We start from the raw sequence: 72,089 nt of genomic DNA, 5'->3' as shown, positions 1-72,089 counted from the left end.
GTCGTAGCGCCGTTCTTCGCGGCGATTATTATTGCGACTCGTGGTCAGAGCAAGTAGGCCAAACAACTTGGTTGATAGGCTGAGCAGGTCGGTGTCGTCGATCTGCCTCCCTTTGTAGCAGAGAAGCGGCGACGCGTTGTCGGCGTGGTCGGAGACGTTGCTGGAGTAGTCGGAGTCGTAGCCAGCGTGGTTGAAGCCGCCGCCGACGTCGATGAAGAAGTGGTTGGCGCAGATCGGATCTACACCTCCTCCGTGGTCATGGCGGTGAAGTTGTTGAAGCTGACGGTGAACGTGAAGTCGCCCGCCATGGCCGCGAAGTCGGGGATGATGGCCATCTTGTTCGTCGGGAGAGCTGTACGCACACCCCCTACCTGTTTCTCGTAGTAGGATTGGATCGATAGTAGGGGTGTGAATGAAATCTTTATTCTTCAATTGCTGATATACTTCCTTTTCTCTTCGGGTCTTCAGTCCTAGGTCTCCTATCTTGAGAAGGACCTTAACTTGCTGACCTGATGAAGATGACGGAGCTTGTCTAGGTGTCGGGTCGACGCTCATCTCTGATGGTTGTGAGGAGTGTCGGGATGAACTCCTTGTACCAATGTTCTTGATAGCCTTCCCTACATTCTTTACCTTCTTAAACATCCTGCAAACAAAAGTTGGCAAAAACACAACTGGTGGAAAATGTGAGATAAAATGTTAGTGGTCAGCTGTCCGGAGTGTTAGTAGTCCAGGGGTTAATCGTTCAAGACAAGTTTCTATTTTGGTAGAGCCTCCCTCTAAACAACTTTTACTTCCGCTTGGACAGAGGGATCACTATTTGCTAGGTGACAATCACTTTCTCAAAAGAACTCCAACCTTCCCTTCCACTCTCCTCTTTCTCTCTACTCTCTTCTCTTCACTACAAAAGCTCCTTCTCGGGAAACTGAGATTTGTGTGGTTTTTTGAAGTGTTTGTGTGAAGAGAAGGGGAGCTGGAGGTGGCCTTTTATAGGCTGAGCAGGGGACAGGGCGGGCGCCCAAGGTAGGTGGGCGGGCGCCCACCCCTGGTGTCCATCCTGGGTGTGCTTCCTCCACTTGCTTCCTTGCTTTGATCTCACGCAGAATAATATTGTGTTGGTAGTGGTTGGACGGTGGAAAGATGTCAGGTGAGTGGAAATATATTGGTGGATGAAATTATGTGATGGGATGTATGTGAGGTGAAGTGTATGATATGTGGGACCCAAAGAGTGTGGGTCATGCTTCTAGAAGATTAATATGATTAAATATAATGCAGGAAAAATCTATGAAAATTTTAATTAAAAATGATAATGGGAAATATTTTTGTGCCTCCACAATAATTAATAAATATGGGTTGTTACACACCACGAATATTATTTATATGGGGCTTTTTGATTATTATAATCATGCTATGAATGTATATGACTAATGCAAGAATTAATTATGCAAGAATTTAAATATGAGAAAATTAATAATGCGGGTAAATACCGATTTACCTCCCGGTGAGGGTTTGGGATTTTTAGGTCCCCCAAGCTGGACCTCCAAATCTTTTAATCTTCTGAGTTACCTTCCTCCGGAGATGGTGTCTCCAGTGGTTCTTCATGAACTTCCTTCATTGTAGAGTCTCTCTCTGGTCTGGGTTTGAATGTGAAGTGTTCTTCTTGACCGTTTATGTTGAACTTGATTTCTCCCTTCCTGACATCAATGTGGGCATTGGCAGTGCTCAGAAATGGTCTTCCAAGGATGATGGACACTTTTGAGTCAGGACTCATGTCCAGTACTACGAAGTCTACTGGTACCAGGAAATCTCTGATCTTGACTGGAATGTTCTCGGCGATGCCCAACGGGTGTCGAACCGATTGATCCGCTAGTTGTAGGCACATTGATGTTGGTTCTAAAGTTGCATGCTCAAGCTTTTTGTAGACTGATGCTGGCATCACACTGACACTTGCTCCGAGATCACAAAGTGCATTATTGAAGTGTTGGTTTCCGATCGAGCAATCAATAGTGGGGCATCCTGGATCTTCCTTCTTCTTTGGTGGTTTGTTGAGGATGGCCGCACTACATTCTTCTGTCAGCTTGATAACCTCAGTGGTGGGCAGTGGTCTCTTCTTGTTAAGAATATCTCTGATGTACTTTGCGTATGTAGGTACCAAACTGCTCATCCGACTGCAGTCCTCTGTTTCTTCTGGGAAATGGCAAATAGTTGGTGTCGTAAAAATCTTTCCTCATTTCTCTAGTTCTTGATGGTTGTAGCAGATCTTCTGCTTCAACTGGGCTTTCTTCTTCTATCACTGCTGGTTGCACTGGTGCTGATGATCTTTGTTTCTCTTTTGGGTATGGTGGATCTCTGGTAGCTTTACCTCCTCTAGTAGTTATATTCTTTACCTGCTCAAGGTTAGTAGCAACAGGCAGTGCAGCAGCTATCTTTATTAATTTAAGCTCTACCCTTTTATTAAGAGTGTTTTGCTCATCAAAGGCAGTTAGTAGAAAATCCATTTTATTGTGTATATCTTTTAGAGATGATTCATTTGTATCTAGCCTTTGTTTAACTTCATCATTAATTTTGGTTTGTTGAGCAATTATCTCTTTTAATGAAAGTTGCTTGATAGTATTACCTGAATTCATACCTTTGCTATTGGGTTGACTCGAAGTTGGTTGATATTTGTATGCTGTCTCAATGGCCCTTTGATCTTCTTTGAACTTGGCCCTCTGGTCAATCCAATGGAGCAAATTTTCCATCTTAGTTGATAATGCTTTTACTTCTTCTGGTATTTCTTCAGTTTGATGACAATGTTGAGCTTTATCTTGGAACCAGCTTTGGTTTTCTGCTATCTTATCCAAAAGTATCTCTGCTTTTCCAGTTGTAAGCTCCAAGAATGATCCTTTAGCAGATGCATCTATGCACTCACGAGCCTTCTGGGTTAATCCATGGTAGAAGGTCTGCATAAGTAACCATGTGGCCATTCCATGGTGAGGACAATCTGATATGTATCCTTGAAAATGCTCCCATGCTTCTGAAATGGCTTCTGTCTTCTGCTGTTGGAAACTGACAATATTTCCTCTTAAGGTAGTTGTTTTGCCTATAGGGAAAAACTTTGATAGAAAGGCATCTGACAAGTTCGTCCAGTTGTTGATGTTATCTTGATGAGTGTAGAACCACTTCCTCGCTTTTCCTTCTAGTGAGAATGGAAAAAGGCGAAGCAGTATGACGTCTTTGTCAACTCCGTTGATGTGGATTGTGCTTCCAATCTCTAGGAAATTCTGCAAGTGTGCACTGGCATCTTCATGTGCCTTTCCACTGAATTGTGTAGCTTGCACCAAATTAATGAGGCTTGACTTGAGCTCAAACTCGGGTATTCCTTCTTCTACTACAAATCTTGGACCGGTTGGAATGTTGTCAAGACTTGGAGCAGAGAATTCTTGCAAGGTCTTGTGTGCCATAGCTTCAGCAATTGGTAGCTAGCTTCTTCTTCTCTTGATTGCTTTGGTTCTGATGATGTATAGTTGAATGTACCCAAAGTCAATCCTGTTATACCCTGTATAAAAATATAAACATAGAAAAACAATAGGGTGAACCTGCCAAAGCAGCGGTGCCTTGTTATGATTTCTCACTTAGTAGCTGTTTTATGCAATTATTTCTCTATAGTCTAGTCTAATATTTTATATGAATAATCCTTGATTGATTTTCTGGCTTTCCTTACCGTTCCTAAATATAACTCCTTTGTTCCCTTTTATGACTTATTCCTGAGACTCATATAATTATCCTATAATTCCTAACATGTCCTATAGATCCTATAAGTCCCCGGCAACGGCGCCAGAAATGCTTGTTGACACTAGCTAACACCACTTAGATACTAGGTTGTCATCCCTAGCATGGCGCCAGAGTGTACAAAGGTATTTATAAATGTAAAGGCTCTCTAGAAAATAATCTATTCTATCCGCAAGCGCACAGATAAAACACCTCATTGTAGCATTTCACCAGGATAAGTATTCCAAGTATCGTTATTTATAATTTTGCTTAGGGGATCTTAAGAAGATGGAATTAAATCAAAGGGGCAAAATCTATCAAGGCATAGACTAAAGATAAACTTGCAAGAACATGATTACTAATGAGAAACTCGTCACACAGTCACTTACTCTAGCAGGGGGTAAACCATAAAGATAATTGATAATAAAGTATAAGTTCATGGGATAAAGAGCACAGCGATTAGAAAATAGACTACTCCTCATATATGTAGGTGATGTCGGATTAGCTAGAGAATGGATTCTAAGTCATCTACTAACTACTAAGTCATAATCTACTCTAGTTATCTACAAGATCATATATAGCATAAAAGACTCTTCATTCATGTATAAGGAACATTGATAAAGTAAATCAGAACATCGCAAGACTTACTCCACAATACCGGTTCTGCCTGTCCTATCAATGGAGGGTGGACTATATAAGAATCAACGAAGCTGTCACTATCGCGAACTACCACACGACTCGGCCAATAGGATACATTTGCAGATAAATAACATCTAAGCACCACGCTCACATGTGATCTATCACCTAACTCCCTCGCGACAAGAGCTAAGCGCTTTGCAAACTTATACATAAACTCATTATCAATTAGAACTATATCAAATATAGAACTAGAGCAAACTAAGAACATAATAATTAGAGACATAATGCAATTAGAACAAAGAATTAGAGAAAGATATGAATAATACCAATCTTTATTACCGAAGATCCGAATCCAGAGCGTAGTGCTCTACTTCTCTAATTGCTATCTAATCAAACCTCTAAACTTGAAGGATTAGGGAGTAGCTAATTCTAATTCTCTGTGGGAGAGAAGCTCTAAACCCTAACTTTGATGGCTACCTCTGAATAATGATTTCTCCTCCCTCCTCCAGGGGCCAGGGGGTCTGGTTTTATAGTCCCCTCAAGTGAACGTGAGCCATTGGATCAAACCGACATAGATTGTATGGTTTAGATTGATCCTTTAGGTCGGTGGAGCGTAGTCCCGAAGCAGAGTCCTGATTGGCTTCCTGGCCAGGGCGGGCGCCCAAGGGGGGTGGGCGGGCGCCCAGCCCCCGAGCCCGAATTGCTTCCCATTCGTTCCCGTGGCTTCTGGACCCTTCTAGATCAAGGAAAATTGCGCGGCACGTAATTATCTCGTTGTAAACATGACATGTGGGCCTTCTCTCCATATTTTCTGATAAACCCCTGTAGAAATAGATAAACACCAAAACTCATGGAATTCTGTCAGATAAAACCCTAATTCTAGATGTTTGTTTCATATTGATCCTTTTTCATGTTTATTTGATTATTAATTTTAGTACTTAAGGACCGTCAACAGTTGGTTCTCCCGTTTCCCTGTGGATACGATAAAACCTTTAACCGGGTAAAAGCTTCAACGGTATCCGTGCGCTTGCGGATTATCTGTGTGCGTATAAATACCATAGTACACTCTAGTGCCATGCTGGGGATGACAACCTAGTATTCAAGTGGGGTTAGCAAGTGTCAACAAGAGGATACATACCTTTCTTGCACTTTGAAGCTTTTTGAGGAGAATGAGATGCTCTATATTTTCTTTTTCTTTTCTCACAGGTGGGTATCTTGTACCCCTAATTCTACTGACGAACACTTGTCCATTTTTACCTCTTGTCTCAATTTTTCTTTTCTTCGAGGTTCTGGGCACTTGCCCCTTTCTATTTCCTCGTATTTTTCCTTTTTCTTCCCTTCTTTTTTTAGAGCACTCACCCTCCTCGAATAATGTAGCAAGTGGTAGTAACTCGAGCATTTATTTCATGGGGAATAATAGGGATAGAATAATGTTTTTGGCTATTCTCTCTTGGATAGGAGTAGAATAATTTTGGGTGAATCTGGAGATAGAAATGAGTGGATGTATGTGGATGCGTACTTCTGAAGTAGAAGCAGCATGTATGAGTGAACGTGCAAGTGAATCTTGATTTTAACCGCATGACAAGCTCCTAAGGGTCTACACAGCTTGACCACACTCAATGCTCATAAGTAGTAAAAAAAGTAAATGTATAGTTCATAGGCTAGCAAGCATGTATGTATGGCCATGGTAGAAATTTAAACTCTCATCATACAGAAACTCATCATGCAATATTTTAAAGATTTTCAAAGATAAAATTCTCCAGAATTCTAGCATCTCTAGGAACAGATAAACAGCAGCTCAACCTTCCCATATCATATTCGTTAACAACTTAGACTTTAGATCAAGTTCTCTTCCCACAAGTTCAGGTTTAGAGCAAACTTTAAATTATAACAGTTATGTCTAAACTTGAGAGAGAGAGCTTCAAATTGGAAAATTAGGTAGAGCAACTATTCATCATATCCATGCTAGAGTTTATTATTAAGATTCAGTTTAGTATAGCCACTTTATTTATTTAGCAAACTAAGCAAAAGTATATATATATAAGCACAAAATCTTTATTTGGGTTTTTATGATTATGTATCTTTTTATTATTTTAACAAAGTATAAGTATAAACGTAGATGGAAACACTTAGCTGGATAAATGGGGGTGCTCTCCCCCAAGCTGGATTTTGACGAATTTCTTTTGATGCAGCTAGCAGGTGGCACGGGTGTATTTGAATGTCGGCAGCATCCTGACAGCGATTAGGATGTCCTCCGTCTGCTAGTTTTCTTGATCCTTGAATTCTATGGAGCTCAAATAGACAGCAAAGCTTTGTGGAACTGGTTAAGTGTTAGCATAAATATCTAGCCTTTATCATGTTGAGCTTCCTCAATAGATGTTACTCTCTTTGGTAGCATTATAAACTTATTTTTTATATTTCCATTTTTATGGAACAGAAAAATATTTTTATTTTTATGCCACCATAGTGAATGTACTTATGGGTTTTATGCCATGAGCATACTCACATAGGGCTTACTTATTTTTAACATTTTTATTTTCTTTTCAAGATAGTGTGAACCTGATTAACTAAACAAGCTATTTAAGGAAAATAAATAATTGAAGGGAAAAAAGGGATAACTACCAAGTTAACCTCTTAGCACGGTGTTTGGTGTTTTTAAGTCCTCCAAATGGGACACCTTGTGTTCTCAGTCGTCCTAGAATTCGCTGGATGGCGTAGACGGTGGTTCCGGCGGTGCCTCCTCTTCTAGTACAACTCTCTTCTCTATCCACACCTCATTTGGTGCTACGGTCTCCTCAGGACAATCCTGTTCAAGATGTATATCTTCAGACCTTATTACCTCTCCTTCGTAGTCTGCCCATCCGTCCTTGATGATTTGTCTCCTCTGGTTGTGGTTGCGTCGCCTTCTTCTCATCCTGATCTGCTTAGAATCTTCAATTATATAATTAGAGTCATTAAAGTAGTGGCGTACCTTCTCAGAGGGGAAGTGCTTGTAGACTTACTCCGGTTCCAATGTAAACGATAGCTTTGATAGTGCTGAGGAACGGTCTTCCAAGGATGATGGGTGGATCGTACTCGTCTTCTCCCATGTCAATGACCTGAAAATCTGTATGGACAAAATGGTTGTCTATTTTGACAGGGACATCAGTTACTATACCTTTGACCTTTCGGAATGTCTGGTCTACCATCTAGAGCTGAATGTATGTTGGTTGTAGAGGCATGGTTCCATACAGGAACTGATAAGTGACTGCGGCCATTATGTTGATGCCAGATCCGGTGTCGCAGAGTGTCTTCTGAAATGAGTATCCATTGATTGTGCACTCGATGCTTGGAACACCAGGGTCGTCCTTCTTGATCAGGAAAGGCGACTTGAGTCGACGATTTTGACCTCTGTGAATTGCAGTGACCATCTTAGCTGATTCGATCCATACTTCCTTCTTGTTCTTGTTCCTCCTGTTGGTTCTCTTTCTTAGTTCATATTGGGGTTGCTCTGGGATTTGTGCAGTCTTGTTCTTGACAGAAAACGTCTCCTTCTTCCCCTTGATGTCGAAGTTGATATTCACAGCACTGGCGTAGATGACAGCTCCTGAGGTGTTCAAGAATGGCCTCTCCAAGATGATGGGTGACCTCTCATCGGCACCGGTCTCTATCACTATGAAGTCTGCTGGGACGTACGAGGTACCAACTCGAACATAGATATTCTTCAGTATTCCTTTTGGGAAGCTTAGTGTCTGATCTGCAAGCTGCAAACACATGGTTGTCTCCAATAAAGGATGTGTAAAGAATTTTTCATAGAGTACCTTGGGTATAATATTGACACTGGAGCCAAAGTCGCAGAGTGCTTCTAGGAAGTCCACCATGCCGATGGAGATCGGGATGACGGGGCATCCTAGATCGCCTCTCTTGACTGGCAGAAGGTCATTATGTACTTCTCCAACGGGGTTACTCCAGTAGTTACCTACATCAAACATGTCTACAAGATTTCAAGATTCTAATCCTTCCGGTTGTGATGGTATACTGGGGTTAGTAGCAGGAACAGCAGCAGCTATTTGATTCAACTGAGATTCAATCATTTTGTTGAAGCTAATCTAGTTCTTGATGGCAGTAGAAAAATTATCCATTATATTATTTATATTTTCTAGCATTTTATCATTAGATGCCAATTTCTGAGACAGGTTATCCATTAGCTTTCCTTGATTAGACACTAACTCTCTCAGGGGTGGAAAATTATTATTATTGTTGTAAGAATTGTTACCTTGATAATTACCTGAGTAGTTACCTGAGTAGTTAGGCCTCTGTTGATTCCAACCTTGATTTTGTTGAGGACGGTTGTAGTAGTAGTAGTTGTTGTTGTTGTTGATGTAGTTCACGTCCTCATGCATCTCAGGGCAGTGATTGCCTTAGTGTCCAGTATCTCCACACTCCTCACAAGTCATGTGAGAGTCTTAGATGTGCATGACTTCTCTTTTGTCTTCAGCTTTGTCATCGAGCTTCTTTATCAGTAGGTCTAGCTTTGCAGACAGCATGTCTACCTCCTTGAGCTGGTGCATACCTCCACTTTTCTTACGTGTCTAGGTCCTCTCTTCATTCCAACCTTGGTTGAATGCCATCTTCTCCACAAGGGTTGTGGCTTGTGGTATAGTGAGTGACAGGAATGCTCCTTCGGCTGCAGCATCCATGGTTTCATGAGTGCTGTTGCCGAGCCCATGATAAAATGTCTGCATTAGTAACCAGCTCTCCATTCCATGATGGGGACATTCTAGGATGTAGTCTTGGAAGCGCTCCCATGCCTCTGGAACGGATTCATCATGTTGTTGCTGAAAACTTATAATCTTCCCACGGAGAGCATTGGTCTTGCCCATGGGAAAGAACTTGGCCACAAAGTTCGTGGAGCAGAGTGCCCACGTAGTATTCTTCTCCTTTGTTGCGTAGAACCACTGCTTCGCTCTCCCCAACAGTGAGAATGGGAAGAGGCGAAGTAGTTTGGCGTCTCTAGGAACTTCTGAAATAGTAAATGTGCTGCAAATCTCCAGGAAGTGTTGGAGATGAGCACTAGCATCTTCGTGTGCCTTTCCACAGAACTGATTTGCTTGCACCATGTTGATGAGCCCAGGCTTGAGCTCAAAGGTCCGGTCAATGTCCACAGCAGGTCTAGTGCGGATGTTGTCCGTGGTGGGAGCTGAGAACTCGCGGATCTACTTGTTCGCCATGGCTTCAAACTCCGATGACAAGTTCCGGATGAAACTTCGGCGATCTTCTTGATTTGATGAAGCTTTGCGCTGAAGTGTTGATGATGAAACCTTCTTGAGCTTGGCTCTTGTTTTTCTGATTATTGCTTCGGGGTCATCAACAAAATTTTCTGAAAGATGACTTCTATTCATACATCACCCTACATAAAATAATAAAAAACAGCAAAATATAGGGGTAAAGCTGTATGAGAGGATTGATGATCTCAATCATATAAGTGATGCGACTGATGACTCATTATTCCGTATTCATTCCTTATTAGTAAATCAACCTTCCCCGACAACGGCGCCAAAAATGCTTGTTGGGCATTCTTAACGTCATCACCAAAAGTAGACTTAGTTTTCTATTTCTGATAATGGCGCCAAAAATGCCGAACCTATCCCTCATGCCACTTAAGCCAAGTTGTCATTCCCAGCATGACATGACAGACGCGGTATTGAAATATGCAATTGCTCTTCTGAATAAATAATGAATGGGATCTGCAAGCGCACAGATTAATACCGATGTAGCATTTTAACCGGGAAGTATTCCAGGTATTGTTATTTATATTTTTACCACTGGGAAGGGATTACTAACACCAATGTTGATTGTGGAATGAAATATGGAACTGAGTATCATCGCATGTGTAATAGAGAGCATTCATCTATCTCATCAATACAGGGATAAATGTCACATAAAATATAGATAAAGTATGAATGGTGACAAAGATAACTAATCTGATCAGCATAACTAGCCACATATGATAATGATAAGCACCTCAACAGATATTCTAGCAAGTCATTAGCATGGAACTAGGATGAACTACAAGAATATTTCCTAAGTTATTCTTAACTATAAAGTCTAGCTTATCATAATTAGTGCAATTATACTTGGCAATCATTGCGAGACACGATTACGCCCATGCATAGTGATATTATCAAGGAAGATGAGAAACATAGCATTCACTCCCCTGTAATAATGTTGCTCTGCCTGCCCTATACACGGGAGGGGTACTATATAAGAATCAATGGAGCTGTCACCACCGCGAACTACCCCATGATCCGGCATATTGGGAACAATTGTAGATAAATACAGTATAGACACCTACACAATACTTATCATTGACCCATGGACCCGATGGATAAACGCTATACGATCCTAAACATGTACATAATTCCAATCTAACTAAGCTAAGTATATAACCATGTCAAACTAAGAATGATATAATTGCAAATATAAATAAGTAGAGCAAAGTCATAATCAATATATTGAAATAGAACAAATTCATATTCATAATATTGAAGAACAATGATGAACAAATGAAGAACAGTAGAGGAATTGCCAAGAATCCTCTTGACAGATCCGGAAAACAATCGAAGATTGACTCCTTCTAGTTCTAATCCTATGTAGCTATCCTAAACTAGAGATTTAGTTGATGTGGTGGCTCTACGGCTTGATCAAAGACTCTCCTCCTTGGATAAATGAATTAATTAGGGTTTGAGAATCAGAATGCCTCGTCCAGGGGCCAGGGGGGCTGCTTATATAGCCCATCCAAATGAACGTGGGCCGTCGGATCAAACCGACCTTAATCGCACAGTTTTTCTTAATCCTTTAGGTCGGTGGAGCATAATCCGCGAGGCGGGTGCTGATTCGCTGCCAGGGCCGGGCGGGCACCCTAGAGGGGAGGGCGGCGCCCTGCCCCTAGGCCCGCTCGGCCTCCCGTTCGTTCCCATGGCTTCTAGAGTCTTCTAGATGATAGAAAATTGCCGCACACGTTAATATCTCTATGTAAACCCGACGTGTGGGCCTTTCCTCCATATTTCGTGATAACCCCCTACAGAAATAGACAAACACCAAAACTCGTGGAATTCTGTCAGATAAAACCCTAAGTCTGGGTGTTGCTTGCATTTGGATCCTTTTCATTATTTATTTGATGATTAAATTTGGTACTTAAGGACCATCAACATCCACCTCTTTGAAGATCGGCCAAGTTCCTCATGCCAACATGAGCTAGACGGCAATGCCATAACCAACCCATGCTAGATTTTGCCACTAAACAAGTCTCGGACCCCAATCTACTAGATGAGAAATCAACTAAATAGAGCCTGCCCTTTAGTTGGCCTATAAAAGCAATAGAGACATCCGATCTTCTAGAGACTTCTACACCCTTATCCGTAAAGAAACAATTATAACCATTCTCACAAAGTTGTGAGATGGACAAAAAATTATATCCCAAAGAATCCACAAGCAATACATTAGGAATAGAATTATCATTTAATATAGCAATTTGACCGAAACCAAGAATATCTCCTTTACTATTGTCTCCAAAGACAATTATTTCACTTGTGATTTGATTTGGTGGAAAGGAGGTGAACATATTCTTCCCTCCGGTCATTATTGGTGCATCCACTATCGAGCACCCAACTTGGACCACCGGAGGAATAGTCCTACAAAACAAGATTAAGCTTTTGTTTTAGGTCCTGAGTTGGAACCTGGGGGGTTAGACACGTAAGATTTGGGCACCCAAACACTCCTCAAGATTTTTCTCTTCTTGAGGGCACCGACATACTTCACAACAATCTTGCCATCCTTGTCCCATCAACACATGTAATCACAAATGTGACTATGTGAAATAGGCACTTGTTGCTTGGGCACCTCCACTTGCTTCTTCTTGATGTTCTTATTGTTTGCAAGTGGACTTGTAGGAGTAGCAACATTGTTCACCATGTCAATAAGGTCAACAAGAGGCACACTCTTGTTGAACTTCACACAAGCCACCCCATTTATCATGTTTCCTCCAATGGCCTTACCATTGTACCTATTGTAACCAAGGCCATCCTTGATCATGGGGTGCCTTGATGCCTTGAACACATTTGATGGTTGCTTATCCTTGCACTTGCAACCAATCTTGACAATTGTGTTCAATATATTTGAATCTCCTTGTCCTTCTTGGATATCTCATCAAGGTTAGTGACATAAGCATTTATATCAACATTTAAACATCTTTCACAACTTTTGCTTGTCGAGGCTTTAGGATCCTTGGAAATGATGGAGGTGCTAGTCCAAAGTTTCTCATAGTTTAGTTCAAGCTCATGATATTTTGTTGTCAAGCCTGTGAGGCTTTCTTGAGCCAAACTATGATTATTCTTTAGACTAGCCAAAGAGTAATTGAGTGAATAATGTTCCTTAGCTAATCACTCATTAGAGTCTTTGACTAAAGACAATTCGACACTCAACTTCTCAACCCTCTCCTTTTCCTTGGTGAGGCATGCTTCAAGTCCTTGGTTCTTCTCCCTTGCCTCTAGGAGCAATTCCCCTTGTGACTCAATGCACTACTCAAGCTTATCTTTAGCATATATTGGCTTTAGGATTTTAGTTGCAGCATCTTTGTCATATTTCTTGATGAGGTTTTATGCATAGTTTTCATCATTTTCATCATCACTATCACATTCACTAGCGGTGTGAGTGGAAGGATCACTTTGTACCTTATCTTCTCTTGCCATAAGGCATGTAGGGGAGTCATGATCGTCGTCGAAGAGGTTGGCAAAGAGTCTAGGTGATGAAGAGGTATTGGAGAAGAGTGAGGTAGATGAAGCACTGTTGGTGAAGATCATTGTTGAAGAAGATCTCTCTTGTATGGCAATAGCAGCCATACTCTTCTTCTCATTATCATCATCATCGCTATCACTATCCGAGTGCCACTCTTGCCCTAGATGTGATTCTCCTCTCTTCTTGTCCTTGCACTTCTTGTCACCTTGTTTGTTGTACCTTGACTTATTTCCTTTGTTGGGACAATCAGCCACAAGATGGCCGATGTCACCACACTCATAGCAAAACCTCTTCCTATACGGCTTGTTTTCTCCCTATCTCCTCATCTTGTCCTTCTTCATTCTCAAATAGTTCTTGTAGTTTCCTACTAGCATAGCTTGTTCTTCATCAAGATCATCATCATCTTTGTGCTTATGCTCACAACACTACCCTTGATTGCAATGACTTGACTCACTTCCATGTGATGTCGTGAGTACAATGCTCTTTCTTTGGTTGAGAGCTTTCTTGGCTTCATCATCCAAGACTTCATGATGCATCAAGTTTACAAGCATTTTTTGAGGGTCATGGTGTGATAGTTGTCTTTCTCCATGATAATCGAAGCAAGCATATTGTTCCTTTGTCTATACACTCTACAAATCTTTCTTGCTATAGAGTTGTCATCTCATGCTTTTGCTCCGAGTGCTCTAATTTGGTTGATCAAGGACATGAATCTATCAAATATGGCTTTTGTTGTTTCTCCCTCGAATATGCAAAAGTTTTCAATCTTGCTATGTAAGAGCTCAATGTTTCCAACTCTTACACTCTTGTCTCCTTCGAATGACACCTTCAAAGTGTCCTAGATTTGCTTTGCATTCAACATACCATTCACCTTGTTGTTGTCCTCCAGAGTGAGATTGCAAGATCAATGTCACTGTCATTGCATTTAGGTGAAAAACTCTCTCATATTTAGGTGTCCACTCATTTGGATCTTGCGGTGGATTTAGTCCAATATCCACCACTTCCTAGCATTTTACGGCTATGAAATGTAACTTCATCCTATGAGCCCAATCGGTGTACCTTACACCATCAAATGGAGGTGGTTTCTAGGATTGACCAATGGCAAGGTTGGATTCTTGCTTGAACCACCATAGTCAAAATTGGCTTTGTTGTAGTTCTTTGATGTTTTGCTAGCATCTTCATTTCCACCTTCGCTATCCGATTCATGATTCTTTTTTCCTAGAAGCTCTCTCATCTTGTCAAGCTCTGCTTGCATCTTCTGCATTTGCTCTTGTTGCTGCAGCTACAAGGATGCAGTGATCTGTGCTATGATTTGGTCAATAATTTGCTTTTGTGTCGTTGGATCCATCTTGGCCAATGTTGCTCCTCATGCGGTGAAGCGTTTGTACGAGGAACCTTGTTCTGATAGCAAATGAAAGGATCTAATTGGCCCAGAGGGGGTGAATAGGCATATCTTAAAAACCTGAAACTCAAAAACTCAAGTTGCGGAAGTTAAATGTCTATTGGTACCACTGACAGTTGGGGCCGATAATACTTGTGTAAGACAGCCAGTACTACCGAAGCAAACTGCTGGTACTACCGACGCCCTAAAAAGGCTATGAAATCAGAGTATATTGAGTTTTGATTTTAGATCTGAGTTACCCCACTCTCCTAGATGTAAGAGAGGATGATGTTGAAGTTCCCTTGGCTTGGTTCTTCTCCACAACATAGATCGACCCTTGTTTACCTATGAAATGGTGTAGAGAGGAAGAACCCGAAGAACACAAGAACAAGGGTAGTCGAAGTTACCTCCATAGCAAGACAAGATATTTTTCCTAACGTTCAGTAATACCCACTAAGGAGTTCATATGTCCCTGTTGTTGAGGTGACCATGAAGGTCCGACCACTTAGGTCTTGTTCCCAAGAAACCACAAAGGTTACCTCGAGATTTCCACTAAGAATCTGTAACACCCTAAATTTTGCTCCTTTCGAAATAGAGTTAAAATAATTTAATTATGTATTTTTGTTACCATGAAAATATAGGGAAAATAATATTTTTCATTAAATTAAAATTTATCATAAGACTTAGCAATATTGTTGTGCATACATGCTGGTGCATAAGATTTAATGTAATGTTTGCTTGATGCTCCTTTATGTGTTGTGAGTGAGCAAAGTTTTCAAAATGCGTTTAGTAGAACGATCTTCCTTGACTGGTACGTCTTTATCTTTATCTACAATTAAATTTCTTGTTTCTCAGCTCACGTTTTTATTAGGAGCTTCCTAAAATTATTCCTTTGTAACCAAATCACTTAGTTCCTCGTTCATCAAACACTATGTGCAATCTTCTTGGAAATTTTCCAGCTTTTTCTGGAACTTGTTCTCACCTCTGTGAGCATAATCTAATTTTTAGATGCTCCTATTATCTCATCATGAGCTTCAAATACTTTATTTGGGTTTCTCATATTCCATAATGTCTCTGAGAATTTTTCTCAAATTTTTAGAGCTTTCGGAGTATTTTTTGTGGCTTAAATAATAATTCTGGATTTTTCTAGAATTATTTTATCCATAAAATTAATTAATTCCAAAAATAATAAATCTCTCCTTTTTCTCCGACGCTCAAGACCTATGTCTTTATTTACTAATGGGCTTTAATAATTAATTAGGCCTATTGGTAAAGATGAAAGTTGCAAATCAATTAGTACCATATTGTTAGTTGATGTAGATGTGGGAGTTTTTCTCCCTATATATATGTACCAACTCCTTGGTTAAGCACATCAAAACTACCATATGGGAAGCTTCATGTAGTAAATTATATTTTTCTCCTTCTCTTCGCATCAGACCGCCGCCGTCCCTGCCTATTCTCCTTCCGCCGAAAAAGAAGACCGCCGGTTGAAATCTCGTCGATGTCTCAGGTAGCCACGTGAAGCATTTACTACTAACTTTGTTCTACTCGTTTGGTCAAGCGACCAAGCCAAGCGCTGACTGCACGTAGGAACAAATCCTCCAACGTGAACGTGAGCCCCAGTCACTCTAGTTTTGAGTTTATCTTTTCTTTTCTAATCAATACTTTATTCCTTGTTTTGTTTTAGAATGTCGCTAGTAGCTTTGATTACATCTACCACCGTGATGCAAGCGTCCCTAGCTGCTTGTGATTCTTGAGGCTAAGCAAGCTCGCTCCTATGTCTATCATCTGCTTGTCGCCATGACCAGAGCATGCTACGGATGACATACATGCATGGTAATAGTCTTGTAAAGTTCCTCCACCGTTCATTTATTTCGTAAGCTATATATCCTTTTGACTTGTGAAACTTCCGTTCAAATACATATACCTTGTCCTGCTGATTATGTTCCAAAGTTAATATATTCACGCCTTTTAAACCCGTAGCTTAAATTTCGCTTGATCTTGTTGTGTTAGTTTTGTAGCAACTTAATCCCTATGTACGAACGATAATCCTATCACATGGTTATGAATTTTATAATTTAAATATTAACTTGATTAACTTGCATGTAACTAGTTTTCTAATTAAAAAAACAATATAGGTGTCACACTTCGTCATTTTATATGAAAATATTTATATAGTTTAATTAAATGCTATCACTAATCTGTTTTTATATTATTATAATTTGTTTAGTTTGAATCCACGCCACATACAGTTCGAGTAGGTGCTCTCACATGTCCTTTTATTTTTGCAAAATAATGTTTAACTTACTTAATAACTAAAAGCCATATATATATATATATACCTCTATAATTTATAAATAAAATATTAATATGATTGGTTGCTTTCACATACGCTTTTTCTTTTGCAAAGATAAAATTTAACTTTATTAAATTATATAACATTATGATAAAATTTACTTTAGTTTTCTAATTTCAAATATAATTCGACTTAATTCTATTTGGACATATCCCTTGAAATATCTTATACATGCTATTGTTAAAATAAATGAAGCTTAAAGTTTCTCTCTCTCTCTCTCTTAGAGACAATCTTTGGGTCGTCGTTTCTATTTCATTAGCATGTTTTTTTTACGTATGTGTGCTCCTAACGATGCGTGATTAGTTTTCAAATCTTTCTATTGATTGGTGTACTGTTTTAATTTATTTTTATTGTTTGCTTTGTGTATGAATGCGTAGATGCTTGTGTGGTGCTTTATGATTATGTTCAGTCGGTGAGCTATACGTGGTGATCAAGAAGCAGTTCGTTGAAGGTTTGGAACTTAAAGAAGGATCTATGTTTAAGGCAAGTATAGCATGGGATCATCCTTGTTTTCCTAATAACTATAATCACACATAATTCATATTGCATGTGTCTCCTTGTTAAGGAATTCCTAGTATTGGTCTCAAACCTTGTCACCCATGGTTTTGCATTGGGTAGCCTATGCTAGTGCTCCACTAAAACCATGATCTTGTAATTTGATTAATGGAATATGCAATAAACATTAAAAGATGAAATTTTAGCAACTTTGGAAAAGAGGGCTGGAGCATTGGGCTATCTTATGGTGCTCTAGTTTCTCTCCATAAGAACTTATCTGTATCTGACTATCCGGGACATACAGTACAACTGTGAGGGCTACATGGCTCTGGCTTTAGCTCAGTATGAGGACCTTTTCTAGCTTGTTAGAGGTTACCCGTGTGGCGGAAATGGGGAATAGCAGACCGTGGATTCCTGCGGGTGAATCACATGGACTGACTAACGAAACCAAGCGGCCCTAACTTGTTAGACGAACCTTTGAAAGGCTTCATAGTGAACCCTGTCGGCCTTCCTTGGTAGTGGGCTAAGAGGTCGACGGGCCTCGGGCGAAAGGGTAAATCATGACTCACAGTGAAAGTGTACAACCTCTGCAGAGTGTAAAACTGATATATCAGCCGTGCTCACGGTCACGAGCGGCCTTGGACCAATACAAAATAAATACTCACTAATGGCAAATTATTAAAGTTATTATTGCTAATATGTTGTTTATGCTATTCTTTATTCACTTTACTTGATCATGAGTTTACTACGGGACTTGATAACTTGATGCTACTCATATGCTAAAATTGTGACAACTAAAAGCTACATGCAGTTCAACCAGTCTCTAGCCTTTGAGCCTCATGAACTCTATGTTATTCTTGTTGAGTACGAGATGTACTTACGCTTGCCTTTACATTTTATTTGGATAAAAATCCCGGATAGGTACCAGATTGCTGGTTTGGAGAAGAGTATAGGCTTGTGCTCAACCAGTCAGTCGTCCCTGTGGATTTAGAGCTTTCGCCTGAAGAACGGAGTGTCTTTCCGCTGTTTGCTATCTAAGGTTATATCTTTTATACTAAGTTCGTTATATATAAGCATTGTCTATTGATATTACCCCTATTTGTGGCTATATGTGAGATTTGACTTCCTGGGCTCACATATGGTGTGTATCTGGTTTTGTTCTTAAAACCGGGTGCTACAGACTCAAAGGGTGATACAAACACTACGGGGTGCCCTCACAAATGAATCAACACGGGCAACCACGAAGAACGCCTAGCCGGCTAGGGTTCTAAGAACCCAAGAGTAACAAATACAAACCAACCAGCAAGACGAAGAAACCAAGTGCTCAAGTCGAGGATCAAAGCTCCCAACTCTCTAATCTCACTTCTTTAGCTTGAATCTTATAAGACTTGAACCCTAGGAGCAAAGAGGGAGAGAGGTGGGTGAGTCAAAGCTTGGGGGCTATTCTCTCAGATGTGGAGTCGAAGGATTGAGAGAGTTAACGGTTAGAAATGAGGGAAGAACTATTTATACATATGTTCAGAACAATTGTCAGTACTACCAGTGGAAACCACCGGTACCACCGGCTACCTCATAACAGACCGTTAGAAGGTTCTACGATGCGTGAGAAATAACCCTACCGGTACCACCGGGCTTCTGTCGGTACTACCGACCATCGCCGGTACCACCAGCAGTTCAAATCTGCGCAATCAGAGTTGGCACAAATTTGACTTGCCGGTACTACCGGCATTTCACTGATACTACCGGTGCTGGCCGGTACCGCCGGCAGTTCAAATTCTCGCGGATCCTAGAGAGGCCACTGAGCATGGCTTTGACTTGCCGGTACCACTAATCTAGAGCATCAGTGCTACCGGCGCACCCTGGTAGAAAAGAACTCTTCTAAGTGCCCGTGAGTGTGAGTGTCTCTCTCAAGCGCATTGTATATATCTAGACTTGAGCACCCTTATCCTCATCTTACCAACTTAATCTGCATCCCTCTTGATAGTGTGGCATTTCCTATAATTCAACAAAGGATAAAAACTTTATAGCCACTTGAGTCAAAATGTCGTTCATTCATTGAAAATTTGAGGCTGTTGTGATTCACCAAATGTTTTCGTTTGATTTCATCAATAGACTAACACCCGTAGATTATTCTCGATAAACATGTTAGTCCCTAATTTGATTGTCATTAATTATTAAAACCCACATCGGGGGCGAATGCATTTAGAAACTCTCCATTTTTGGTAATTGATGACAATCAACTTAGGCTTATAAAAGATTGGAAGAATTGAAGCTTTTGAATTCCAAAATTCAAGAAAGGTGGGGCTAGGGCATCAGTGAGGGAAGGAGAAGGAAGCAGGAGCGATGGCACTAGGCTGAGTGGCTAGGCCAGCCCATGCAAGAGAGAGAGGGGAGAAGTGAGCACATGCATGCTAGGCCAGGGACAGCCCAAGCAGGCTGCAGCACGGGCCAGAAGAAGGAAAGGGGAGAGATTGAGCCTGTGTCTCTTTTTCTATTTAGGATTTGCTTTTTCTATTTCCTAGAAATAAACTATGGTTTATTTGAATTGATTTGGATTTGGATTTGGATTTGAAGGGATTTTACTAGATGGATGGTTTGGGAAGTTAGGGATTGTCAAGGGTTGCTTTTAAGGTAATTGATCAAGGAGTTTTGGAGAGATAAATCAAGGAGGGATATTTGATGCCAATAAATTCTAGGGCAAACAATTCATACAAATATTCAAACTAGCTATCCAAACGTTCCAAACATTTCAAACATAAGTGCATATGATGAGTTTTGATGCAAGTCTTTTGGATTTTTCAAAAGGGTTTTGTACAAACTGAACCAGTCAAGTTTTGATTTATTGTAAAGTTTTGAAAAAATAAATTGTTAGTGGTTTTTATTATGATGCAAATAAAACATAGTGTTACGGAGTCACGGTGGAGTCGTTTTTCGGTTTTAGATAGGAGGTGGGGAGCTATTTTTGAAGTCTACGTGGGAAGTCACGGGCACGTCCAAGTGTTGTTGACGAATGACGATTTCAATTTAAACGTTTTAAGTAGTAGACATATAGATATGGGAAAGGATGTCGTCATCTGGACATCAAATACCACGAACATGGGAAGCAGAGTAGAGCTTGGCCCGGCTCACGACCGATAGTCCGTTCTGTTCCATATGGCACATCTTCACCTATGCATCTGGGGAAAGACGTGCGGCATCCACGCTCTCTTGGCCATGCTTGGGACCCGAATGTCACCGAAGCGGGCAGCAAGCGGCCTATGGGCAACGATGGATGGTCAGGCTTGGGGAAGGTCCTAATCCAAAGCCTGCAAACTGGATTCGGAGGTTGGAAAGGTCAAAAGGTTTGCGAGGAGGCTTACCATGGGCCGAATAGGGTGGAGAAGTGGTGGTGTTGGTAGCCATTTGTGGTGAACTACGACAGCGGCAATACTGGTGGTGCTAAGGATGAAAACGGTGGAAAAACTTCTAAATTGTTTTCTATTTTTACATTTGAAATACGAAAACGAAAACGAAAACAGTAAAGTCGGACACAAAAACGAACGCAAACTTACGAAATATCAAGAATTTCGAAAACGAACCAATTCGGGCGGATTTATGTTGAACACGGTCGATATACGAAAACTCAATACGAAATACCGATATGTAGTACCAAGTGCATAACTAAGTATATACACGATGAAGTTTAAGTGCATATAATAATTAAAAAGTACATGATCCTTGGTATTAGGTATTTAATACAATAGCCCACACATAAATAAGAACAAACAATTAATACCTAGCAGAAACACAGCTAGCCACGAGTAGAAAGAACACAGATGCATGATGAGTAGTCTGTAATTGGGTTGTGTGACCGTGCAGTTGACTAAATTCGGTTTAAACCAAATTTTGAATTCGAAATATTTCAAATTAAAAGTAGAAAAGTAGAAAACGGTCGAAAAATGGCTAAACCGTTTTCTACTTTTACATTTAAAATACGAAAGATCTAAAATACGAAAGCGAAAACGGTAAAGTTAGACAAGAAAATACGAATTCGATCGGATCTAATATAGAAAACGGTTCGGTTCGGTTCGGGATATTTCCGTTCCGTTTTCATCCTTAGTGCTAAGGCCTGGTTTAGTTTCCAAAATTTTTCAGAATTCCTATTACATGGAATCTTTGGACGCATGCATAAAACATTAAACATAAACCAAAATAAAAACTAATTATACAATTTGTCAATAATTTGTGAGATGAATCTTTTGAACCTAGTTAGTCCATGATTGGATAATAATAACTAAATACAGACGAAAATGCTATTAGCGAAAGTCAAAAAATTTCACGAACTAAACAAGACCTAAGCTCGGCGCTTGCCCTTCTTAAGCATAAGGAGATGGGGAAGGGGTTAAGAAGGCCTGGTGGCTAGGACGAGCATTTGGCGCGACACGTCGGTGCTCGGCGCTGCTCGAAATCAACATTTGGACGCAGCTAGTGGCCAACGTGCGCAGTCAACATGAAAATGAGTCCCAAGACACGAAAAAATGACACGACCGTCTTACGGATATGGCATGACAACGGTGGAACACATGCTATAGGCAGAGAATATTTAGAGCTTATTTGATACAAGGGTTAATTGCTAGCTAGCTAAAAATTAATCTTAAATTAGCTCTAGTATATCAACAAGGGTGCTAACAGGTGAGCTAATTAGACCATCAAAGCTAATTTGGACTAATTTTTAGCCCTAACTAGTAGCTAACCATACGTATGAAATATGCCTTTAAGACTTTTTCCAATGCTATTACTAACTCACCAATATTTCAACATCCACGTAAACATATCAACAAAACTGCCTCAAGAAATTATTCAAATGATTTTCATCACTTTAAAAATAAAATATCTATTTTAGAAGTGAAGGGATATTATGGACAACCAGTTACAAAGGTTTAATAGACTTTTTCCATAAATCATCATTTTTACCAAACAGAGTATCCAATAATAAATCTTGGCAAGGAAACAAATCTCGAGCCAATATATGCCATCATCACAACAAGCCTCATAAAAACCATCATCTGAGTCATATATATGTATTCCATCGTACAATACAACAAACCACATAGGCAGAACATGTTAACGTCAAAGGGAAAACCCTGACAATATTTGTAATTCTTTTCAGATCCAAAGAAGGCACTCCGTATTTTGTACAGACAATTCGACCACGCACTACATTCCACATCCATTCACCAATTTCTGCATATTACAATTAGCTTTACGACACTGCATTGCTGCTACCACAAGCACCGATCTTGTGCCGAAACGGTTCAAAAGTATGTTTTAACATCCTATATTTCTCATCTGGAGGCCATCGACCAGAAATTCAAGATACAGGATGGCGCCAGCGCAAACCAGCTTATGAAAGCCATTGCTGTGGCTGTCTCGAAACTTGCACAGTGATTCTCTGCGCATATGTTGAGATCATTACCAATGAGAACAGTGATTCCTGCCGATGCACATGCTGCACCCAAGGTTAGTGTACCTGTGATCTACGAATAAACATAAAAGGTCATTAAAGGTAGTTCATGAAAGATTGTTCCATTTACAAAGAAACAAATATACAAGACCATAACATAACTTTTGATCTTCTATTGATATGTTTACAACTCTTCAATGTACAGCAATTATAGATGATTATTCCCTCTGTTTTCAAAAATGACATTTTTTTGCGCAAACTTGACCAACAATATTTATTCAATAACTCATTAGTAAAGTGAAAAGAGTACCACTAGATCTGTCATCAAAAGTACTTTGGGTGTGGCTTGTATGTCTGTTATTTGTACAAATATTCATAGAACAGACGAATAGTCAAATGAATGAAAAAAATACAACAGTGTTATATTTTTAGAAAACAGGGGATATTTTACAGAGTATGACCAAATGAAATTACTCACCCCATCTCCGATAGTAAATATACATACAGCTCGGGCATTTCTCAAAGATCGCTTGACAAGAAGTGCATAAATGTCGACAAAGGCTAGCAAAAGGCTCCACAAGCACTGCAAAATGGCTGCTGCGACAAGGTAGCTGGTCAAAAGAAAACCATCAGTCCATTCTGTAGCCAAATAGATAGCCAGATACATTTAAATCATCCATCGAAAAAAAAATCTGCATCACAACTCAACTCCTAAGGATCTGTTTTGACCCCAAACAATGGCATCAGGGGGGCAGAACTAGGTGTGATCACTTGGCATGTGTTTGGTTGAGGGGATGAATAGGGATGGGATGAGTTGATCCCACCTAGAGAGGTGTTTGCTTGTGAGGCAAGCTGGGTTGGGTCTGTCCTCGAGGAGGGAATATTCCCTAGATTTGGGGTCACGCCCATCCATGGTAGAGCAGCGGCACGGCAGCTTTGTGCAGCACAGTGGCGAGCAATGCTACAGCAGGCCAGCCCATGCAAGGGCATGTGATGGCGCAGGTCTGTGTCCAGCGCATCAATCGAGTCCCTAGGCAGCGCGCCACTGGCAGAGGAGGAACAGCGAACGTGTGGGCAAGCTCCCCCTGGGTTCCTCATCCATGAGATCTCAGAGCAAGAAGATAACTCCGAGATAGACATGTGGGCCCTAGATGAGGTGTGGGACCCACTTATTCCTGCTGCTAACCGAGAGAGAAAACGGCGTTCATCCCATATTTCTAAATCCCACAAACCAAACGAAAAACAGGTATCATCCCATCCTCAACCAAACAAATAACAAGGTCCCATCCCACCACGTCCTCAAACCAAACACAGAAATAGTTTTCAACAGTTTTAGTAGTTTTCCAAATGGCAGATTGAATATTTAAGTGATGGAAGATCAACAACTAGAAGCTTAGAAACACAAACATAGGACAGCGAGAGCCAACATGCAGAGTTTCCATTATTCAGCCCTTAAGTATCAAATGATTAGCAAATAAGCCATTAACACCCCTTATAAGTAACTTTGTGGTTGCATGAAGTCAAACATTTCAGTTTGATATTTGAAAACTGATGTGCAGGTTTTTCTTGAGTAATTTCATAAAATCAAAAACCTTTACTTCTGTTATGTTTTCTGTGAACATATTACAACAAATAGTAGTGAAGAAGTTGCATTTTGGACTTTAGAGACCGTCAGTGTCCAAAACATCAATATTTGTGACTGAAGGAAATAATTTCAAGATGCTATTGCCAAGCTATCAGATATCACTCAAATTTTAGATAGTTAGCCACTAACCATTCACAAAATCAAAATCTCTCCAAACCCACAAACTTGAAACGACATAAGCCACTCCAATTCATAAGCTAATCTGCTACCTGGGACAGTGGGATCCCACACCAATCTAAAAATGTTGTCTATGGCACATTAATCTGGATTGGTATCTACTTTATGGTTCTATTTAGATGAGGGTGGAAAATTTACTTTGGCGATTAAAGTCAAAATTGAACGATTCATTAGAAAAAGGCCAGTTTTCTAACAGTAATATTCCCAATTATTATGCTAGTTATGAAAACAAAAGAAATAGTAAAATGAAGTGTCTGATTGCATGTTAAAATGCATATAAGCATATTATAGACCTCAAACATCAAGCATAAATATAATTGCTACTTTACCGTCAGTGTTTGAATTCTGTGATGGTATAACCAAAGGAGTCCATAATATCAAACAATGTCTAACAAGAGCAAAGAAGTTCACCGAACGCCTTGAAACAAATTATCTTCTATTTTCATTTACATGTTAACATCAAACTAGATTAAAGCTATCATGTTACAATCAAAATGCATGTTCCCTTTCAAAATGAAAAACAAATATAACACATGATTACTGTTGAATATAAGTGAATTGCCCACCTCTCCCCATCAGCTTAAGCTTTTGGGTTAAATTGGTCGGTGCATGCAACTCAATATGGTATGAGATCCAGAGGTCTCGAGTTTGAATCCTGGTTAGCGCAATTAAAATAAAATAATTGCTGCTCGCTCCTATTCCACGTTGAGGCCTAAGGGAGCCTCCACGTGACTTAGGGCTTTTGGGTTGAATTAGTCAGTGCATGCAACTCAATAATTACAAGCACGCTACTACTCCTTCCATCTGTGAATACATTAATTCCTAGAGCCCTAAGTCAAATATTTTCAGGTTTGACCAAATTCATAGAAAAATATAATAGTATTTATGACACCAAATGAACAAAATATGAAAATACATTTCATAGTCTATCTAATTATATTAATTTGGTGCCATAAGTCCTGGTACACTTCCCTGTAAATTTGGTCAAGTTTTAAAAAGTTTGACTTACGACAACTCAAGGAATTAATTTATTCAGGGACAGAGGGAGTTATTGAATTGAACCATCGAAAAAAAAAGGCAAACAAACTCGACCTGAAAGGCGTAGGCAGCCCCAGGATATTATGCTTAAGAAGACCTTCTCACCTAGAGGCCCTTTCGCTTGCACTGAACTATCAATTTTTCTCCTCAGATGATTAGGCTGGTGCAATTATCAATGTATTGTAGAAAACATTCCACTACATCTATCATCTACTCCCTCTGTCCCACAAAGAATGCCATTCTCACTTCCTGAGGAGTCAAACATTTTTAACTTTGACCAATTACATAATATTTATAATGCATAATTAGTACCATTAGATGAACCATTGAATATATTTTCATAATAAATTTATTTAGTGATACAAATGTTGCTAATATTTTTTATAAAGCTGGTCAAACTTGAGAAAGTTTGATAAGCATGCATCTCATAACATCATTCGTTTTGGAATGGAGGGACTATGTTCCTATTTTAATAACACTAATCCACTAACAAAGGCATAAAAAAAGGCCTCTTGCTGAGGCTTGAGGCTCTTCACATCTCTGTGACCTGTTTTCATACAGTGAGAATTCCAAGGGATGCCCAAGACAGGAATATGGTCAATAGCAATACCAGAATTTATCTAACACGAGATCTATCAAAATTGAAGCTGTCAAAGCAATAGTCTAACAAGCATGGTTTCGTCCCTGCAACATGACCCTGTCATTGGTTCCAGGGCAAGGTTTTTGTGGGATACAAGAATTCCTCATTGCTCTATTAGTCTTGTGTCATGTGGGGCCGTGCCTACCAGACACGCGCAGGAGCGCTGAAGGCACACCGTAGGCACGGTCACCGCACAGGAAGCATGCGCTGGAAGAAGGCAAGGCCAATCACGGTCTTAGATGTGGCGCTGGAAGAAGGCAAGGCCAATCGAGGCCTTAGATGTAGGAGATTACATCCTGGCAGTTAAGGCTATGAGCCTTTAGTCTTGTATTATGGACAGGGATCGTCAAGCAATAACAATCCTATCTCCTAATTCCCTTCTTCAACAATGGGGCGCCGAAGGGTAAAACCTCGCCCCAACACCACGGATCGAAGCTACAAACTACATAGCCAAGGTCCAGCTACCCTAGACCTCGACGCCCTTGACATCTTGTGTGTAGAAGATGTTGCCCCAAACTCATTCTGTTTTTTGAAGCAAAGAAAGCTATTAGAATGAATGAGCATAAGGAGCAACACATTCATAGAGACACCACAATCTTTACTTCCAGTTATAATCAGAAATAAAAATGTAGTTCACAAAGTTTAAAGTCCAGTTGAAAACTAGCTTACTGACCAAAATTATCATTTTAAAGGTCATAGCATGCAGCTTGTTGGAAGCAATCTAGGCCATGGTACATGATTTGAGAAAGATAATTTCCTTTTCCACGATGAAACAGAAATTGTAAGTGATACCCTAGCTATCACAAGGGTAAGCTCTGGATATCATTAAATAAAAAACAGCATGCCGTCACCCAAACAGTTAGACAAGATAGCATTAATACAATGTAAATAATGAGTAACCTACTCAGAGTTGAAACCAAAGGATTGAGAACTGTTCCAATGGGAAAAAACATGATAGATTTGATGAGGACATCCCTTCCATAGATACAACCCTTCCATTGACTGTTCGCTTGAGCTTATCAGCCGAATCTGTCAGCCATTCATCAGTGTTTTTCTCTCACAACAAATCAGCAAACAGTACTTTCAGCCATTTGACTCGAGTTCAAGCACAACAACTCAATTACCAGGTAAACTCGTTCCTCACTGTCCATAAAATCTCTTCTATGAATGGGGTGCGACTAAATCATTGTGATCATTTCCTTGTTCTTACAATGTTGGTCAAGACCCCATTGGCTTTCAAACCCCATGATGAGGATGGAGCAGCTGAACAAGTGGGAATCATCATTAATGTGGTGCTCAGCTCATCTCGAGACAACAGGAAACACTCCATTAAAAATGCCATAACTCCTGGATGGTCTTAGCTATTCAATCAGGGCCTCTGACTCGGCCAGACCATCCAGAAACCTGATCGTCCAAATAATCATCGTCTAGTCGCGATTAATCGTCCGTCCAGGCTATGTGGTCGTCCAGCCAGAGAGTGGGCTGAGTTGGGCCTAGCTAGCTGTCTTATATTTTGGCCCAAGCCCATTAGAGTCTCCTCTTTCCTACCCCTCACTCTCTCAGCCTCTCACTCACAAGTCAACAGAACAGAACACACACTCTTCTCACCTCTCCCATCCAGCTGCAGCAGCCGCCTCCATTGCTGCAGTTCTGCAGCTCTCTCTCCTCTCCTCCTTTCCAGTTCCCAGCTGCTCCTCCCTCCCTTCCTAACAACTGGGCAGCGGTAGCTATCCACATTCTTGATCTGCGCCATCTGTGGCATCGGACGGTTGTTCCCTTTTAGCTGAATTTGGTAAGCGAAGCATTCTCATCCGAGTTGTTTGTGCTTTTCTGTATCTTGTGGTCCCCTTGGGCTATTTAATTGGTGAAAAATTTTGCAAAGTGCTCCTGTAGCATTTGTTTGTATTTGACAATTATTGTCCAATCACAGACTAACTAGGCTCAAAGGATCCGTCACGTAAATTACAGGCAAACTATGTAATTAGTTATTTTGATCTATATTTAATGCCTCATTCATGTGCCGCAAGATTCGATGTGAATCTTGAAAAATTTTGCAAAATTTTTGTGAACTAAACAGCCCTAACTTAAAACTAAACCGCATGTTGTATGATGAGTTGAAAACAGCTTTTCAGTTTAATTCACTTTACACAACCGGATGAACATGTAGGCCTTGTTTAGTTCGCGAAAATGCTACTCTAGCACTTTCGTTTATATTTGGTAATTATTGTCCAATTATGGATTAATTAGGCTCAAAAGATTTGTCTCGCAAATTATAGGCAAACTGTGCAATTAGTTATTTTTTTATCTATATTTAATACTTCATGCGTGCATCTAAAGATTCGATGTGATGGAGAATCTTGAAAATTTTTGGGAACTAAACAAAGCCGTAACTTTTATATCAATGTCGATGTGTTTTGGTAGCCTGTGGAAAGCAGTTCTAAAGATATGAATCCCATATCATTGTCATGTACTATACCACTTTAGTGATCTGTCTGGCCGACTAGCCAGTATATAAACTGGTATGCCGTGGTCCCTAAAACAGTTCAGAATGGCAGGTTTCATCCGCGAACAATTGCTCTTCCTAGTAACACATATAGTCTCCTTTTGCCTCCATATACGTTTGCCTTATACTAACCACTATGCATGGTACCTACGACAGGGAAGGGATCCAGCAAGTAGCTCACGGTCTATTCGCTCTGGTTGTCGTGCAATGATTAGGTTCAGTATCATCCAGGACTACACCCATGACCATGAAATATTGAACAATACTGAAACGCGTATTCTACACCAAACTGTTATACTGAACAGAATTCAGTATTGTTCAGTACCCGTGTTTCAGTATTGTTCAGTATTTCGTGGTACTGGGTGTACGGCTGGATGATACTGAACGTTGCTCAGTACTGCTCAGTATTTTTTCTACTCAGTTTTGACTTGCGGTGTAGAATAATATTCTACACCTAGGGTGTAGAATAGCATTGTCGTATATATATATATATATATATATATATATATATATATATATATATAATGGTAATGCACTTCTCAGTCTGTTCAAAATGAAGAAAACATGCTGACCAATTTATTGCAATGAGGAACACATTCGTGAACACTCACAGTCCATAGATTTCAGTTGTAAACACAGAAGCAACTAATAACGTCATGTTGATTGGTTTCCAGAATATTCGTACAGTTTGTACTGACCACCATGTTGGTGTATCTTGCCATGGCCATTGATTTTTCTCTATGGGCCATTAAGGTGACTGATAAAATTGGGAATGGTTTCTCGTGGAGAGGTAAGAAGGATGCAAAAGGCAGTCACTATTCCTCTCTAGAGAACTCGGGGTTCATGGGATTTGTAAGCTCCAAACCCTTGGCTGGTCTCTTAAGATGAGATGGTCATGGCTAAAAGAAATTGATCCAAGTCAACATTGGTCTATATTCCCCATACAAGTTCACAAATCTGTCCACACTTCCTTCTCCATGGCAAGTGGGCAATGGTGCTGGAACCTTATTTTGGCTTGATAAGTGGATTCATGGCCAACCGATAGCTGATCTTGCACAAGTTTTTTTGTTTGTAACAAGAGAAGAGCAAACAAGAGGACTGTCTTGATCCCTCACTGATCATGTCTGGGTCTTCAACATCCAAGGTGCTTTGACAGCAGGTAATATCACTGAATAACTTGGCCTCAGGACATTATTTCAGAGGTGATTTTGCAACCGGATGTATTAGACTCCCGTTTTTGGCAGCTTTATAGGGATGGGACTACTCAGCAACATCTGCAGCTGGTTTTTCCAGGGTACTATTTGTTTCAGACCATGGGAGAGGATATGGAAGATTTGAGCACCAGGCAAGTGTAGTTCCTTCATGTGGTTAGTCACTCGAAACAGGTGTTGGATGGCCGATCGACTGGCAAGATGAGGGGTCCCCTGTTCAGAAAGAAATCCTGGCTGTGACCAAGCTTAAGAGAGCATTAATCTGATCACCTTCTGGTTTCTTGTCGTTGCTCACAAATTTTGGTTCAACCTCCTGCATGGAGTAGGTCTGCAGCACCTCAGTCTGCAACCAACGGAGGATTATTTTGATGATTGGTGGGAAGAATCATTGCCGGTTGCAGTGCTCAAGTCAGAACGGACCTCAGTTCTCTGATCATTCTAGGTGGTTGGACCTTGTGGATACATCAGAATAGGTGCTCAAGTCAGGAAGGTTATCAATCAAAGTGTAGCTAGGAGTCTTGTTGCTTGCTTAGAAAGGATTTACATCTGTGGAATCTGGCCAGGGCATGAGGTATTGCTTACCCTCCTTGCCCTTGTGCCAAATGTGAGTTAATTATATGTGATTAAGCTGACAGTTGTAATAGGTGCGAATGTCCACCTGAAGACTTGGATGGTGTCAGTGCGGGTGTAGGTGTGTGCGGCTTTGTATTACCCCCATTTTCTTCTTAATATAATGATACACAGCTCCTCAGGATATTCGGGGGAGTGGGGGGGGGGGGGGAATCACAGAAGCATCTCATCAGTTTCATGAATGATTAAAATGTGAACTTAGTGAGAAAAATCATCATGGTTACATATTTGCATGTAGTTAGGTGGAGGCACTGTTCAAATAAATGGCCTTGTCAATTAGACCCTAAACAGCGAATTAAACATGATAAAATAGTCTAAATAGAATCAGAGTTGAACATGAGAAAATGGCTAAATGGCCATTTAATCCACCATTAGTCAATCGGGGATTACAACTGCCACATTGGCACCCAGGGAATTAATAACATTGTAAGTATATGAGGTGAAGTGAGATTTAGTTATCCTCCAAAAAAAAATTTTGGTAGAATACTTATTTTTGGTACACGTAAATACGTATTCTCCGGTCATCACACACAAGCTCCGCAAACAATTGAGTCAACCACGTCACACCATCGCCTAACCCTTTACACAAATAGATTCATATATACCACAAATACGACTACTATGCTCAAAGTTAAAGCGCAAGACTCAAGAAAGATCGCATGCAGAGAATATTTCCATTTCTAATCCAGGCATACAAAGAAACCAAAGAAGTCGGTTCAGATTTCAAAAAAGAGGGTCCATATGAAAAGGTATTTGCTGGACCTGAAGGCGGAGACGGACGGAAAGTCGTTGGTGGACGCCATGACGGCGAGCGCGGCGGCTGCGAAGAAAGCCTGCGCAAGGCGTAGGCCAAGCCCCGCAGGTGTCCCAGGCGCCCCAGGCGGATCCTTCATCCGCACCCCGCGCGGGTGCGCGGCGCCCTCCCCCTCCCCCAGGGCCTGCGCCGCCGCGGCCGGCGCCGGCGGCGGCGCTTCCACGGGGTGCACCGCCGGCCGGCTAGCCCGCATCGCTCGATCAGCAGCAGCACGCCGGCATCTGATCCCTTCGGAGGATGGTGGGATTGGAAATCGGGGGAGCCGGGTTTTGGGAGGTTCGCTGTGGTATGGGGGAGGCGTTTTTTTTTTGGACAAGTGGATGGGGGATCCGATAATACGACCGAGCAAAGGCGACGAAGAGTATACGACCGCTGTCTCTCTCTCTCTACACTTCGAGTGTTACCGTTACCGCATTCCCTAAATATAGTTTACAGTCTTGTTTAGTTTCAATTTCTTTTTTCAAAATGAACACAACAGTATTTTTATTTGTATTTAATAAATATTGTTTAATCATAGATTAACTAGGTTTGAAAGATTTGTCTCGCAAATTACAGGCAAATCATGCAATTAGTTAGTTTTTTATCTATATTTAATGCTTCATGTATGTGTTGTAAGATTCGATGTGATGGAAAATAAAAATTTTGTAAATTTTTTGGGGAACTAAACAAGGCCTTACCCAAATTGACTATCTAAATACTACCTCCGTCCGTAAATAAATGTATATATATATATATATAGTATATATATACTTTTATATAAAACTAAATCACATTAGATGTTTTTTCTCTTATCTACATCATTCTCTACAAAGTGTTTCACTAACTTATGATCCTCTCATAAAAACTATCCATGTCATCCCTTTATTAATTACATAAAATATCTATATAATTTCTATTATGTGCGGTACTTTTAATCTTTAATCTATTAACATAAAGTCATCTACATATGCTATTTGTCTCGTCACCTACCGAAAGCCCTAGTTTGGTTTTGATAATTGATGAAACTTAGGGACTAACAATTGTGCTAAGTGTGCAATACATTTAATTTTTAATCTATTAACATAAAGTCATCTATATATGCTATTTGTCTCATCACCTATTAAAAGCCCTAGTTTAGTTTTGATAATTGATAAAACCTAGGGACTAATCATTGTGATAAGTGTGTAGATATGAAATGATAAGTCCCATGCCAAGTGGTGGAGCTAGAGGATCATGTTGATGACCACAAGATGATCAAGTGCTTAACTTGGAAAGATGAAAGAGACACTACTACACAAATACTTTATGGTGGCCTTTATTTTTGGCCCTCAGAGTCCTCAGTTAATCCAGGCCGGGCTGTCGGCCCAGCAACCGCCTTAGGCCAGTCTCAATAGGGATGTTATGGGAGTGTCATGCACATTAATTAGGATGACACGTCAGCAAAAAGAGAATCTTTGCATGATTTGAGAAGGAGAGAGAATGCAAACGTTTCATGGCCACGACACGTTTGGGGACCAAAACATCGGTAACAACATGAAACTCGCGTTGAGGTGGGGAGGTTTCATCTCGTCGATCCCGTGCGGGCGAAACTCCGACGCCCGCTCCTCGGCCTTCTTCCCGCCTCCATCGGCCTTCTTCCCGCCTCTTCCCGCGCCACTTCTACCTCTGCCCTTTCCCTTTTGATTCGTGCGTGTAGTCTGAACTAGAGCAGAGCGGATCCAGCGCTGCATCTAGCAGAGTAGCGAAGGGACTCGGGGGCAGTCGGCTAGGAATCAAGAAGGGACCGTCGCATGCGTCATCGCTGCCAGTTCCGCGGCCGGTGATTTCCGCTGCCGGGGCTGACCCAACGGTACCGCGAGGAGGATGGACACCGCAGCAAGCACCAAATTCATGGTAGCACAACTTCGATCTGTGGAAGTTGATGTCTGGTAGTAGTTGATTTTGATGCCTGCAAATCGATTAATGCTTGTGCAGGTAGTTGATTTTGGTGTGTGTTTGCCTGGTTGCCGATCTGAATGCAAGTGCTTGCCTGCAACTAGCTGAGTTTAATTCTGAATGCAAGTGCTTGCCTGCAGCTAATTCTAGTAGGGTTGCGATAGAAGACAAGTCTAAGTCTAGGAGCATGATCTAGTTTCGGTTGCTGCATATTCTGATTTCTGACGATGACATGTCCACTGCATGTTCTTGATGGTTTTCCTCTAATTAGAAGTAGCCATTTTTTTAATGATCTTGGTATCCTAGTTATGCAAAATTGCAGGTTGTGTTGGGTGCGTGTGCACCTGACGCTGACGCCGGATGAGAAATGGCTACAGGATTACATGGGTACATATAATCCCAACAAGTTGTACCATTTAAATACTTTGTTTGTCTTGGAAATGTCAAAGTGAAACTCTTGCATTGTTGGAATTGTTTCATAGATAGTTTCATTTGAGTGTTGATGACATGTTAATTTTGGTAACCGTGTAATGACACTGGCCATTGAGACTGGCCTTAGTTAATAAGTTAATCAAGGTTGTCACTATAACACAACTATCAGATACCGTAAGACGGGATACCCAAATTGAGATGAGAGAAAAGGCCTAAAACATCTTATTGGCACATCCTCAAGGTGGGCTGAGACAACTCTCTTTTCGGCCCAAGGCAATACCAGTAAAACAGAATCTCCCCCTGGCTCGCTCGAGTCTCGGCCATGGGCAAATTCACGATTCGCCCGAGCCTAGGGCTCGGGTAAATTCTCACCTATTCCCCAGCATGCTACACATGACACCCACATCATAGATGGGACGCGAGACATGCCGGCACCCATACCGAAGCAGGGCATGACACGCCACTATGATACCTGCTCTCTCCCCTATTACACCTAACCACTATTACTGTGTGTATGACTGGTCAGGGGGGAGGCGTCATGTCTCAAGTACTGATACTACAATAAAATATTATCATACCCAAGCGCAGCCTAAGGGAAGAGGCCTCGGAGAGGATGGCCACGCCCCTAAACAGGACTCAATAAGGAAAGAATAGGGTTAGGCATCAAATCCACAACGTCAGGGATGGCCCGACGACATCAAAAGTGGATACCACACCGTGATCATAGCTTCGAGCAAGGAACGCCTTGCTGCTACGCATGTAAGCCCTGCCTCCTCTTGAGGCTATAAAAGGGAAGGCAGGACACCGTCTAGAGACATGATCCAATAACCCAACCATCTAAGAACTCCCACAAACACTCATCCACCTCCCAAGCCGAGACCTATGATGTTTTCCCTCTCTCGCACACGCTTGTAACCCCTACTACGAGCACTTCAGGTGCAAGATAATACAAGGCTCAATCCTCACACTAGACGTAGGGCATCATTGGCCCGAACTAGTATAAATCTCTTGTGTCCTTCTTGCATCACCATCTAGTACATGTGCACGTAGAATCACACTAACTCATTAGTGCTTGGGTCACGGGTCCAGACACCGACAGTTAGCACGCCAGATAGGGGCCTTCTGCGTGTGACACCCTTTCCTTCGGGAAAGCCCAGATGGCAGACAGTTTCCACCCACTTTGCCTCAGAACGATCATGTTGGTGTTTTGACCCCAGGGGGCAACACCAACGAGTGAATTTGTGTGCGTGCTCTCCTTTTCGGATGGTGATGCAAGATTGACACAAGTGTTTATCCTGGTTCGGGCAAAGGAAGGCCCTACGTCTAGCGGGGGGAGGGGAGAGTTTGTATTATCTTGCACCTAAGTGCTTGTACAGGGGTGAATACAAATGAACTCTGTTGAGGGTTCTAAGTCCTAGCAGGATGTGGAAGTGTATGAATGGCGTTCTACGTGTGTCGTATATCTTGTTTTTCCCAGCGTCCCCTTTTATAGTCTAAGGGGAGGCCTAGGTTTACAGGGTATAGGCATTAGTATAGGCTCTGATAGGGGTATAGCGATGACCTACTCGAGGCCTCCATACCGGCATGGCCTTGAGTCGTCTTGTTACGGTGTACTTTGGTGATGATGGCGCGTGTGTCTCCTGTGCTTATCCCTTGTACGTCGTCTGGTATTGGCTCATGTATGTGCATGCCTGGACGTCGCGGTTGTCATCATGTCCGGAGTGGTTGGAGCGCTGACTTCCATCGCCCAATCCTTCTCTGGCATGGGGTGTGCATGCTCGAGGGTCCGGGTGCACCGTTGGCCCCTGTATACGGAGCGCTGACCCTGCGGACTCGAGGGGTCTCTTGACTGGATGTTACACATGTCGCGACAGTACCATCGTGTACCTTTCTCTGATTTCAAGGATAAAGCTGGAAAAGAGGGGATTTGACGGGTGCATGATCCCTATAACATTTCCCGTGATTGCTAGGTTAGGTGGGAGCATGTCAGTCGCATTAAATGCCCTGACTCCCGTACTTGCGACAGGCGGCGGGGGAGTGCTTTTGCGCTCAAGGCCGCGCGATTCGCTCGACGCTGGTTTCCGTAATCGACGGTTGTCGGCTATCGAGCCCCTGGCCGTTCGCTCGACCGTGTTTCCATATTTGAGGCCAGGGTTGACAGTCGAATGCACTGTGGGTCGAGCTAGAGCGTTGAGGAACCTATGTTCGCAGTGGATCGTCGAGCCTGACTCTTGGGTTATATTTTGATCTTTTCATCAAGGATGTCCACTGGGGTACCCCCTTTTGACACCCTCGACACTTATCCCCCGAGCCCTTGCTCGAGCACTTGTGGTCGAGTAGAGGTTGTATCGATTGTCGAATATCTGTGGGGGGCGCGCAAGCGACCCCCACAGGGGTAGCCCCCGAGGCCTTGGAGGAGTCATTGGACTTCTTTGAGGGCTGTATTTACCTTGGCCTTGGATGCCTTAGGCCCTCCTTTCGTCGGGGTTTGTCAGTTCTTGGTGAAGCCCCCGAGCCTCGTTCGCCCATGGTTTTTGCGGTCGCCAGCTCGTGCTTGCTAGTTCCTTTTGCGATGCGAGGAGCGTGACATAACCCCAATGAGGCGAGTGCCATCGTCCTTGGTGAGCTATTATCGAGTAGTCAAAGTGAGAACCCATGCCCTATTCGATGGGGGTTGGCTGTAGCTAGAGGCATTCTCATTAAAGCCAGGCTTGCGTGGTCGCGGATACTGGTCTCGTTCGATTGAGTCCTGCGGCTCAACGCCTCCCTTAGAGGGGATTCCTCATGACCTACTTGCCTTGGCCTTGGATACTCCTAGTATGGCCTCGAGGTTCTGCCTTTGAGCTACGCCTCGTTTCGACCCCCCACTGGGTGTCCCTGACTCGAGTAGTCGAGAGCGACCGTCGAACCCTGTCGGTGGGCCAGTCTGCGCTCTCTCGAGTTTTCATCGGCGGTCTGCGCTGAACTTACCTTGTGGTGGAAGGAGACGCCGTGTGGTTTGCCTTCTTGCTTGTTGGGCGCACCTTTTTAGGAGATACCCGTTGTGGCGTTATCCCACTTGGGTGGAATCCGTAATGTCCTGTCGCGGGAAAAATAGGACCGTTAGGTGGCGCATTTATGGAGGGAGTTACCATGATTGTCGGATTCGTCCGTTGTGGCACGCCTATATATATCGAGGTTCCATTTTGCTGTTTCCCCTTCCACATTCCGCCGATGCCTTCATTCCCCCTTTCTCCACACTTTCCTGCACACCGAGACAAACTAAGCTCAGAGAGGAGAGATAGCCAGGGTAGAGTCACCTTCCGCCGCGCCATACGTGCTGGGATCATGCCGGTGAGACTCATCGCCGCCGCCGACTGGCGCCCGTCGATTGCGACGGAGCGCCGGCTGCGGGACCTAGAGAGGGAGGGGCTTCTCTGCCCCCTCACCTCCTTGACGCGGCCGGAGTGGATTGCGCCGCTGGTGGAACACCGGGAACCGAGTCCGCCTGAAGGCTATGTGGTCTCCTTCATCAAGTTCCATCGCCATGGGCTCAGGTCTCCTCTGAGCCGCTTCATGAGGGCCCTCCTCCACCACTACGGAGTCGAGCTCTAGCATTTCTCCCCCAACGCAATCTCCGTCGTGGTGATCTTTGCCGCAGTGTGTGAAGATTACTTGGGAGTGATGCCGCACTGGGAGCTATGGCTCCACCTCTTCCGGGGTGAGCTGTTCCACGCTCCTAGCGAGACCACCAGGGTTAGGAAACTGGTGTGGGCCGGCTGCATCAATCTGGTCTAGAAGATAGGGCACGCAGATGAGCCTCGAGAGTACATTCCTACTAGGCTAACGTCAAATCATGCCTAGTGGGACTCTCAGTGGTTCTACCTTCGCAATGACGACGGCTTCTTCCCCGCCTACACCGGACGGCTAATCAAGGAGCGCCCCGAGGACTGAAAATACGATGTCATCAAGACCCATCAGTCTCGGTTGCGCCCCCTTCTTGACGCCCTAAAGCGTAGGGCTTGACCACGGCTCTTGTCCTCTCAGCGGTCCACCATCGATGGGTGTTTCTGTTGATATCTCGACTGCTGAGGATGGATGAGATGGGCCCTCACGCTCCGTCCTGGGACCTCGAGGCATGTCAGATGTCAAACGAGGCACACCCGGATGAGGAGGTGGCCGCCAGGGTCAGGGCGGCCGTCTTGGGCGACTTCCAGCCCTAGCACGTGAACTCCTTTCCCATGAAGCCCAATGAAGGCTACTTCGACCTGGTGTTGACGGTCCTTAAGTATCAAATATAATCAACAAATAAACAAAGAAAAGGATCCAAATGCAACCAATACCCAGACTTAGGGTTTTATCTGACAGAATTCCACGAGTTTTGGTGTTTGTCTATTTCTGCAGGGGGGTTATCAGGAATTATGGAGGAAAGGCCCACACGTCGGGTTTACATAGAGATATTAACATGCCACGCAATTATCCAACATCTAGAAGAGTCCAGAAGCCACATGAACGAGCGGGAGGCTGAGCGGGCCCGGGGACAGGGCGCCCGCCCTGGCCTGAGAGCCAATCAGGCTCCGCCTCGCGGATCATGCTCCACTGACCTAAGGGATTAAGGAAAACTGTGCGATTAAGGTCGGTTTGACCCAACGGCCCATATTCATTTGGAGGGGCTATATAAGCAGGCCCCCTGGCCCCTGGAGGAGAGGACCTCTGAAACCCTAATTCATTCATTCATCTCGGGAGAAGAAGTCTCTGATCAAGCCCTAGAGCCACCACATCAACTAGATCTCTAGTTTAGCATAGCTACATAGGATTAGAACTAGAAGGAGTCAATCGTCGATTGGTTTCCGGATCTGTCAAGAGGATTCTTGGTAATTCCTCTATTGTTCTTCGTTTGTTCATCATTGTTCTTCAATATTATGAATATGACTTTGTTCTACTTCAATATATTGATTATGACTTTGCTCTACTTGTTTATATTTGCAATTATATCGTTCTTAGTTTATCATAGTTATATGCTTGGCTTAGTTAGATTGAAATTATATACATGTTTAGGATTGTATAGCGTTTATCCATGTGTACAGTGGGTAAATGATAAGTATTGTGTAGGCGTGGTGCCTATACCGTATTTATCTGCGATTGTACCCTATATGTCGAATCGCGGGGTAGTTCGTGGTGGTGACAGCTCCATTGATTCTTATATGGTCCCCCTCCCGTGTATAGGGCAGGTAGAGCAATATTATTACAAGTGAGTGATTGCTATGTTTCTCATCTTGCTTGATAATATCACTATGCATAGGCGTAGTCCTCTCTGGCAATGATTGCCAAGTGTAATTGCACTAACTATGATATGCTAGACTTTATAGTTAAGAATAACTTAGGAAATATTCTTGTAGTTCATCCTAATTCCATGCTAATGACTTGCTAGAATATCTGTTGATGTGCTTATCATTATTATATGTGGCTAGTTATGCTGATCAGATTAATTATCTTTGTCACCATTCATACTTTATCTATATTTTATGTGACATTTATCCCTGTATGATAGAGATAGATAAATGCTCTCTATTACACATGCAATGATAGATACTCAATTCCATATTTCATTCCATAATCAACATTGATGATTAGCAATCCCTTCCCAGTGGTAAAAATCTAAATAACGATACCTGGAATACTTCCCGGTTAAAATGCTACATCAATCTGTGCGCTTGCAGATCTCATTTATTATTCATTCAGAAGAGCAATTGCATATTTCAATACCGCGTCTCTCATGTCATGTTGGGGATGACAACTTGGCTTAAGTGGCATGAGGGATAGGTTCGGCATTTTTGGCGCCGTTATCAGAATTAGAAAACTAAGTCTACTTTTGGTAATGACGTTAAGAATGCCCAACAAGCATTTTTGGCGCCGTTGCCGGGGAAGGTTGATTACTAATAAGGAATGAATACGGAATTTTGAGTCATCATTCGCATCACTAATATGATTGAGATTATCAATTCTCTCATACAGTTTTACCCCTGTATTTTTCTATTTTGATTATTTTATGCAGGGTAATGTATGAATAGAAGACATCTTACAGAAAATTTTGTTGATGATCTCGAAGAATTATTTAGAAAAACAAGAGCCAAGCTCAAGAAGACATCGTCAACACTTCAGCACAAAAGCTTCGTCCAATCCAGAAGATCGCCGAAGTTTCATCCGAAACTTGTCTTCACAGTTCGAAGCCATGGCAAACAAGTCGATCCGCGAGTTCTTAGCTCCCACTACGGACAACATCCGCACTGGACCTGCTGTGGAGATCGACTGCAACTTTGAGCTCAAGCCTAGACTCATCAACATGGTGCAAGCCAACCAGTTCTGTGGAAAGGCGCACGAAGATGCTTGTGCTCATCTCCAACACTTTCTGGAGATTTGCAGCACATTCACCATGTCAGGAGTCTCTAGAGATGCTATACTACTTCGCCTCTTTCCATTCTCACTGTTGGGGAGAGCGAAGCAGTGGTTCTATGCTACAAATGAGAAGAATACTACATGGGCACTCTGCTCCACAAACTTTCTGGCTAAGTTCTTCCCCATGGGCAAGACCAATGCTCTCCGTGGAAAAATTACAAGTTTTCAGCAACAACATGATGAATATGTTCCAGAAGCTTGGGAGCGCTTCCAAGACTACATCCTAGAATGTCCCTATCATGGAATGGAGAGCTGGTGTAACATCCCAAAAATTCACATTTAAAAATCACTCGTATTAAAAATTATTTTCAAAATATATTTCAAAAACTATAAATCATTTGAGCTCTATAGTATCTCCATCCAATTCTTTTCCATCCATCCCAATTATCCATCTTTAAATATAACGTGCACTACATGGCATGAGCATCACATGTCCGTTACTCATCTCTCTCGCTTGCTCGCTTTGCCCGATACCCAGCAACGGCGCGTGCGCCGACCCCACCACCATCAGCGCCGCAGCGCACTCGCGCCCGGCTCCTCGCCGAGCGCAATCGCTCGCACGCGCACCGCGACATGCGGGCCCCACCTCTTGCCTTTTTCCTGCTTCTCTTTTGCTGTACAAAAAGATAGCAAGTCACAACGCACAACTGGGCACCATCCATATGTTTCGCGCACAAATAACAGCGAGTACCAGCAAGCTTACATGCAACAAAACATAGCAGTGCACCTACACGGATATATATCTCATGCATGCATGCAGGACATGCCACCGTCCATTTGCATGCACTTGCATGCAAGGACATTGTGATTAGGCACCGTCCATTTGCATGCACCGTGCATACAAATAGGACATCATCCTTCGCATACAATTAGGCACCGACCACCTGCAGCACCGTCCTATTGTCCTGTGTAACCATGCGCTACAGTAGCATTTTTAATGGCAACGAGCTGAGCACTCTGGCCTATAAAAAGGCACTCTCGGGTGCTCACTCTCACCACCCGGAGAAACACGTTCACTCACTCGCTCTCACTTCGCGTATACCGTATACGGCCATACGCACAAGCCGAGCTCGACTGTCGTCGCAAGACGAGGTGAGCAGGTCATGAGCATCTCCTTGCTCTTCTCTGTCTTTCTCTAGTATTTTTTCGGTATCTCTCCTTGTATTTGTCCGTACCGATTCACTGCCAAGAACTCCACGAACTAAACCATAACATACGGAAGAGCTCTAATGATCCCTGCTAATTTCTCTTTTCCCATGCATGTGTGGGCCATAAGCATTGATTTCACCAAAAAGTACATGCATGCACTACCAGCCAAGCAAATGCCCACGTGAAGCATCCATTCCTTAATCATCGTTAGCCTTTTTCACGTGATTAAATTCTGGCCATCTCACAAATACCACATGCTAACTCTGATTTCAATAATTCTTTTTTTCTAAATTCATCTAAAATCATGATCTACCTCCCATATTAATTTCATGATTTTTTAGAGCTCATTTGAATTTATGTGATTATTTATCTGTGCTTGTTGTCTGTGTCGGTCGTCGCGTATTTTAGCTGACGGAGTGAACAAACCGGAGAACGAGAACGTTGGAGATGAGTACCACGAGTTCGACGTCGAGAACCCGGACTGTCAGCAGGAGTTTGCTAAGGACGCCGACGGAGACAAGTCCAACCGATTCCCTTTGATGCATATTGACCCTATTTTTAAACACAACATGTAGAAGCCGTTTTAAATATTGCATGTACGATATATGTATGAAGTATTTTTGCTGCTTAGTTAAAACATGTTGAATAGCCATCCTTGAATTGATATTACCTGGTAATTGTCTTGTTCGAACCTAGAAACAAATAATATGCTATGACAGAAATATTATTATTTAGTATGCTTACGACTTGTTACTCATCCTAGATACTCATGGCTGTATTTTCTCAAATATAATGATTTTAAAAGTAAAAGGTGTGAGTGGTGAAAATAAATTGTGGGTATTGTGAAAGGGTTAATGAACAAGTTATAGATGTGATTACTATGGAGATGGGGCGGATGGCATCTCTTTGGGGATGCTCTGGTGTTGTGGCTTATACCTTGCGAGGTTAAGCGTGAAGATATCCGCCTTGTCTCGATTAAGAACTGAGTTGATGATTCATCTTGCCTAACTCATTTATCGTACAACCACTCGCCTTGCATGGGAAAGGCTTAGCCTAAATCCCTCTAGTTAGTATGGCAATCACCTGGAGGCAGGTGTGCAACGGGACACTAAGAGATGTATGTGAAATGGTGAAAATATATGAAATATAAAGAGCTCTGTGAATTATTGTGGTATCATGAGATGTGGCCTTAGTGTTTCCGTGGTGAGCGCCATTACTTAGCTATGGAGGGTAATGACTTTGATGGATCTGTGCTTGCACGACGGTGTAAGTTATGGTATCCTACAGTTGGGTATTCTTAACATCATTACCAAAAGTAGACTAAGTTCTCTAATCTAGTAACGGTGCTAAAAATGCCAAACCTATCCCTCACACCACTTAAGCCAAGTTGTCATCCCCAGCATGATATAAGAGACGCGGTATTGAAATATGCAATTGCTCTTCTAAATAAATAATGAATGGGATCTGCAAGCGCACAGATTAATACCGATGCAGCATTTTAACCGGGAAGTATTCCAGGTATCGTTATTTATATTTTTACCACTGGGAAGGGATTAGAAATCATCAATATTGATTACAGAATAGAATATGAGATTGAGCATCTATCATTGCATGTATAATTGAGAACATTATATCTAACTCATCATACAGAGATAAGTGTCACATAAAGGATATATGAAATAATAATAGTGACAAGGATAACTAATCTGATCTAGCCACATAATAAATATGATAAGCACCTCAATTAGATACTCTAGAAAGTCATTAGCATGGTATTAGAACGAACTACAAGAATATTCCCTAAGTTATTCTTAACTATATAGTCTAGCATTATCATAGTTAGTGCAAGCATACTTAGCAATCATCGCGAGACAAGACTACGCCCATGCATAGTGATATTAGCAAGGAATATGAGAAACATAGCAATCACTCCCCTGTAACAATGTTGCTCTGCCAGCCCAATACACGAGAGGGGGACTATATAAGAATCAATGAAGCTGTCACTATCACGAACCACCCCACGATCTGGCATATTGAGTACAATCGCAGATAAATACGGTATAAGCACCACGCCTACACAATATCTATCATTTACCTATGGATCCGATGGATAAACGCTATACGATCCTAAGCATGTATATAGATCGTATCTAACTAAGCCAAGTACATAACTATGATAAACTAAGAACAATATAATCTTGAATATAAGCAAGTAGAGCAAAGTCATAAGCAATATATTGAAGTAGAACAAAGTCATATTCATAATATTGAAGAACAAAGATAATTAGAAAGTAATTAGAAGCACAATTAGAGAATTACCAAGAATCCTCCTGACAGATCCGGAAACCAATCGAAGATTGACTCCTTCTAGTTCTAATCCTATGTAGCTATGCTAATCTAGATATCTAATTGATGTGGTGGCTCTAATCTTGATCAGAGGCTTCTTCTCCCTTGATGGAACAATGAATTAGGGTTGAGAGGCTCTCTCCTCCAGGGGCCAGGGGGTCTGGTTTTATAGTCCCTCCAAGTGAATATGGGCCCTTGGATCAAACCGACATAGATTGTATGGTTTAGATTCATCCTTTAGGTCGGTGGAGATCTCCCGCAAAGCAGAGTCCTGATTGGACTCAGGAGGTGGGCGGGCGCCCTGACCAACTGGGCGGCCGCCCAGGGTCTGGCCCCGTTTCGCCTCCGCTTTGGTCTCGTGGCTTCTGGAGTCTTCTAGATGTAAGATAATTGCGCAGCACGTTAATATCTTTACGTAATCCTGACATGTGGGCCTTTCTTCCATATTTCCTGATAACCCCCTGCAGAAATAGACAAACACCAAAACTCGTGGAATTCTGTCAGATAAAACCCTAAGTCTAGATCTTGATTCCATTTTGTCGGTGTTTTCCCCCGGGGGGGTCACACCAACGAGTAAATTTGTATGCGTGCTCCCTTTCCCGGATGGTGATGCAAGAAGACACAGAGATTTATCCTGGTTCAGGCAAGAGAAGGCCCTACGTCTAGCGGGGGGAGAGAGTTTGTATTATCTTGCACCTAAGTGCTTGTACAGGGGCGAATACAAGCGTGGTATGAAGTGTGGAGCTCTATTACGTATGAGCGTGGTCTTGTGTTGTGATGATCGTTCTATTCCTGAGTCTCTCCTTTTATAGCTCCAAGGAGAGACCCAGGGTACATGCGTAGATGTTAGAGTAGGGGTCGATAGCCGCATGGAGCGCTGACCTACTCGAGGCTTCCGTACGGCATGGCCTCGAGCCGTCCCATCTTGATAGCCCGGTGATGATTACGCGTGCTCCTGCATTCTGCCCTGCCCGCCGTCTCGCGCTGGTTCTGAGGTCGCATGCTTGTACGGTAGGGCGGCGGATCCGGCGGGGTAGTTGTGGTGTTGTCAGTCGACGCCCAACTTGTCCCTAGGAAGGGACCCTGTTCGGTCGAGGGTCGGACGCCGTGTAATATGCTGATATCTAGAGCGCTGACCTTGGGTGTCTCGAGGGGGTCCCGATTAGACGTTCCATCCTTGTTTCCTGCGTCCTGACACGCCCTGGGTCGTTCGGTGGGAAGGCTGCAAAAAGAACGATGGGACAGAAGCCTGTTCCCTATCACGCCTTCCGTGACCCGTGTGTTAGGTGGGGAAGCGTCAGGTGCATTAAATGCCCTGGCTCTCGTGCGCGTGTCAGGCGGCGGACAGTGTCCTTGCGTTCGACGCCTCTCGGTTCGCTCGAGCCCGCTTCCGTATTCGACGGCAGCTGTCGCTCGAGCCCTGATCGATTCGCTCGACGCTACTTCCGTCTTCGAGGCTGCGGCCGTCGATGGCCGCGCGTGTGTACGGATGATCTCGTTATACGCATTGGTGAGGGTACCCCTTGTTGATACCCTCGACAGTAGCCCCCGAGTCTTCATTCGAGCGCTGGCGCTCGAGTGGAGGCTTTCGTTTTTACGGTCGAGCTTCCACGGGGGCGCGCGAGCGACCCCGCGGGGGTAGCCCCCGAGACCTCGAGGGAGTATTTAACTCCTTCGAGGGTTATTTTGCCAAATTTGCAGAAACGCTGTCAACACTCGTGGTGGAAGGTTCTGTTCGGCTTTGCCTTGCGTGGAGGTTTCGACGTACTCTCGATAGAGCGAGCGTCTTCCACCCCAGATTGAGTTCCTAGCGGGTTGTCCAAGTGAGAACCTGTGCCCCTTTCGAGGGGGTCAGCTGTAGCCCGGAGGCGTCCTCATAAAGCAGGGTCGACGTGGTCGGGGATACCGGTCTCATTCGATAGAGTCCAGCGGCTCGATGCCTCCCTTCGGGGGGATTCCTCTCGACTGTCTCGACCCTACCTTGGACATCGCCGGCGAGTCCTCGAGGCGGGCCTCGATTTTCGACCACTCGCTGGGGATCCCTGACTCTTGGTGCTCGAGATCGGCTGTCGAACCCTTTCGACGGGCCAGCCATCGACCTCTCGAGACTATCGTGGGCGCATACCTTGGCTTACGAAGTAAGGAAACTGCCGTGCCGGTTCGTCTTTCTGCCCGTTGGGCGCACCTTTTGAGGTAAGTGACGTTGCGACACTGTATCGGCGGGGAATTCGGAGCGTCCGGCCTGTGAGGAGAGAAAGGACCGTTGGACGGCGCATTTATGGGAGGGAGTTACCTTATTTCTCGGATCTGTCTGTTGGCGGACCGCTGCCTATAAATACGTCGTGGCGTCGCCGCCGTTCCTCTCCCTTCCGCCTTCTCGCTTTTATTCTCTCGTTGCCTTTGCTTTCTCACCGTCTCACGCGCACACGCCTCCTCGAGCTGTAGTGAATCTACCGTCCCTCCAGCCGAGATGCCTGTAAGACTCGTCGCCGCCGACGACTGGCGCCCGTCGTCGATGACGGAGCGCCGGTTGTTAGAGCTTGAGAAAGAGGGACTGCTGCGCCGCCGTACCTCGCTATCGTCGCCAGAGTGGATCGCGCCGCCGGCGAGTCACAGGGGGCCTCAGCCGCCCGAGGGCTACGTGGTGTCGTTCGCCAAGTTCCACCGCCACGGTCTGGGCGCGCCCCCGAGCCGCTTCATGCGGGCCCTCTGCTTCCATTATGGGGTGGAGCTCCAGCACTTCTCTCCGAACGCCATCACCGTAGCGGCGGTCTTCGCCGCCGTGTGTGAGGGCTACTTGGGGATGATGCCGCACTGGGAGCTGTGGCTCCACCTCTACAGGGGCGAGCTTTTCCATGCCCCCACCGGAACCACGGGCGTAAGGAAGCCCGTGCGGGCGGGATGCCTCAATCTGGTGCAGAAGACGGAGAAGACGGACAGGCCGCGGGAGTACATCCCGGTAGGGTTATCGACCAACCATGCCGGCTGGGACTCCCAGTGGTTTTACCTGCGGAATGATGACAACCTCCTGCCTTCCTACTCGGGCCGTCTGATCATGGAGCGTCCAGCGGATTGGACATACGGCGTCGTCCAAGCTCATCAATCTCGGCTCGACCCCCTCCTCGACGCCTTGAAGAAGCTTCGCCAGGAGGGTTTGACCGCCGCTCTCGTCCTCTCGGCCGTCCATCACCGGAGAGTTCTCCCTTTGATGTCTCGACCGTTGAGGATGGACGAGATGGGCCCTGGCGTCTCATCTCGGGACCTCGAGGCGTGTCGGATGTCCAACGAGGCTCCGGCGGACGACGAAGTCGCGGCCCGAGTCAGGGCTGCAATTGCCGGTGATTTTCAGCCGGAGCACGTTAACGGCTTCCCCATGAGACCTGACGCAGGCTCGATCGATCTGGTACGCTTTCTTCTTGCGCGCAGCCTCGATTCTGGGTTTCCTTTCTCCCCTCTCTTTTTTCTAAGTCTACCTTAGTTTTGGCAGGGTCGGATTGATGTCCGGTCCTCGAGGCCTCCGGTAAAGGAGGACGAGGTCGATCGTGACAAACGGCGCCAATCTGCCGAAAAGCTAAAATCTGCCAAGGACTCTGCAAAGAAGGGGGAGAAGAAGAAGAACCTCGACCGCCAAGCATTAGAGGCGCGTCGAGCCAAATCCAGGCAGAGGGGGGAGCCTGAGGAAGAATCCCCTAACGATGATGACGATGACGACGAGGACAGCGACGACTCCGAGGGGATGGCGTCGCGCCTTGATCGGATTTTCGAGGGCCCGCCTCGAGGTGACGTCGACGCCCCCCGGATGGAGGCGCCAGAGGAGGGTCCGAGCGGATCTCGTCGCCCCCGGGCCGACACCCCTCCCGCGCCCAAGGTGGGCCAAGACGCACCGCGCCCTCCCCCGGTGCCCAGGGAGAGCGGTCTGGCTAGGCCCCAGGCGTCGGGGCCACTAACTCGTGGTCGCGCCGCGGCCTCTGAGAAAGGAGATGCCGGCCGTAGGAGCGCCAGTCCCGGCGCCCGCCAGGCGGGGACCGACGCGCCTAAGCCAGTGCCTGCCCTCGAGGGGCCTGGAGCCCTGACGCGGGGTGGCTCGAGGCCCACTGGTCGGGGTGGCGGGAGGCGAGCCGTTCTCCCTGTGGGGTAAGCCTTTTTGATGTTGCGGTTTTTGTCTTCCCATTCTTCCACCTTTCCTCATATGCCAACCTTTTCTCAGGCTAAAGCGGACCCTTGAGCAGGCCCAACCGTCCATGGCAAAGAGGCTCAAAACGGGTGCCGCCTCCAAGGAACCAGGTTCGTAGTTTATTTCTGGGCGTTGCGATGTTCCTGTGTCGGTTATCATAACGTCTGACCCTTACCTTTTGTTTCGTAGGCTCCTCCAGCTCCCAACCTCCAGCCGGCGTCGAGAGGGCTCCGTCTCGTCCCGCGCCTACTCCGTCGCCGCCGACTCATGACGAGGCGCCCCAGACGCAAGCGTCAGAGGGAGCCCCCGAGCCCCCTCGATCGGGGGTCGAGGGGGAACCCATCACCATCAGCGATACGTCTGATGGTAACGAAGCGTCTGGGGGCGCTCGCCCTATGGAGGAGGAAGCGTCGACCCCCAACGTCGCGGGATCGACTCCCTGGCCCGCCGGCCTCCGCACCCTCGAGGAGCAGAAGAAGAAGAGGGAGGAGGACGAACAGCGGGAGCGCGAGGCGGCGCGGCAGGCGCAGGAGCATGAGGCACAGCAACAGCAGCAGCAGCAACAGCAACAGCAGCAGCAGCAACAACAGCAACAACCGCAGGAGCAACCGCAGCAGCAGCAGCAGCAACCACCGCAGCAGCAACTGCAGCAGCAACAGGCGGGCCAAGAGGAAGGACCGCTCGAGCCTCCACCCCAAGGTTCAGCCCAGCCAGTGCCACCGGAGCCGCAAGAGCTCGGCGAGGAGGAGGACCTGCCGGTGTACGCCCCCCCAACCCCGGCGTGGCTCCTCCCGGGGGCACCTGCCGCGATCCGGGCAGAGCCGGGGCGAGCGGATGGAGTGGTGGCGCTTGCCTGCCTGAAGCGCACGCCCCCCGACCCCGAGTCCGATATCAAGAGGACAATTTAAGGCATGGACGGGATCGCCCCAGGGTTCCTCCGGGAACGTCGGGCGTGGGAGGACCGCTTTCCTTCCGGGGAGGATGAAATTGGGGCATCGGGGACCAAGGATGGAACCTGGAAGATGGTGGACGACGACGGACGGTTCCCATGCCTCGTCGACCTGTTCTTGCGCCATGGGGGCTCCCTCGAGACCGTCGAGGGCCTCATCCGCGGTGTTAAGGCGCGGGCTGACCGGGAGATGGAGCACTGGTGCCCCGACCGCATCCGTATCCGGGCCTCCCACGACCCGACTGAGCCCGACATCTTCCTCGACGATCGGAAGGAGGCGGAGAAGTGGGAACACGTCGAGGAGCTCCGCCTTTGGATGAAGCATGTGGCGGGGCTCCTCTCGGACGTTATCAACAACGGGCTCGGCCCGGCTTATTTCGTAAGTGTTTCTCGAACTCCAATCCTCATGGTGCTTTCTGGTTTCTGTATTCTAATCCATCCGACTCTTGATTCGCAGGATATGAAAGAGACCTCCCGCATCAAGTCCAGCTTCATACACGCCACGAGGGGCGGTTGGGAGCAGCTCCCCCTTCTCAAGGATCAACTCCTCGAGTCGCAGGAAAAGCTCCTTAAAGCTTACAAAGATCTCGTAGCACTCGAGGAGGAGAAGAAGGCGAGGGAGGCTGCCCTGGCTGAGGCCCGAGAGGCCTCGAAGAAGGCGGAGGAGGAGACGATGCAGCTACGGGAGCGGGCTCTTTCGGTCGAGGAAGCCGCGTCCAGAGCCCGGGAGGAGGCCCTGTCCTACAAGAGCGTTATCGCGGATCTGGACAAGGAGAAGGGCCTCCTTAAATCCGACCTGGACTCTCTCCGAGAGTCCTTCCGAAAGATGAAGGTGGAGCATGTGAACAGCGAGGTCGCCAGGGGCGCCGCGGAGGAAGCCAAGAAGAAGGCCCTCGAAGACCTCGAGGCGGAGCGGGCTCGATCTCGCAGTCTCTCTAACGACATCGAGCATCTGAAGGGAGAATTGCTGGAGAAGAGTGGGGCCATTGCTCAGGCTGGCAAGGCGATCGAGGATCTCCGCGTTGCCAACACCGAGCTGGCACGCTCCAACAAAGAGATCGAGGGGGCCAACACCAGGCTGGTCGGCGAGAACACGGCCCTCGAGGAGACCGTACGCGGTATGTTTCCTCTATCAGATTTCTTTTTCCGAGGTGTGCTTAGTTTTTCCTAAGGTCTCTTTGTATTGGCTTTTACAGGGCTCAAGGACGAGCTCCTGGCCGCCCAAGCCGAGGCTCGCAACGCCAAGGCTCAGCTCGAGGCGGAGGTTGCTTTGAACCGTCGAGTACGGACGGCGATAAGTGATCTCTCGACCTCTTGGGAGGTCGAGCCTATGGATGAGTCGAGGGAATACGCTCGAGGCGACGCCCTGGTCGACCAGTTGTGCTACATAGGCGCGACGCTGCGAGATCGGGTGCGGGACGCCCTCCACATCGGGGTGAAGCGGGCGATGGCGGTTGTCTGCTCGGGCTTCTCCTACGACATGGAGGTGGTGTCCCATGGCTTCGTCACCGACATCTCCAAGACCGACGCGGAGAACGAGGAGAGGCTCCATGCCTTGATCGACGACGCGGAGGCTCCTGGGGAAAGGTTGGCCAAGCTTTTCGAGCCTGAGGTGCTCCCTCCTGAGGCTAGCTCGGGCGGAGGCGAGGGCGGTGAGGATCGTGCTGCGGACTGAGGCCTGCGAGCTTGCTCAGGGCGCCTGGGGCCCCTTGTACAATACTTTGTTAATTCTGTAGTTAACTGATGCTGTATCACTTTCGTAATTGTTAGATGCTTATTTTGTCTTTCCGCTTGATGCTTTCCTTTCTCTTTGCGCCTACGTTTGTATCCCTTGCTCGATTTTTCGTAAAAGACCACCTCGATCACTTCAATGGTGGGGAAGCGAGTAGAGTTTCCGTAGCCCGGGGGCGTAGGAGTTCTCCAGCTCGTTGTCCCTCGGCCTTTGAGGGGCTCGAGGTGCCTTAGCAAGTTGAACCGTGCAAGGTTTACTACGTAAGAAAAGAAAACTTCTCGGTTTTTTCGATACTCGGGGGGGGGGGGTGTCGTCCCCCTGGTAGCCCCCGAGGGGGTGCTGACTATGATGGGTCATAGTCGGCGCCCCCTTCTAACGTCGAGATCGTGACTTATTAATCTTCTCGGCGCAAAGAAAGAAGAATTGTTTCGAGGGAAAGACTTTATTTATTCATTCATTCGTTTACAAAGTCTTGGTACAAAACGTAAGCAGGAACATAAGTTTAGAACTTCTAGGGGTAGAATCGACGTAGCTGTTCGATGTTCCATGCGTTGGTGAGAATTGCCCCTTTTTCGTCCGCCAGCTTGTACGTTCCCGGCTTCAGGACCTCAGCTACCACGTACGGACCTTCCCAAGGCGGAGTCAGCTTGTGGCGTCCCTGATTGCTTTGCCGGCGTCGTAGGACTAGGTTGCCCACGTTGAGGTCCCTCTTGCGCACATGCTTGTCGTGGTAGCGTCGAAGCCTTTGCTGATATCTGGCAGAGTTGAGGAGGGCCATGTCTCTAGCCTCCTCAAGTTGGTCGACCGCGTTTTCTTGAGTCTCTTTGTTCGATTGCTCGTTGTAGGCCTTGAGTCGAGGTGACCCATACTCGAGGTCTGTGGGGAGGATGGCCTCAGAGCCGTAGACCATGAAGAACGGGGTGTATTTTGTGGCCCTGCTTGGTGTTGTCCTAAGGCTCCATAGGACTGAGGAAAGCTCCTCGACCCATTTTTTTGCCGAATTTCTTCAATCGATTGTAGATCCTTGGCTTGAGTCCTTGCAAAATCATGCCGTTGGCATGCTCGACTTGGCCGTTAGTTCGAGGGTGGGCTACTGCAGACCAGTTCACACGGATGTGATGCCGATCGCAGAAGTCCAGGAACTTTTTGCCGGTGAACTGGGTGCCGTTGTCGGTGATGATGACATTGGGGATCCCAAACCGATGGATAATGTCGGTGAAGAAAAGGACGGCCTGCTCAGAGCGGATGTTGGTGATGGGTCGAGCCTCGATCCATTTGGAGAACTTGTCAATGGCCACCAGCAAATGGGTGAATCCTCCTTTCGGCTTTTGTAGAGGTCCTACTAAATCGAGCCCCCACACCGCAAACGGCCAGGTAATGGGGATCATCTGAAGTGCGTGGGCAGGCAGATGCGTCTGCTTGGCGTAGAACTGACACCCGTGACATGATCGTACGAGCTCGATGGCATCCGCCACGGCCGTTGGCCAGTAGAAGCCTTGTCGAAAAGCGTTCCCTACAAGGGTCCGTGGAGCGGCGTGGTGACCGCAAGCCCCCGAGTGCAGGTCATCGAGGAGTTTTCGGCCTTCTTCCACAGTGATGCAACGTTGTAAGACCCCCGTCGGGCTCCGTCGATATAGCTCGTTGTCTTCGCCATAGATCACATATGATTTGGCTCGTCGAGCGATACGACGAGCTTCTGACCTGTCTTCTGGCAACTCGCCGCGGATAAGGCAGTCGAGGAACGGTGCGCGCCAATCGAATGGTCGACCTGGTCGTCGTTCTATCTCCATCATCTCTTCCACCATCAAGAGCGTATCGACAGCATTGGTTGGTTGGGCGGTGGTGGCGTCGACGCCAGCCCCCGTGCCTAGGTTGACAGATGGCTCGTGAAGATCTTTTGAGAATGCATCAGGCGGCACCGTGCCTCTGGTCGATGCAATCTTGGCGAGTTCGTCGGCTGCCTCGTTGTAGCGTCGAGCGACATGGACAAGCTCGAGGCCGTGGAACCTGTCTTCGAGTCGACGGACCTCCTTGCAGTATGCTTCCATTTTTGGGTCGTGGCAGCTCGAGGTTTTCATTACTTGGTCGATGACGAGTTGGGAGTCACCTCGGACGTCGAGGCGTCGGACTCCTAACTCGATAGCGATCTTGAGACCGTTGACGAGGGCCTCATATTCTGCGACATTGTTAGATGCGGCAAAATGAATCCTGATTACATACCTTATGTGGACGCCTAAGGGTGAGATGAACAACAGGCCGGCCCCGGCCCCAGTTTTCATGAGTGACCCGTCGAAATACATTGTCCACAGCTCTGCCTGGACCTGAGTCGGGGGAAGCTGGGAGTCCATCCATTCCGTGACGAAGTCTACCAGGGCTTGCGATTTGATGGCCTTCCGAGGCGCGTAAGTGAGAGTCTCACTCATGAGCTCGACCGACCATTTTGCTATTCTTCCCGTGGCCTCTTTGCTCTGGATTATTTCTCCTAAAGGAAAAGACGAAACCACCGTGATGGGGTGACCGAGGAAGTAATGCTGCAACTTGCGGCGGGCAAGGATTACGGCGTAGATCAGCTTCTGGATTTGGGGATAACGCGCCTTGGTCTCCGAAAGCACCTCGCTGATGAAATAGACTGGCCTTTGGACCGGCAGCGCATGACCCTCCTCTTGCCTTTCGACCACCACCGCCGCGCTGACGACCTGGGTCGTCGACGCGACGTAGAGGAGCAGCGGCTCTGCAGGTTGAGGTGGAACCAGGACTGGTGCCGAGGTCAGCGTCTTCTTCAGCCTTTCGAGTGCTCCCTCGGCCTCGGGGGTCCAAGAAAAACGCTCGACCTTCTTTAGGAGTCGGTATAATGGTAATGCCTTTTCTCCCAGTCTCGAGATGAAACGGCTCAGAGCCGCCAGGCACCCCGTGACTCTCTGTACACCCTTGATGTCTCGGATCGGCCCCATTCTCGTGATGGCCAAGACTTTCTTGGGGTTGGCCTCGATGCCGCGCTGCGAAACGATGTAACCTAGAAGCATGCCTCGAGGCACACCGAAAACGCACTTCGTAATGGTAATGCTTGATCCGGCTGGTGCGTAAGCAGCTAAAGGCAATCTCGAGGTCCTGGATCAGGTCTCCTCGTCGTTTTGACTTGACGACAATGTCGTCGACGTAGGCCTCGACCGTGGACCCTATATGTTCGCCAAACACGTGGAGCATGCAACGTTGATACGTGGCTCCCGCGTTTCGAAGCCCAAATGGCATGGTCACGTAGCAATACATCCCAAAAGGCGTGATGAAAGAAGTCGCGAGCTGGTCGGACTCCTTCATTTTTATTTGGTGGTAACCAGAATATGCATCAAGGAAAGAAAGGGTTTCACATCCCGCGGTAGAATCGACAATCTGATCAATGCGTGGCAATGGAAAGGGAACTTTTGGACATGCTTTATTCACACTAGTATAATCGACACACATCCTCATTTTCCCATTCTTTTTCTTAACTAATACAGGGTTTGCTAACCAGTCAGGATGATGAACCTCCTTGATGAATCCGGCTGTCAAAAGCTTGTGGACTTCCTCGCCAATGATCTTGCGCTTCTCCTCGTCGAATCGGCGCAACCGCTGCTTCACTGGCTTGGAACCGGCTCGAATCTCCAAGGAGTGCTCGGCGACTTCCCTCGGTATGCCTGGCATGTCCGAGGGACTCCATGCAAACATGTCGGCGTTTGCACAGAGAAAGTCGACGAGCACAGCTTCCTATTTGGGGTCGAGGTCGGTGCTGATCGTCAGCACTTTGCCGTCGGAGTTGTTGGGGTCGAGCGGGATCTTCTTGGTTCCTTCCGCCGCCTCGAAGCTGCCCGCGTGGCGCTTAGGCTCTGGAGCCTCAGCGGCCAGGGCCTCGAGCTTCGCGACGAGCTCGGTGGAGTTCTCGACCGCCTCCCTGTACTCGACGCACTCGACGTCGCACTCGTACGCGTGCTCGAAGGAGGAACTGACAGTGATGACGCCTTTGGGACCGGGCATCTTCAGCTTCAAGTAGGTGTAGTTGGGTATAGCCATGAACTTGGCGTAGCCCGGGCGCCCGATGATGGCGTGGTACGTGCCTCGAAACCCAACCACCTCGAAGGTGAGGGTCTCCTTCCTGAAGTTGGCCGCCGTGCCGAAGCAGACCGGTAAGTCGATTCGACCTACTGGCAGCGCCTTTTTTCCTGGCACGACGCCATGGAACCCACCGACACTTGGTTGGAGCTTCCCTCTATCTATGCCGAGGAGGTCAAGGGTCTCGAGGTAGATGATGTTGAGGCTGCTACCACCATCCATCAGCACTTTCGAGAGCCGGGTGTTGACGATGATGGGGTCGACGACGAGCGGGTAGACGCCTGGGGCGACTACCTTGTCGGGGTGGTCTTCTCGGTCGAAAGTGATAGGAGTGCTTGACCAGCTAAGGTATTGGGGCACCGCCATTCTTGCTGCAAAGACTTCGCGACGCTCCCTTTTGCGCTGCCTCGTGGTCAATTGAGTCGAGGGCCCGCCATAGATCATGTAGCAGTCGTGGACGGCGGGGAAGCCGTCGTCATCTTTGTTGTCCTCCTTGCTGCCAGCCTTCTCTTTCTTGGATTCATCACGCGTATCTTTTTTGAACCCCAGACCGTCGAAATGCTTTCTCAGCATACGACAGTCCTTGAGCTTGTGGTTGGCGCCTCCCTTATGGTAAGGGCACGACTCCTCCAACATCTTGTCAAAGATGCCTCCATCCGGAGGGCCTCGAGGCTTCTTTCGATCCATGGCGGCGACAAGGTTGTCATCGGAATCTTCCCGGTGGAACTGCCGCACTTTCTGCTTCTTTTTGTTTTTCTTGAGGCCTCGACTGGGGGTCCCATCTTCGTCGACGGGCTGCTTGGCTTTTCTTCCTTCTGAGCTGAAGAAGGCGCCGACTGCCTCCTCCCCTGCCGCGTAGTTGGCTACTACGTCCATCAGCTCGTCGACGGTCTGAGGTCGATTGCGACCTAATTCCCGCACCAAGTCTCGACTGGTGGTGCCCGAGACAAACGCCAAGATGACGTCGTGGTCAGGGATGTGCGGCAGCTCAGTGCGCTGTTTCGAGAAGCGTCGAGCATACTCCCGAAGAGTTTCTCCCGACTTCTGCTTGCACTTGCTGAGGTCCCACGAGTTCCCTGGCCGTATGTAGGTCCCTTTGAAGTTACCCTCGAAGACTCTGACCAGATCAACCCAGTTGTGGATCTGATTGGCTGGGAGTTCCTCGAGCCATCGACGGGCGGTGTCGGAGAGGAAAAGGGGTAGCTGTCTGATGATGGCTCGATCATCACCTCGAGCGCCACCTAGCTGACAGGCCAGCCTGAAGTCGGCCAGCCACAACTCTGGTTTGGTTTCTCCATTGTACTTCGCGATGCTGGTCGGGGGTCGAAACGGATTGGGCAGGGGCGTGCTGCGGATCGCCCTGCTGAACACCCATGGGCCTGGTGGCTCGGGGGCCACCCGGTCCTCGTCGCTGTCGTATCTCCCACCGCGATGCGCGCTATAACCGCGCTCCTCCGCGTCTCCGTGCCGGCGGCGTCGATTTTCTCTGATGTCATGCCGCGCGTCGTGTCGACGTTGACCGTCGACGGGGAGGATGAGAGCGGTCTTTCTACCTCGAGGGGGAGGTTGTTGTTGGACTGACACCTCCTCTTCGTTTAGAGGCTGTTCGTCGCGCTTCTCTGTGGCAGCTCCTCGCCGTCGAGACGCCGAACTTTTGGCTTGTTGAACCGCCGCCACCTAGAGCAATGTCTGTACTTCATCTCGAATGCATCGGGCCCTGGAATTCGATGGCTCTGGCATGTTACGTAGCAGCATCGTCGCTGCCACTACATTCTGGCCTGCTCGAGGGAAACGGCTGACAGGTTGCTCTGGCTCTGAGTCGCCGACGATCTATCGATGTACCTCTCGAGCGCGTCTGCGGACACTTCCGCCCGGCGGGTAGGGCAGGTCTTGGTCGAGGATTTGCTCGAGCAGGACGAGGCGCTCGCGGTCTTCGTCGAGCTTCATCTTGAGCTCCCGCAGCTGTGCGAGCTGCGCGGTTCTGTCTTCCTGAGGAAGGGGGTCGACCTGTCCGTCGTTCCCAGGCGTCCTGGGGTCTTCTCGCGCCGCGGGGGCTCGACCGCCCGCAGCAGCATCCCGTGTCTCGTCAGTGGTTTCTACCGCCCCGTCGATGTGATAGCATTCCCTCGTAGGGTCATAGCTGTCTGTCTCGGAGTCGGAGTCCGGTTCGGCGGCGTAGAAACACCCACGTCCTTCCTCCAGCAATCGTTGCCTGAGGGAGGTGATCGAGTATCGTCCGGGGCCTAGACGACGGAGGCCTCGTACTCGGGAAAGGTCCAGCAGCTTGGGCGCCGACCGCCGCGCTTCAGAGCTACGTGGGAGGACCATTGGTCTTTCTACGTATGTCTGGGCGTTTGGGCATATCGCCCTGGCGAGCGACGCCGCGGCGTTGTCCAATCCGAACGGCAGTGCCGCTCTTGGAGAGAACAACCCGTGTGGAGGTAGCCTAGCTGCGGTGGGGGAGAGCGCGCGAGACGCGTCCCCTCCCGTCGTCGCGCGGTGCTGAGTCGTCGCGCTTGTTGCTCCGTCACACGGTGCTGCCGACTTGTGGCCTACGTCCTGCCTCGCACGAGTTGTTGGTCGTGCTGAAGCAGAGGGGCCGCGGCGGTGCTGTCCGTGCCTCTTCTTAGGCGGGGAGGCGTGGTGGTGAGGGCGTCTCGGGGCCTTCAACCGTGCTGGCGTAACGCGGGCTCCTCCCGGTCCTTTGACTGAGAGCAAGATCATGTCGTAGCCGGAGCCCGTAGACATGAACTCGAGGCTCCCGAACCAAATCACCGTGGAGCGCGGAAACGGCGAGGCAAGAGTAGCCATCCGGAAAGGAGTGGGAAATCGATGAAAAACACGCAGGACCCCTACCTGGCGTGCCAACTGTCGGTGTTTTCCCCCGGGGGGGTCACACCAACGAGTAAATTTGTATGCGTGCTCCCTTTCCCGGATGGTGATGCAAGAAGACACAGAGATTTATCCTGGTTCGGGCAAGAGAAGGCCCTACGTCCAGCGGGGGGAGAGAGTTTGTATTATCTTGCACCTAAGTGCTTGTACAGGGGCGAATACAAGCGTGGTATGAAGTGTGGAGCTCTACTACGTATGAGCGTGGTCTTGTGTTGTGATGATCGTTCTATTCCTGAGTCTCTCCTTTTATAGCTCCAAGGAGAGACCCAGGGTACATGCGTAGATGTTAGAGTAGGGGTCGATAGCCGCATGGAGCGCTGACCTACTCGAGGCTTCCGTACGGCATGGTGAAAGCCCTAGTTTGGTTTTGGTTAATTGATGAAACCTATGTGTACTAACCTTTGTCATGAGTGAAATACAAAGATAGGTTGGTACACACCAAGTGATGGAGCTAGATGATGGTCATGGTGATGGAGATGACCAAAATATGATATTCAAGTGCTCCAACTTTGAAAAGAAGAAAGAGAAAACAAAATGGGCTCAAGGCAAAGGTATTTTTAATAGGGCCATTTTGTTTTGCTACTCAAGACACCTAAAGGGTGTGAGTGGATTTAGGATAGATAACCGTACTATAAAGAGGGGAAATCTTTAATTGCAATGGTTATCTAGTGCCACTAAGTGTGAGTCTCTTTTGCATATGCATTGCGCTTAGTGACGTGGTGAGAATACTTGAGAAAGCCCTAAAAATCATTTGTGAAAATGCTAACTTAAGTGCTCAATTGTTTTTTGGTACTTGGTGGGAAAGTTAGCACTTTAAAAAGGGGTTTTGAGTTGAAAAACCGAGCTAGTAGTCATGCCCAAACAGCAAGGGGTCGATCGGAGTTATTCTCTACCCTACCTGGATATTCTGGTATTTGTGCTTCCAACAGAGAGGGGTCGGTTGGAATTTTAGCTGCCCCGCACTGGAAATTTTTCAATACTAAAGTTCACCCACGCCAACGGTCAAAAGTGTGTGCGCCTGGAATTATTTCCTACCCGCACTGGAATTTCTCGCGAGATTGGGCTGCTGCAACGGTCGGATGAGTGGCTGGCAGAGGATAAGGTCGGGTTTCACCCCTTCCTTTCTTCCTCCTCAATCCATTCCCCATTCTTGCTCTCTTGAAGAACTCCAAGAAAAGAAAAGCTCTCCCCTTCTCCTCTCTCACTCCCAAGGATTTGTGCTCCATTCAAGTGAGAGAGAAAGCTCTAGAGATCGATTTGAGAACTCCAAGAGGATCTCCTCCCTCTCCTCTCCATTCCCATGGTTGGTACTCTTTGGTGAGAGGAGTTGGGAAACCCTAGTGTTTATGCATTTGTGATTCATATTTGTGGCACTAGTTGATTGTTGGGATTGTGGATTTCTTGTTACTCTTGGTGATTGCTGTCACCTAGACGGTTGGTGTTGGATTGATTGGTGAGGGGATTTGGTGATTGTGTCCGCCCCCAATCAAGGTGATATTTGTGAGGGGTTGTTGTGGTTCCCCGGCGGAGTGCTAAATTCCAACTCTAGTGGATTGCTCGTGTCATTGAGTTACCGCACTTGAGAGTGGGGTCTTGCGGTTTCCTTGCAAGGGTGGCTTGCAAGTCACACCGAAGAACCATCTAGGTGTTGGTCGACACAACGGGGACTAGCTTACCGGCAAGTAAGTGAACCTCGGGAGAAAAATATTTGTGTCTTCTCTTGTTTCCCGGTGAATTGGATTGATTGATACATATATTGTTGGAATTAATTATTTGGTGATTGGCAACATCCTCTACTCTTCACCGTCGGTATAAAAGTCAAATTCCCTTCTCTTTCATACTTGCAGTTTATCTTGTTAGCTCTCAATTTAGTTAGAGTAGAGACCTAGTCATTTGAGTGCATAGAGATTATAATTACTAGAATTGCAATAGGTGGCTTGCCTAACAATTAGAGCTAAAGCAAACCGCTTTTATAGCCATTTGTGTTACTAACAATTTGCTCTAGTGTTTTATAGATTTTTTAATAGGCTATTCACCCCCCCTCTAGCCATCTAGGACCTTACACGTGGCATCGGAGCTAGGTCACCGTTCTAATCAAGGCTTAACATCCTTCGGTGTTAAAAGATGGCTCATGTTGTGTTCAATCATGTTGGGGGCAAACCACCTTTCTTTGATGGCATTAGTTCTTTTGATCATTGGAAGAGAAAGATGTCTATGCGCCTTGGCTCTATTCATGAGAGAGTGTTGGAGGTCACCGAAAATGATTATGCCATCATTGACCCTGACAATCTCACCGATGAAGATAGAGCAAATAGAACATGCAATAGAATGGCACTCAACATAATCTATGAAGGCATTGACACCAAGATTTTTGAGGGCATCAAGGACTTAGAAACGGCACATGAAGTGTGGACAAGGTTGAGTGAAACATATGAGGGTACCAAGGTTGTCAAAAGTGCCAAGCTTTATGGTCTCAAGAAAGAATTTGAGAACTTCAATATGAAGAATGATGAAACAATCCTCGAAGCGTTTCATCGTCTACAAGTGACCGTAAATGATCTCAAGAGCTTGGGATACAAGATACAAGATGAGGATTTTTGTGTCAAGTTCTTGATGAGTTTGCCTGGAAGATTCAAGATGTTGATCATGATGCTCCAAAGGGATGGGCTTGATAAACTAAAGCCAAATGATTTGCTTGGACAAGTGTTGACCTATGACAAGTATGACAAGCAAGTTGATGAGAGGGACATGGAGGTAGAAGAGAAGAAGAAGCAAACTGTGGCATTCAAGGCCACCTCCTCTAGTAGCAAATCTCCTATCATTGAAGAGGAAGATTGTAATGGTGAAGATGGAGAGTTTGAGATTGATGATGAGGCACTTGCTCTTGTGGTCAAGAAGATGGGTCACATGTTTATCAAGAGAAGAGGCCTTAAGAAGAGGTTTGACAACTCCAAGAGAAATGAGCAATCAAGGAGGTGCTTCAATTGTGATAGCCCCGATCATCTTCAAAATGAGTGTCCCTATGAGAAGAAGAAGAACAACAACTTCAACAAGAGGGGCAAGTTTGAGAAGAAGAAAAGAGAGGCAAGAATGACTCTAAAGAAGGGCAAGGATGGTGCCTTTGTGGTTACTTGGGAGAGTGATAATGAAGAAGAAGAAGAAGAATCTTCCAACAAGGCTCTTGCTTCTATTGCTATCAACAAGAAGCCATCTCTATTCTCTACTTCTCACTCATGCTTCATGGCAAAGGAAACAAAGGTACAATATGATGATAATGATGATGTGAACCAACTAAAGAACAACTATATGACTTGATGGAACAAACTAGAGATATTGATGTTGCTAAGGATAAAGAGTGTAAGAAGCTTTCTATGAAGGTAGAAATACTTGAGAAAGCCCTTAGTGAGCTTATGACCACTCATGAGAGTCTAAAGGAAGACCATGAGAACCTCGGCCAAGCTCATTCCAAGCTTGAAAAAGCTCACTCATTGCTTCTTGAGCAACAAGCAAAGAAGAAGGTTGTTGTATCAAGTGATATAGGTGTAACTTGTGATATAATTGTTGATCCTATCATTATTCATGATGCTAACCTCTCTTGTAGCTCTTCATCCACCACCACCCACTCTACCTCTACTAGTGGTGATGGTGTCACTTGTGATGCTTCACTAACGGTTGAAAATGAGACTCTCAAGAGAGAGGTGGATGAGCTCACTCTTGCTTTAGGCAAAGCCTATGGTGGAGAGGCCCGCTTGCTAAAGTGTTTGGGTAGCCAAAGGTTCTCTCTCAACAAAGAGGGATTAGGATATAACCCCAAGAAAGGCAAGAAGGCCTTTGCAACTTCAAAGCCTAGCTTTGTGAAGAGCAATGGTCAATATTGCTATAGATGTAAGCAAGTTGGGCACCTAGAGCATAATTGTAATAAAATGAACAATAATAAGAAACAAGTTAATGCTATATCTTTTGATTCTTGTTATGTGCTTACCAAGAGTGAGAAGGGTGTGAGAGCTAGGTTCGTTGGTACACCCATTGTTGGCCCAAAGAAGAAGGCAATTTGGGTTCCCAAGAGCTTAGTTACTAACCTACAAGGACCCAAGCAAAAGTGGGTACCTAAATCTCATTGATTTGATTATAGGTGAACTATAAGGCCGGAGGAAGGCATTGGATCATTGATAGTGGGTGCACTCAACATATGACTGGTACATCAAGAATGTTTGACTCTATCAATGATAATGTTAGTGGCATTGATTCTATCACATTTGGCAATAACAAGAAAGGCAAGGTTATTGGGAATGGTAAGATTGCAATATCAAATGACATGAGCATATCCAATGTGTTACTAGTTCAAAGCTTAGATTTCAATCTTCTCTCGGTGGCCCAAATTTGTGATTTGGGTTTCAAGTGCATATTTGGACCAAATGATGTTGAGGTTGTGAGCATAGATGGTTCCAATATGATATTCAAAGGATTTAGATTTGAGAACCTCTACCTAGTTGATTTTAATGCTAGTGAAACATCTCTATCAACTTGTTTGATATCAAAATCTAGCATGGGTTGGCTATGGCATAGAAGGCTTGGTCATGTTGGCATGAAACAATTGAAGAAATTATTGAGTCATGATCTAGTCAACGGCTTAAAAGATATTGAGTTTGAAAAGGATAGATTATGTAGTGCTTGTCAAGCTGGGAAGCAAGTTGGAAGTGCACATCCTAAGAAGAGTACAATGAGCACATGCAAGGCATTTGAGTTGTTACATATGGATCTATTTGGACCAACAACATATTCTAGCATTGGTGGGAACAAATATGGATTTGTCATTGTTGATGATTTCACAAGATTTACATGGGTATTCTTTCTTAGTGACAAGAGTGAAGTGTTTGATACATTCAAGACCTTTGTCAAGAGAGTTCACAACGAGTTTGAAATCAAGATTAAGAAGATTAGAAGTGACAATGGTAGTGAATTCAAGAATACAAGAATTGGTGATCTTTGTGATGACTTTGGTATTGGACACCAATTCTCGGCCAAATACAATCCACCCTCCAATGGTGTTGTTGAGAGAAAGAATAGAACATTGCTTGATATGGCAAGGACTATGCTTAATGAGTATAATGTGAGTCACAAGTTTTGGGATGAAGCAATCAACACGGCTTGCTATTCTATCAATAGGCTCTATTGTCATCCATTACTTGAGAAGACCCCATATGAGCTACTTCATGGAAGAAAGCCTAATATCTCATTCTTTAGAGTGTTTGGTTGCAAATGCTATATTTTGAAGAAGGGCACTAGACTTGGGAAGTTTGACTCTAGATGTGATGAAGGGTTTCTACTTGGTTATTCAACAACAAGCAAAGCTTATAGGGTATGGAACAATGCTAGTGGTCTAGTGGAAGCAGTCCATGATGTGCAATTTGATGAAACCAATGGGTCTCAAGATGAGGAAGATAACATTGATGATGTTAGTGGACCTCAATTGGTAGAAGCAATGAAGAACATGGACATTGGGGACATTAGAGCAAGGCAAGTGATTGATGTTGATGACAAAGATCAAGTGCTCACATCACCCATCAAGCAATCTAGTGGTTCTCTAATGCAAGATCATCATACTAGTTCACCCCAAGATGATAAATCAAATGACCAACCTAGCTCAAGCAATCAAAATGAAGTGCTCCAACCCACTCATATTGCAAGAAATCACCCACTTGATAAAATTATTGGTGATATTAGAAGTGGTGTGCAAACAAGATCTATGGCAATGATATGTGAGCATGCATCATTTGTGTCAATGAAAGAACCCAAGAAAATTGATGAAGCATTAAAGGATGCCGACTGGATCATGGCCATGCAAGATGAGCTAAATAACTTCACTAGAAATGATGTGTGGGAGTTAGTTGAGAGGCCTCAAGATCATAATGTAATTGGAACCAAATGGATATTTAAGAACAAACAAGATCAAGATGGTATAGTGGTGAGAAACAAAGCAAGACTAGTTGCACAAGGTTACACTCAAATAGAGGGTCTTGACTTTGAAGAAACATATGCACCAGTGGCAAGATTGGAGGCAATTAGAATCCTATTAGCCTATGCTTGTGCCCATGATATCAAGTTATATCAAATGGATGTGAAAAGTGCATTTCTCAATGGGATCATTAATGAGTTAGTGTATGTTGAGCAACCTCCCGGTTTTGAAGATGAGAAGAAACCCAACCATGTGTACAAGTTGAAGAAGGCATTATATGGCTTGAAGCAAGCACCTAGAGCATGGTATGAGAGGCTAAGGAATTTTCTTATCTCTAAAGGGTTCATTGTGGGAAAGGTTGACACTACTCTATTCACCAAGAAGATTGGAAATGATCTATTCATTGTGCAAATCTATGTTGATGATATCATTTTTGGTTCAACCGATGAAGACTATTGCAAATAATTTGGTGAAATGATGGCAAAAGAGTTTGAGATGTCCATGATTGGAGAGCTTAGCTACTTCCTTGGACTACAAGTCAAACAATTGAAGGAAGGCACATTTGTTAGTCAAGGTAAATATATCAAGGACATGTTGAAGAAGTTTGGGATGCAAGATGCTAAGTCAATCTCAACTCCAATGGGCACCAATGAAAGTCTTGATAGTGATCTTAGTGGCAACATGGTGAATCAAAAGGAATATCGATCTCTAATTGGAAGCCTACTATATGTCACCGCATCTAGGCCGGATGTCATGTTTAGTGTATGCATGTGTGCAAGATATCAAGCCTCACCTAGAGAAAGTCATCTCAAGGCCGCAAAGAGAATATTGAGGTATTTGAAGCATACACAAGATGTTGGACTTTGGTATCCCAAGGGGTCACAATTTGAGTTGATTGGATATTCGGACTCCGATTATGGGGGATGCAAAATCAATAGGAAGAGCACTAGTGGAACATGTCAATTCCTTGGAAGATCACTAGTGTCATGGTCCTCAAAGAAACAAAATAGTGTGGCAATATCTACCGCCGAAGCCGAATATATTAGTGCAGGAGCATGCTGTGCACAATTGCTATGGATGAAATCAACCTTGAAGGACTATGGATTTAATTTCAAGAATATACCATTGTTTTGTGATAATGAAAGTGCAATTAGAATGACACAAAACCCGGTCCAACATGGAAGATCAAAGCACATTGACATAAGGCATCATTTCATTAGGGATCATCAACAAAAGGGTGATATTTCCATTGAGAGCATTGGCACCGAAGATCAACTTGCCGATATATTCACTAAGCCACTTGATGAGAAGAGGTTTTGCAAGCTGAGAAATGAATTGAACATACTTGACTTCTCAAATATGTGTTGATGCACCCCCACAATATGACATGCCTCACCTTCGAGCAAAGCAAGGTAAAATTGTTTGACATGTCATCCATCCATTGCTAAGGACTTGTTTAGTGCATCTAGTCATTCCTCACATGTCCTAGGCTCATTCATGAAAATAAAATGAATTTAATGCTTGTATGGTACCACTATTGCCTCTATGTTTGAAATGATCTAGTGGTAGCATATGACATGTTTGTGGGCTTGCAATCCTAGTGTTTGATCTAAAAAATAAGCTATAAGTGTTTAACTCAACCTTGTCAAGATAACCCTTGAAATGAGGTGTGAAAAAGCTTGCCATTGGGTCAAACCGAGTTGAATATCTTAGGCATATAATCTATATTGAACCAAATTTGAGCTCACATTTCATGGTTTCACACAACCTATCTAAAATTTGAGCTCACCTTTTGTGGTCATCGATGACAAAGGGGGAGAAGTAATTCACAAAGATAGGTTTTGCTAAAAGAAGGGGATCAATTTTTTTTTAAAAAAGCACACAAGTAGGGGGAGCAAGCTCATAAATTTGTATGTTGCATTTGGATATGCATTACATATGCTTGTTTGCATAGCACAATTTTTTTTCTCTCTGATACATGCTTGTGTTGTGTTTGCTAGTTGTAAAATTGATTGATGAAATAAATTACTAGCATGCATAGGATGATAGTTAGATGTGCCTTGCATGTTTTGTTTTTTTTTACATATGGTACTAGAGCCATGTTTATAATGTTGATCTCATGAGGTATCTAGTGTTTTTGTTTGCAAGTGCTATCTAACTAACCATGGTGCTAAGGATGGTGTTCAAATGGCAACTCCGATTGGTATCACGCTTCAAAGGTACATTCTTTACGTCTTAGCATCATTTGGTAGCCATTGTCTCCTATCTAAAGCATATGTGCAAGCTTTCAAATCCAAACTCTTAGCACATATGTAGGGGGAGCCAACGCTACCAATTCGGGTTTATGAAACTTGTCCATACCCTTTACACATGGTAAAATGCTTGGGCAAGCAACATGAACCTAAAAAGTTTTATTAAATATCTTTGTGAAAAGGTTGTCATCAATTACCAAAAAGGGGGAGATTGAAAGCCCTAGTTTGGTTTTGGTTAATTGATGAAACCTATGTGTACTAACCTTTGTCATGAGTGAAATACAAAGATAGGTTGGTACACACCAAGTGATGGAGCTAGATGATGGTCATGGTGACGGAGATGACCAAAATATGATATTCAAGTGCTCCAACTTTGAAAAGAAGAAAGAGAAAACAAAATGGGCTCAAGGCAAAGGTATTTTTAATAGGGCCATTTTGTTTTGCTACTCAAGACACCTAAAGGGTGTGAGTGGATTTAGGATAGATAACCGTACTATAAAGAGGGGAAATCTTTAATTGCAATGGTTATCTAGTGCCACTAAATGTGAGTCTCTTTTGCATATGCATTGCGCTTAGTGACGTGATGAGAATACTTGAGAAAGCCCTAAAAATCATTTGTGAAAATGCTAACTTAAGTTCTCAATTGTTTTTTGGTACTTGGTGGGAAAGTTAGCACTTTAAAAAGGGGTTTTGAGTTGAAAAACCGAGCTAGTAGTCATGCCCAAACAGCAAGGGGTCGATCGGAGTTATTCTCTACCCTACCTGGATATTCTGGTATTTGTGCTTCCAACAGAGAGGGGTCGGTTGGAATTTTAGCTGCCCCGCACTGGAAATTTTTCAATACTAAAGTTCACCCACGCCAACGGTCAAAAGTGTGTGCGCCTGGAATTATTTCCTACCCGCACTGGAATTTCTCGCGAGATTGGGCTGCTGCAACGGTCGGATGAGTGGCTGGCAGAGGATAAGGTTGGGTTTCACCCCTTCCTTTCTTCCTCCTCAATCCATTCCCCATTCTTGCTCTCTTGAAGAACTCCAAGAAAAGAAAAGCTCTCCCCTTCTCCTCTCTCACTCCCAAGGATTTGTGCTCCATTCAAGTGAGAGAGAAAGCTCTAGAGATCGATTTGAGAACTCCAAGAGGATCTCCTCCCTCTCCTCTCCATTCCCATGGTTGGTACTCTTTGGTGAGAGGAGTTGGGAAACCCTAGTGTTTATGCATTTGTGATTCATATTTGTGGCACTAGTTGATTGTTGGGATTGTGGATTTCTTGTTACTCTTGGTGATTGCCGTCACCTAGACGGTTGGTGTTGGATTGATTGGTGAGGGGATTTGGTGATTGTGTCCGCCCCCAATCAAGGTGATATTTGTGAGGGGTTGTTGTGGTTCCCCGGCGGAGTGCTAAATTCCAACTCTAGTGGATTGCTCGTGTCATTGAGTTACCGCACTTGAGAGTGGGGTCTTGCGGTTTCCTTGCAAGGGTGGCTTGCAAGTCACACCGAAGAACCATCTAGGTGTTGGTCGACACAACGGGGACTAGCTTACCGGCAAGTAAGTGAACCTCGGGAGAAAAATATTTGTGTCTTCTCTTGTTTCCCGGTGAATTGGATTGATTGATACATATATTGTTGGAATTAATTATTTGGTGATTGCCAACATCCTCTAATCTTCACCGTCGGTATAAAAGTCAAATTCCCTTCTCTTTCATACTTGCAGTTTATCTTGTTAGCTCTCAATTTAGTTAGAGTAGAGACCTAGTCATTTGAGTGCATAGAGATTATAATTACTAGAATTGCAATAGGTGGCTTGCCTAACAATTAGAGCTAAAGCAAACCGCTTTTATAGCCAATTGTGTTACTAACAATTTGCTCTAGTGTTTTATAGATTTTTTAATAGGCTATTCACCCCCCCTCTAGCCATCTAGGACCTTACACATGGCCTCGAGCCGTCCCATCTTGATAGCCCGGTGATGATTACGCGTGCTCCTGCGTTCTGCCCTGCCCGCCGCCTCGCGCTGGTTCTGAGGTCGCATGCTTGTACGGTAGGGCGGCGGATCCGGCGGGGTAGTTGTGGTGTTGTCAGTCGACGCCCAACTTGTCCCTAGGAAGGGACCCTGTTCGGTCGAGGGTCGGACGCCGTGTAATATGCTGATATCTGGAGCGCTGACCTTGGGTGTCTCGAGGGGGTCCCGATTAGACGTTCCATCCTTGTTTCCTGCGTCCTGACACGCCCTGGGTCGTTCGGTGGGAAGGCTGCAAAAAGAACGATGGGACAGAAGCCTGTTCCCTATCACGCCTTCCGTGACCCGTGTGTTAGGTGGGGAAGCGTCAGGTGCATTAAATGCCCTGGCTCTCGTGCGCGTGTCAGGCGGCGGACAGTGTCCTTGCGTTCGACGCCTCTCGGTTCGCTCGAGCCCGCTTCCGTATTCGACGGCAGCTGTCGCTCGAGCCCTGATCGATTCGCTCGACGCTACTTCCGTCTTCGAGGCTGCGGCCGTCGATGGCCGCGCGTGTGTACGGATGATCTCGTTATACGCATTGGTGAGGGTACCCCTTGTTGATACCCTCGACACATTTGGATCCTTTTCTTTATTTATTTGATAATTAAATTTGATACTTAAGGACCGTCAACAAACTTCCCCAAGCTTACCTCTTGCTCGTCCCTGAGCAAGGATAGACTTAGCTATGGATCATAAGTTGTTGCAATATCTTTTAAAAATTTGACGGTACACATGCTTTTTAAATAAGATCTCATCTCTGAGTTAGAGTAAACTGTCAAGACTTAAAACTTACTTACTTTACCTACACCATGGGACTTGTAACCGTCACTTCTGTCTTGAGTGGTTAAAAGATAGAACAGTCTAGCCAAGTGCCATGTCTCTTATTCTTGATCAGCTATAGCTCTAGAGTTTTTGCAGATTTTCAAATAAAACTCAGAAATTCCTTGTATGATTCTCTCAGGTCTCTCTTTTGTGGTATTTTTGGATCCTTACCAAGGCAGTGATGGTATATGCCTTCTCTCAAGATATGTTTTATTTGTGGTATGAGGCATAGTGACATTGCCTTCTCTCTCACCCTACTCTAATAAGGCTTTAATATCTGGAGTTCGTAGGTGGGAGATAAAGTATACATACTTACAAGACATTTATTGCATAGTCAAACCATGGATCCAAAGTAACAAGTCAATAAGTTTAATCAAGATGTGCATGTGTGGCGAATGAATGGTGTATGGTGATGATGGTGATAACAATGGTGAAAACAATGGTGGTGGAAGTCTAATTCTACTTTTGCTCTTTGAGGGGATACATACCTTTCTTGCTTTTGAAACTTTATGAGGAGAATGAGATGCTCTTCTTTTTCTTGTCTCTCAGGTGGGTATCTTGTACCCCTAATTCTACTGTCGGACACTTGTCCATTTTTACCTCTCGTCTCACTTTTTCTTTTCTTTCGAGGTTCCGAGCACTTGCTCCTTTTTATTTCCTCGTATTTATTATTATTATTATTATTATTATTATTATTATTATTATTATTATTATTATTATTATTATTATTATTATTATTATTATTATTATTATTATTTTTAGAGCACTCATCTCTTGAGATAATATAGCAAGTGGTAGTAACAAGATAACTTGAGCATTTATTTCACAAGGGGAAAACAGAAATATTTTTGGTTATTCTCTCCCGGATTAGGAGTAGAATATTTTTGGGTGATTCTGGAGATGGAAATGGATGGATATATGTGGATGATACTTCCGGAGTAGAAGTAGCATATATGAGTGAACGTGCAAGTGAAATCTTGATTTAACCACATGACAAGCTCCTAAGGGTCTACACAGCTTGACCACACTCAATGCTCATAAGTAGTAAATATTAAATGTGTGGCTCAAAGTCTAGCAAGCATGTATATATGGCTGTGGTAGGAATTTAAACTCTCATCATATAGGAACTCATCATGCAACATTTTAAAGATTTTTAAAGATAAAATTCTCCAGAATTCTAGCATCTCTAGGAACAGATAAACAGCAGCTCAACCTTCCCATATCGTATCCGTTAACAACTTAGACTTTAGATCAAGTTTTCATCCCACAAGTTTAGGTCTAGAGCAAGCTTTAAATTATAACAGTTATATCTAAACTTGAGAGAGAACTTAAAATTTGCAAATTAGGCAGAGCAACTATTTATCATATCCATGCTTAAGTTTTATTTAGATACAGATTAGCATAGCCACTTTATTTATTTATTAAACACACTAAGCAAAAGATATATATATATATAAGCATAAAATCTTTATTTGGTTTTCCCATAGTTTATGTGTATTTTAATATTCTAAAATAATATATGTATAAAGATAGATAGAAATACTTATCGTGATAAATGGGGGTGCTCTCCCCCAAGCTGAATTTTGACGTAATTTCTCTTGGTGTAGCTGGCAGGTGGTAGAGGTGTTTTTGAAAGTCAGCAGCATTCTGACAGCGATTAGAATGTCCTCCATCTACCAGTCTTCTTGATTCTTAAATTTCTGTGGAGCTCAAATAGACAACAAAGCTTGTGGAACTGATTAAGTGTTAGCATAAATATCTAGCCTTTATTATGTTAAGACTCCTTAATAAATGTTACTCCCTGTTTTTATATTTTTGTTTTATAAAGCAGAAAAATATTTATTTTATTTTTATGCCACCACAGTGAATGTACTTATGGGTTTTATGCCACTCGTCTACTCACATGGGGCTTATAGTTTTTAACATTTTTATTTTCTTTTTAAGATAGTGTGAATATGATTAACTAAGTAAACTATTTGAAATAACTGAAAGGGAAAGGGTAACTACCAAGTTTACCTCTTGGCAAAGAGTTCGGTGTTTTTAAGTCCTCCGAACGGGACTCTCCAATTTCTTAATCGTCCTGAGGTTCGTTGGGTGGCGTAGTCGGTACTTCCGGTAGCGCCTCCTCTTCTTGTATAGTTATCTTCATTTTCCATACCTGACTCGGTGCTTCAATCTCCTCTGGATAATTCTATTTAAATTCAACGTCTTCTGACCTTACAACTTCTCCTTCATAGTCTGCCCATCCGTCCTTGATGATCTGCCTCCTCTGGTTGCGGTTGCGTCTCTTTCTGACCTGCTTAGATTCTTCAACGATATAGTCAGGGTCAGTAAAATAACGGCGTACCTTCTCTGAGGGGAAGTGCATATGGACTTCTCCGGTTCCAATGTAGATGATTGCTTTAACGGTGCTGAGGAACGGTCTTCCAAGGATGATGGGTGGATCGTACTCATCTTCTCCCATGTCAACAACTTGAAAGTCTGTGTAGACAAAGTGATCGTCTATTTTGACTGGGACATCAGTTACTATTCCTTTAACTTCTCGAAATGTCTGATCTGCCATCTGGAGCTGAATGTATGTTGGTCTTAGTGGCATGGTCCCGAACAAGAGCCGATAAGTGACTGCGGCCATTATGTTGACGCCTGATCCGGTGTCGCAAATCGTCTTGTAGAAGTTATATCCATTTATAGAGCAGTAGATGCTTGGCATTCCTGGGTCGTCCTTCTTGGTCAAAAACGGTGACTTAAGTTGGTGATCTTGGCCTCCATGGGCTACAGTTACCATCTTAGCTGACTCGGTCCACACTTGCTTGTTCCTGTTTCTCCTGTTGGTCCTCTTTCTTGATTCACGTCTGGATTGATCTTGAATTTGTGTAGTCTTGTTCTTGAAGAAAAATGTCTCCTTCTTCCCTTTGACGTAGAAACTGATCTTGGCAGCACTGGCGTAGATGATAGCTCCCGTGGTGTTCAGAAATGGCCTCCCTAGGATGATAGGTGCTCTCTCATCATTTCCGGTCTCTACCACTATGAAGTCTGCTGGGGCATACAAGGTACCAACTTGGATACAAAGGTTCCTCACTATTCCTTTTGGGAAAGTTATCGTCTGATCTGCAAACTGCAAACACATGGTTGTCTCTAGTAAAGGATATGTAAAGAATTTTTCATAGAGTACCCTAGGTATAATGTTGACACTGGAGCCAAAGTCACAGAGTGCTTCTGGGAAGTCCACCATGCCGATGGAGATCGGGATGACGGGGCGTCCTGGATCGCCTCTCTTGACCGGCAGAAGGTCAGTAGAAAATTCATTGACGGGGTTACTCCAATTACCTACATCAAACACGTCTACAAGATTTGCAGATTCTAATCCTTCTGGTTGTGATGGTATACCGGGGTTAGTAGTAGGAACAGCAGCAGCTATTTGATTTAACTGAGATTCAATCATTTTATTAAAGCTAATTTGATTCTTGA

At 44.9% G+C, this 72,089-nt stretch overlaps 1 protein-coding gene and 1 long non-coding RNA gene across 2 annotated transcripts; one reads left to right on the top strand and one right to left on the bottom strand.

Moving 5' to 3' along the window:
* Positions 22,420–31,856, bottom strand: LOC8067714 (CASP-like protein 5A3). Its single transcript, XM_002464664.2, has 3 exons — positions 31,440–31,856; positions 23,312–23,444; positions 22,420–22,906 (listed from the first exon to the last, which is right to left on the bottom strand). Exons 1-3 carry the CDS (start codon positions 31,682–31,684, stop codon positions 22,715–22,717), a joined length of 570 nt encoding a protein of 189 aa, XP_002464709.1. The 5' UTR covers positions 31,685–31,856; the 3' UTR covers positions 22,420–22,714.
* On the top strand, positions 33,006–33,976 carry LOC110431893. The gene is made up of 2 exons (XR_002449367.1): positions 33,006–33,363; positions 33,445–33,976. It is a non-coding gene; the product is annotated as an uncharacterized LOC110431893 (long non-coding RNA).

Source organism: Sorghum bicolor, chromosome 1 (assembly GCF_000003195.3).
Source record: "Sorghum bicolor cultivar BTx623 chromosome 1, Sorghum_bicolor_NCBIv3, whole genome shotgun sequence".
NCBI lineage: Eukaryota > Viridiplantae > Streptophyta > Magnoliopsida > Poales > Poaceae > Sorghum > Sorghum bicolor.
Note: the sequence above shows the minus strand (reverse complement) of the source record. Positions and strands in the feature narration are given on the sequence as shown.

What these genes read in the sequence shown, in the direction of transcription:
- LOC8067714 (XM_002464664.2), bottom strand. Translation starts at nt 31,684, where the DNA reads ATGCGGGCTAGCCGGCCGGCGGTGCACCCCGTGGAAGCGCCGCCGCCG. An exon ending in CCGTCCGTCTCCGCCTTCAG is followed by an intron (nt 23,445 to 31,439) that starts GTCCAGCAAATA and finishes TCTTTTGACCAG; the next exon opens with CTACCTTGTCGCAGCAGCCA. An exon ending in TATTTACTATCGGAGATGGG is followed by an intron (nt 22,907 to 23,311) that starts GTGAGTAATTTC and finishes GTTTATTCGTAG; the next exon opens with ATCACAGGTACACTAACCTT.